The sequence below is a fragment of the Ochotona curzoniae genome, unplaced genomic scaffold, assembly GCF_017591425.1.
Source record: "Ochotona curzoniae isolate NIBS_2020 unplaced genomic scaffold, NIBS_Ocur_1.0 contig_3520, whole genome shotgun sequence".
NCBI lineage: Eukaryota > Metazoa > Chordata > Mammalia > Lagomorpha > Ochotonidae > Ochotona > Ochotona curzoniae.
The window spans coordinates 16,642,570-16,696,090 of record NW_024465894.1 but is presented as its reverse complement, the minus strand read 5'-3'; the positions used below and the strand labels follow the sequence as shown (position 1 = coordinate 16,696,090).

At 54.1% G+C, this 53,521-nt stretch overlaps 1 protein-coding gene across 2 annotated transcripts; it reads right to left on the bottom strand.

Annotated features, from left to right (window-relative positions):
• Positions 1-3,613: 3,613 nt before the first annotated feature.
• Positions 3,614-31,163, bottom strand: ANGPT4 (angiopoietin 4). 2 transcript variants are annotated; one of them, XM_040981155.1, is made up of 10 exons: positions 30,855-31,163; positions 17,687-17,842; positions 16,464-16,585; positions 14,039-14,248; positions 12,563-12,591; positions 11,171-11,286; positions 8,667-8,768; positions 7,134-7,300; positions 4,566-4,696; positions 3,614-3,774 (listed from the first exon to the last, which is right to left on the bottom strand). In XM_040981155.1, exons 1-10 carry the CDS (start codon positions 31,161-31,163, stop codon positions 3,614-3,616), a joined length of 1,503 nt encoding a protein of 500 aa, XP_040837089.1. The 2 variants fall into 2 exon arrangements, with proteins under 2 accessions (XP_040837089.1, XP_040837090.1); XM_040981156.1 differs by lacking the exon at positions 12,563-12,591 and having other exon boundaries at positions 14,016-14,248.
• Between the last annotated feature and the right edge of the window lie 22,358 nt (positions 31,164-53,521).

Below are 53,521 nucleotides of genomic sequence, written 5' to 3'. Positions count from 1 at the left end.
CTTAACCTGCCTCGCTGACTCCTTTTCAGCTTGTTTTAGAACTTGTTTGGGGCCAATCTTTCACACTAGCCTACTTCACTCTGAAGCCTGTGGCTGTGGATGTCCATCCTGTCTACTGTCCCAGCCAGTTGTGGGCCCTGGCAGGTCCTCCATATATGAATAAATGCACACATGAAGGAATGAATGTGCCAGGCTTGGATGTTCACTTCCCACCCATGATTTCCTATAAAACTGACCCCATTGCACCATTTTGCAGTTGGGAAAAGGGAGACTCAGACAAGTCTCATAAGAGAGGCAGGAATCCATCAGATACTGAATGCAGGTCAGTGTGAGATGTTCAGCCACTTAAACCTATATTAACCTGGAAAAGCAAGACAGTGATGCTGGGCATGACCCAGCCCCCACTCCCTGCTCCACTCTAAAAAATGCTGATGAATGTGTTGCCAAGGCAACACTTTCCAAAGCCTCTTGAATCAGGAGAGGCAAGATCCACACAGATACTAAGGGGGAAGGAAAACCTGGAAATAGCAGTCAAAACCCAGCCCTGATGCTGCCGCCCCCATCCCACCATCCCCTGGGAGCGGGGAAGGAGGTACAGTGAACTCTCTCCCCAATTTGGAAATTGTCTCTGCTGGGAACTGGCGCAGACCTCAGGAATGGTGTGTTCTGCCCATTTGGCTCCATTGGGACCCGCTAGGAGCCAGTGAGAAATACAGACTGGTCTTGGAGGTCTTTCCAGAAAGCTCTTTCAGCTATTGATATAGGCGGAAGTTCTGGCATTTTGTGGTGGGTACCATGATGCCTCTGGAGAGCTCTGGGAGAGGGAGGCAGCCCACAGAGGCGAGTGTGCTGGAGGGATGATTGGCTGTGCTCTTTGTTGAGGCCGTTTCCCTCCCATCACCAACATGAGGATGTCTCTCTGGCCTGGTACAGGGTCCAGTACCAGGACTTTGCAGATGCAGGAGTCGTAGAAGGCAACTCCTGTGAAGTGTGGCCTTTGGGAGCCCCAACCTGTGCCCAAGGCTACTGTAGTCTTGTGTCACTCAGCATCCTTTTGCTGGTGTTGCTGATGCTGTGACGTAGCATCCTTGTCAGAAGGATGGCAAGTGTTCTATCCTTACTGAGGCTTGGGGGGGAGGTGCTGGCATTTCTGGGCAAGGTACAGCTATGCCCTTGAAAGTCTGAAGACTTGGGATGAGCTGGAGGCAAGAGCCTGGTATAAGGGCAGGGATGCTGGGAGAGGAGAGAGAAGGGAGCCAGAGATGAAGGGAAATGAACTGAGCACCTGCTCTTGCCTGCGCTACAGCTCTGCTTTCCACAGCCCTGACTTGGGTGGGTCCAGCCCCACCCCCTGGTTCCAGGCCCTATCAGATGACTCAGGTCTGGCCAGCCACATCAGAGAGGACAGGATGAGTGCAATCCTGGCTGCAAGAATCCAGGGAGATCGAGAGCTGGGGCTGCGGAGCCAGCTCCCCAGGAGAGCCCTGGCTGGGAAGGAAAGCTGCAGGGTGGAAGGTCCAGGAGGAGAGTGGATATCATCCAAGTCCCCTAGGTCCAATCAGTTCTCGGGAGTTCACCCCTCATCACGTGCAGCTACCTGAGGATATCAGAGCTGGGTAGGAAGGGAGGTGAGAAGGAAGGTTGAGGATTTAAAAGCAGATATTGGAGGGTAACCCCATCAGTCCTTGGCTTCCAGGAAACTGGGGAGCATACTGGGAAAGAGGGCTGCATTCCATGTCATCCTGCACTCACTGGTTGCTCTTTGGGAATGGACATTTATTATGCACCACTTTGTGCCAGGCTCTGAGCCAAAGCCTGTTCTCACATACAGGTCGCATTTCCTCCTTGCCACAAACCAGCAAAAGGGACAGTCACCATGTTCATCTCACAGACAATCAGAGGTTTCTGCTACAGACTGGGGGCCACTGTGAGCCACTGGCCCACAGTCTCAGAACTGGAGCCCTGCCCATGGCTCCAGGCTGCACACAGTAGGAACTAAGTGGGGGTTGGCTGGGCCAACGCTGCCTAAGGCAATTGGAGCTTTGTGTTAAGCTTTCCCACGTAACCTAGAATGTCAATGTCAAACGTGTCTTTGCGTCTCAAGGAGAAGGTGCAGGTTCTTTTACCAGAGCTCTGAGAGGCCAACAATACTGGGTTTCCCAGAGAGTCAACCAAGAGGCGCAGGTGGGGCTGGGCAGAGCCAGGGCACCATGGCAGTTCCTGTCGGCTCAGCCTCAGTCCCACAAACCTTCTGGAGACAGGTGCGTCCTGGAGGGGGGAAGGTGAGGTCCCTGTTGACCCAGGACTGTGGTGGCCTTGGCAGGGCAGGGGAGAGAGACATGGGTGGATGTGATGACAGAGCGTTCATGGCCCTTTTTTGACTATGATCGCTGAGTGACGCTCAGGAATCTACCTGGAACTTGGGCCTGGCCTCCTCCCCTGCAGACCCCTCAGCATCTGTGGGGAAAGGGAGGAGAAAGGCACTCCACCCCAACATCTGTCTTGGGGGCAAGAAGGAGGGGCTGGGATGTGGCCCAACCATGCCTGCTGGTGAACTGGGGTGAGCCCGTCCTGGTGGAGAGATGGTGTTTGAGCTATGGAGATCTGGCTTCCTGCGATCAGAACGGACATGAGCGCACAGCATGGATGGTGTCTGTTCTAACCCGAAGATTCCTTCCAGTCATTTTTAGGGGCTTTTTGAACTTGTCACTGTGCTGTGGTCACCAAAAGGGAGAGGTGTGGGGATAAGGCCCTGGGCTCTTCCTTCTGACCGACTGGTAAAGACTAACTTTTCCAAGGGCATCCATAGCCCCAGGAGAACCTCTGGAACAAATGGGGTCCACTTTGAGGTAAGACATGGGGAGAAAGCTGCCCATTCCAGGCCCCTAGTGGGCAGCAGTCATAAGGCACGGGTTCACATGAAAGGCACTGACAAGTCTTGCAGCTAGCATGGCATTCACATTCATCTGCTATTTCCCTTCCTCACTTGCTCATAGGGAGAGCTCAAGAGAGCTCAAGAGGAGTTGCCATGATTCCCAGGGGAACACACTCCAGAACAGGCTGAAAGGGGAGGAATTCCTCGGGGATCTCCCAATGTCCTGGGGTGAGTAAGTGTGAGTCCCAAACCCTGCAGCCTGAACCCCATCCAATGTGGAAGGGACACAGTTACCCTCAGGGATGGATACAGCCCCTTTAGGGCTTGGAGGAAACGTTTGAGGACGTGGCATGGCTGGGAAAGCTTGCAGTGGGAGCTCAGGGCAGAGGCAGTCTTCTTGCCAATGCCAGGATCTGGCCACTTTGCTGCCTGCCCACACCTTTGCTGCTGCTGGCAACCCTGACAGCACCCTCTAGGCAGCAGCCTCCCACAGGAGGCAGGATAGAAGGGCGGCACAGGGAACTGCAGAGGCCAGGACTCTCCACCAAAACATCGGCCATTTCACAGGCAGGGGAGCCAAGAGGCAGAGAATGTCTCTGAACTTCTGTGTCAAGGAGGGATGGCTCAGGTGACTAGAGACAAGACCACGGTGTTGTGTCTGATGTGTGGGTCCAGGCTGGCTCGGGGAACACGCAGTCTGGGCTCCTGGGTGGCCCAGCCTCAGGGCATGGCTGCCCCTCAGACGCCCACGGGCCTCAGCATCATTCGAGTGGCACGCAGTGAGTAGCTGGAGCCCCGGAAATATTGCCAGCGGATGCCGTTGATCTTGCGCAGGTGGTGTTGTACTGGGTAGTAGATGCCGTTGAGGTTGGAGAGGCCGCAGGCGTCATACCACCAGCCTGGCAGGAGAGGGAGGGGGCAGGGGTTGGGGCTCAGCCAGGAAATGGAGGCTGCTCACGGCTGTGACTTCCTGGACAGCCCGGCTCATTGGAGGGGGTGGAGCATGCAAGAGACCCTTTGCTCAGTCTGAGCCAGGGAGGGCAGCGTGGGCCGGGGGCGGGGGGGGGGTCCTCCTCCCCTCCCCCGACCCCCATGTCCTTGCCTCCTGTCCCTTTTAGTGTCCTCCTTGCTCTCTGTTGGTTGCTGGTGATCTCCACCACACTGGTGTCATCCCTCTTTCTCTGATGTTTGCCCTGCCTCTCGCACCTGTGCTCACCTGTCAGCTGCCCTCTTTGCCTCTGTCCGCAGCAGGCGGTTCCAGTCACCTATCTCTCACCCCGCATGTGCCTCCCGACCTTGCCTGTGGCCGCATTTCTCCCTTTACCCATCCTGGCCCCTGCTGCTTTGACCCTCACTGTCTGTCTTGCTGTCTCTCTCTGCCGCCACCTGCCTCTCTTTGTGTCTCTCCTCCTGCGTCTTGCTCATCCCCACCCCCCACTCTCAGGCTCCATCACCCTGTCTGCCACCCGAGCCTCCTCTGGGTCTCCCTAGGCTTGGTCCTGCATAGTTGGGTCTAACAGGCCATCAGGCATCCCCTGGAAGACCCCACCCTAAGTGTTCTTCTAGCCTGGCTTCACCAGCAGTTTGAGGAGGAAGCAAAGCCCAAGAAGGGACCTCCTGGGTGGGCAAGGCCATGCCCTCCACATGCACCCAGACAATTCCCAGGGGACCCTTTCCACTCCACACCCACCTCCTGACAGCATCTGGGCACACTTGCAGTGGCAGTTGTCATTATCTGCATCACGGGTGCTGAAGTTGGCACCTTGCAGGGGCAGGCTGCTCTGGCGCCCAGCGGAACCATTGTAGCCACTCACAGAAAGCCTGGAGGCCACCCAAGGGTGGTGACAGGAGAAAGATCAAGAGTCAGGATAAGGCTGGTGGGGAAGGGCCTCCCTGGGGGCTGTGTCCCAGGCCACTGTGCTTGGACCATGTCCCATTCTGGCTCGCTCCCTTGTCTGCTGTCTCCCAGGGACAAAGCACCCGCAGCATGCCAGGGCTCCTTCAGGGGATGTGGAAAGGAAAGGGGATGAGGATGATGATGGAAAGAGTGCAACGATGGCTGTCTCCTGATGTGCATTCCAAGGGGTTGGGTCTTGTTTGAGAACTGTGTGCAGGGGCTTAGTCATCTCCCTGTAATTGCCAGAGGGGCTTGGCAAGATCCAGAGAGTTTGCTTGAGGTTTTAGCAGGAGCAGGGCTTTCCAGCCTCATACCCACTTACCTCTTCCAAGAAGCCTTCCTCGACCACACTAGCCCACCTGGATCTGCTCCCCAGGCCATTGCCAGCACTACCCCCTTGAGGTAGCTTGGCGGGAGACTTGGGGCACAGGAGGTGAGGAGGTTTACATTTCTTTGCCTGACTCAGGGTCCAAGGCTGTCTGGGATGACAACCTAGAGCTCGTTGGGTAGGACGCAGAATGCTCCAATCCCAGCTCTGACATCCCACAGCAGCATGCCCTGGGGTGGGTGGCTCCAGCTTTCTGAGCCTCAGTGTAGATCAGTGATGTGAACAACGACCCTGCTGGTTGCATGTGACACATGCAGGGCAGTACTGGAGCCCGTATTACTCAGCCCTGGGCCCAGGGCCGGGCCTGGTGGGGGAGGGTAGTGGGTACTGTGCACAGGAGGGGCTGCTCTGACTGCAAGGGGGTGGCATGGATGGCCAGGGCCACTCAGAAACTGCTTTTCCAGGCTGGGTGCTGCCAAGAGGCTGCCTGGGTGAGCTCCTTAGGGTTGGGGCAGGGAGACAGCCTACTCACTCCCATGATCTTGGCCCTTGGGGCCTGAGGTTTGGTGTCAAGTTCGTGCTGGACCTGGCTGGCCTCAGGGATAGACCAAAGGTATTGGATCACCCTAGTAACACACTAGTCACTCTAGCAACACTGTGGGTCTACTGCCCCAAGCTTCGAGCTCTGGCCAGCAAGATGGGGACCTGTAGCTGCCAGGGGCCTCCTGTGTCATGGAGTGGCGATGTCCTCTGAACACAGCACTCAAATGCATGTTCATGGCTTGGGCTGAAAAAGGCCAAGCAAACTTGCAAGTCTCTGGGGGCTCCCAGTCAGACATACAAGTGTGCTTTGCATGTGTGAGTCCATGTTTGAGCCTTGGCTCGTGTGTGTGTGTGTGTGTGTGTGTGTGTTTGTGTGTGTGTGTGTGTATGTATTTGCCTGCAAGAGCTGCCCTGAAGCATTTGACACATGTCTGAGTGTGTGCTGTGCTGGGTGTGTGTGCTCTGTGGGCCTTGGGTGCTGGTGAGTGCTCTACAGTGCCATGTGTAGTCTTACACTTATACATCTTGTTTTTGTAATCAGATGTGAGGCAGTGCCTCCAAGAGCTATGTGCTGGGGTCTTCCGGGAGGGATCATCATCAGGCTAGAGTGGTTCCCACGGGGAGGATATCAGAACTGTCTTCAGAAGCAAGGGGCATGGACTACATCACTGAGTCCCCAGGCGTACAGTGCCAGGGACAGAGTCATCCAGGACTCCCTGGGAGGAAGGGACCTCCCCACTCATGAATATATAGTATTGTGAAGCTAGTGTTAGAAGCAGGTGACATGAGGGGTCCTCTGCAGTCCCCAGGGTATGAGTCTATGACCTCAGTTTTATCCTGGCTCAGAGAGCACCACGAATCAGGAATATCATCTTTAACACTGTGACTTTTGCCTGCAGGGGAACCTGAATTCAACTGCTGGTGCTACCTAATTTGTAACTCTGGGAGATGGGAGATGGGAGCCCGGTGCCTTAGTAATTCCTGTGTCAGAAGGTTCCCCTAACACAGCACGTGCCCAATAAGTGACAGGTTGGGGCACGGGTGGGGAACCTCGATGCGCTCAGTTGCCGCATGTTGAAGCCCATCTCACCATTGAAGCAAAAGCACAGAGAAGCCAGGCTCACAAAGCAAGCTGAGGCAGCACCAGGAACTGCTGCCGGAGGCCTCTCTACTGCACCCCAGAGCACAGCACAGCCTGGATTGTCCCATGTCCCCCACTTCTGGGCTTCTGTAAGGGACTGGCTCAGGATGGGTGACCTTGGAAAGCCCCTTCCTACTCTCAAGACAAGGAGCGTCAGCAACACCCTGACCCCACCCATTGGCTGGGAAGTGCTAAGTGCAAAGCCGTCGCCTCCAGGGCCTGTGACGTGTGCCACAATGGGGGACAGATGGTAGGAACAGGCACGCCCAGAGACTGACCCAGGATGCAGACTTCAGAGCCGCAAGCTCTGGAACCCCAGCCCTCCTGCCAACCTAGACCCCAAACCCACCTGTACAGCTGCCCCTCGCTGGCCAACTGGAAACGTTCATACTGGGCGTAGACCAGCTGACCGTCCCAGTCCTGCAGCTCCACACGCAATGAATAGGCTGTCCTGCTGGTGAGCTGGTGCATGACCTCATTGCCCAGCCAGTGCTCCCCGGCAGGGTCACCGAAGCCCTGCAGGAAGAGGAGGCTGGGGTGGGCTGGGTGCCCAGGAGGGAGACCGCATCCCTTGGCAGATGGGCTGGCCTGGCCATTTCTCCAAAATCATTGTGCCTAAGGATCCAGCTCATTAGCACAGTGTGGGCAGGCTTGGGGTGGGAGCTCTCCAGCTCCTAGAGAGAATGTGAAAGCTCATTAAAAAATAATTGAAATCCCATTCTCTGAAGTTCAAGAAGAAGCGAAACAAATCAGTGGTGACAGAATGAGAATAGTGACTACCTTTGGGGAATATAGCCTGGAAAGGAGCACAGAAGTGGTGGATTGGAGGCTAGAAGTGTGTCTGCCTAATCCTGAGTGCTGGCCACATGGTTGTATACTTGAGTAGGCCTTCACTCAAGGCATTGGGATACTAAGGGTAGGTAAGTAAAGCCGCAATATAAACCCAAATAAGATTTCCAACAGATGCCTAAATGGTAAATCAAGCTTTGTTCAGTACATCAATGTCTGCAACTTAGTACTAGAAAGCTAAGAGCCTGAGGGTGTCTTGTCGCTGGTGTCCAGGGGTGATGAAAAACCAATACCCTTGGTTGGAAGATTTCAGCACCAAGGACAGGGGCAAGGAGTACCCCCTCCCCTCCTTCCCCAGCCCCGTGCCTCATTTTAGTTCCTGCCTTGCTGCTGGTGAGGGGCGAATGGCCAGCACCTTGTGCACATCTCACCTTCTCAGCATCCCTTGTGCTCCTGCTGGATGTTGACTGTTTAAAATCCAATTGGCTCAGGAATATTTGCAATTTAAATACTGTTATTTAAAGAGCAGTATTTCCTTCTGCTTACATTGGTCTATTTCCTTTGAAAATTTTATGAGCCTTTAAGTCAACTTTCCCAAAATCCTTTATTGCAAGTTTAATGTAGAAAAGTGGAAGGTGCTCAGGCACCGTTTCCCATGTTGGAAACTACCCATGGTCTTCCACATTGAGGAATCACTCCTGCAGCAATGGCCACAGGTGTATGAAAGTCAGGACAATTCACCTGCATTGTGGAGTTGGGGGCTGGGGAGTGAAGCAGATTTCTTTTCTGTCTTCTCCTTTGCATTCCTTAAGTAATATATAGGTATTATCTTTTCCACAAAATGAAAATGAAATCAACTTCCCCTTAGGACATAGATCAGAACCTCCACAAAGGTCAACCTTGGGTGCTGGGGTCCTGGAAAGTGAGTGTGTCTGGAGACAGATCTGTTCCATGGTGGTCAGCTCTAGGGAACTGCTATCTAGCCCCCCTCCCATACCGTGGAGGGTGAGAATAAACCAGTTTCCCTGCCAGCAAGGCAGCCCCTATCCTCAGTGTCAGGGTTGAAAATCCCCTCCTCTGGGCAGCCCATTACCTGTTTGTAATCCTTCCAATTCCGCTGAAAGTTCTCAGTGCCATCTTTCCGTTGCTGGATGAGGGTCCAGCCGCCTCCGTCGGTTTCCATGTCACAGAACACCTGGAACAAATTGTGGGGGCAGGGTTGGATGGGGAGTGGCTGTAGCCCTCGGAGATTTTCAGAAAGCAAATGAGGGCTGGTGCAAATGTAACTTGGTCAATGGGCCCCAACAGGGCAGCTGAGCCTGTTGTTCTGGGATGTTGGAAAGATCCAGGCTCAAATTTCCCACCCATGACCATTGTTTCTTAAAGTAGTGACCAAGCAAGGTCTTCCCAGAGCCTTCCCACCTTTGGTGGCATATGGGCATGTTTACAGCTTTACCTCCTGAACAGCTGCAGAGTCCGTTTGCCCTGCATCCTTTATTCAAAATTTAATTTGAAAAGTCTAAAGATAATCGGGTATGAAAGTCAGGACAATTTAAATTATCTCATATACTTCTCATTAAATTGACAATTTAAATGGTCTCAATACTTCTCATTTGGTGAAGTGCATACAGTCTTGGAGCCAGCAACACTGTCTTAGACTCCCCTTGCAGAGCTGGTTACAGGTATGTGAAAAGTTTCTCCCTGGCAAGTTGAGATCGTTGTGAGAACTAGTGACAAGTCAAGGTATGTTTGGTTTTTATTACTATCATTATTTTAAAAGATGTGTTTATTTGGAAGGTAGAGGGGGAACGATAGAGATAAAGAAACACACACACAGATCCTCCATTCACTGATTCACTCCCCATTTGGCTGCAGTGGCCAGGGCCAAATCCAGGAGCCTAGAATTTCATTTGAGTCTCCCATATAGGTGGGCCCACTGCATATTCCATTGCTTTTCCAAGGTACATTAGCAGGGAGCTGGATCGAAAGTGGAGCAGTCAGGGCCCAACGCAAGGGCTCAGTGGCTAAAAGTCTTACTTTGCATGTGCTGGGATCCCATATAGGCACTAGTTCATGTCCCTGATGCTCCACCTCCCATCCAGATCCCTGCTTGTGGCCTGCGAAAGCAGTAGAGGGTTGTCCAAAGCTTGAAACCCTGAACCAGCTTGGGAGACCTGAACCAGCAGATGGAAGATCTTTTTGTCTCTGCTCTTTGCAAATCTGCCTTTCCAGGAAAAAAAAAAGATCTTCCGCAGGTGCATGTTTAGACCTGAGCCCGACACACACCGGGCACAAAGCCCATGGGGTCCTTTTGCTCATTCTCACTTCGGGGTTGCTATGTAGATAAAATGCTGATTGGCAGGGAAGTACTTAGCATGCAGTATAGACTCAGGAAATGCTGTCACGGCTGTTATTCAGGGTATAAACGTTTTCTGAGCTCCTACTCTGCACCAGGCGCTGTTTAAGGCCCTGGGGTTGCCACACAATAACAAAGAGGCCTTTCCTCAAAGAGCTTCTCATCTCTACAGCTAAATCTTTCAGATAGACTTTTGTTCACATACTATGTTTCTCTCCAGTTCAGAACATGTATAACGTTCAGTGACCATAAGCTTGGTTCCACAGGCCCAGCACAATAGCCTAGCGGCTGAAGTCCTTGCCTTGCACGCACTGGGAGCCCATGTGAGTGTTAGTTCTAATCCAGCCAGCCCCACTTTCCATCCAGCTCCCTGCTTGTGGCCTGGGAAGGCAGTCGAGGATGACCCAAAGCCTTGGGACCCTGCACCCATGTGGGAGACCCGGAAGAAGCTCCTGGCTCCTGGTTTCAGATTGGCTCAACTCTGGCCATTGCAGTCACTTGGGGAGTGAATCTTTGGATGGAAGATCTTCCTCTCTGTCTCTCCTCTTTGTATATCTGACTTTCCAATAAAAATAAATCTTAAAAAAAAAAAAAACTTGGTTCTTAGCCCATTCCTAGACAACCAAAAGATCCAAGATACATCAACCCTCAGGAGGGCTTGTTCTGTAGTGGGCTATGATAGGGCAGGCAGATGGCTTATTAAGAACAGTTACAGAGAGATACCACGAGTCATCGAGAGGGGATGGCACAGTAGCACAGCAAATTAAACCTATGTCTATGACACTGGCATACCATGTGGATGTTGGTTCAAGTCCCAGCCACTCCATTTCTGATCTAACTCCCTGCTTATGGCCTGGGAAAACAATGGAAGAGAACCTCTCACTGAGAATGGTGCAGCTTCCATCAGCTCTGGTCCTTCACAAGCCATGTGGAATGGGATCCTGACTCCCACACTTACCCGGACTACAGGTAAACTAAAATGCACATCTTTGAGCTGAACCCCTTGAACTTCCGGGCTGATTTGTTATATCAGCGAGCATAGATCAATGGAGAAGACACTGCAAAAGATGGACTTTCAATTTTGGGAACTTGCTCCTGACTCCATGATCTGACCCCTTGCAGGTGGGGATGCAGAAGGCCTCTCCCTGCCCACGGCTCTGCCTGCACTTCTGGGGGCACCTGTGTGGGAAGGCCATGGCTCAGCACCCTCTGACAGGTCCATCCCTGGGGAGTGTCCTGACCTTCCTGGGCTCTGTGACATTGGCCACGTAGATGGTGTAGATGCCGCTGATATTGGCCCCGCCACGCTGGATCTCTGCACAGTCCTGGAACTTTTGCTCAGCTGCCTTCACGGATGCTGCAATGGGACAAAGCCAAGGTCAGTTGGAGATAGTCGGAAGCAGGGAGCAGGTGCATACTCTGTTAGGTCTTAGCTTGAAAGGGTTGGACCCAGAGAGGTGAGTCTGACCTGGCAGGTTTCCCAGGGGAGCTGTCAGTGAGCTGGTACTCAAACTAGGGGCAGGAGTAGCCCAGGTAGAGAAGGGCATGGTGTCCTTGGCAGAGGAAACAATATCTGCAAAGGCCCAGAGGCAGGGAGGAACCTGCCATGTGCAGGGCAGAGAGGCCAGGATGGAGGAGAGAATCACGTGCCATGCCGGGGACCCTCGACTAGGCAGAGTGTGAAGTGGGGCCTGGATTAGACTGAGACTGCAAGCAGAGAGGGAGACAGGAGGCTGCAAGGCTCTCCTGGGGACTGGGGCCCTTCATTCCACTGAGTTGCTTTCCATTTTACAGGTTGGGGCACTGAAGTCCAGGGGGTACACAGCCAGGGGCGGCAGAGTCTGCCCTCCATACCGGTCTCAGAGGTATTTTGTCCTGAGGATCCTGGGCCTCCTCTACAGCCCACCCAGGCAGCTGGATCTCCCTACAGCTCCAGGATTGGGCTCCTCATCCCACTCTCCCCAAGGACCAACCACTGTCCTTAAAGCACCATATTCTCCCCTCTGCTCTGCCTTGGGTCAGGAGAGTATTAATTTAATTACTGCAGCCCCTCCCCACCCTAGGATCCTCTAGGTCTTGCCCAAAAGTAAATTTCCTGCTGCCCAATAGACTGCAGGGCTTGAAATCCTTTTCTTGGCTTATTTTGTGGGACCCCATAAGTGACCTTGACTGCAAGGTCACTTATCTTTCAGGATCCAATCTTTCTGATACGAGGATGTCCAAAGTAACATCTGAACCTACCGCTCCACAACAGCCACCTCTGAGCTATTGATTTGTACCTATTTTGCCCCCTTTGGCCCTGAGCACCAGCACCATGCTCCTTGCTATACCTGAAATTGTTTGGTCCTCCTCTGTGCAAGAACTCCAGGAATTAGTTACTCCCAATCTGTAGGTGTGGAAGGCTGAAGCTCTGAGTAGGGAAGAGCCTTTCGCAAGCCCCAGTGCCCATCACTAAGGGCCTCTGCTCCATTGGGCTGTCAAGTCAGTGCCCTTTCTTGCACAAGTCTCCCCTTCGCTCTCCACAGTTGAGCCCCAAGCAGGCTGGCCAGTGTCCATGATAATGAATGTGGCTTTTACACTGTGTACAGCTCAGTCTTCTCGGCTACATCCCTGTCTAAACTGAACCAAAGCACCTGATGCAGAAGATACTCCCCTCTCTTTGCTGCCTCAGTTCGCCCAGGACATAGTCATCCAAGGAGGTCATGTTGCTCATGTCCAGCAGCCCTTGCTTCTGTGCCTGGGGACCAATTCTCTCTTTCATTCCCTCTGCGCCCCCCCACCTCATCTAGACAGAGGACAAAAGCCACTCCCCAGTGTCCTTTCCTGGTGACAAAAGGGCCATTTGGTCCCCTAGGTGAGGAGCCATACAAGCCCCCCAACCCAGACAGGGCAGCAGACCTCAGAGACTCCAGACAGCCTACGGCTGGGGGTTGGGGGAGCCTGTGTGGAGGGGTGTTGGGCTCTGTACCTCAGGCTGAGCTCCCAGAAACCTACACTTGGGGTTCAAGAAGGCAGCCTCCATGGGAGGGCTAGGGTTTAGCTACATCAGCATGCATGGTTTGAAGGGTGTATACCTCTCCGATTCAGGGCTTCCTTGGGCCTTCAGCCCTTACCCAGTAGAACCATAGTGGGATCCTGTGGCCCCAGATGCTTGCCAGCCATGGTGGTGGAGCCCCATCACTATTGCCGAATCCCTTGTGCAATGATTTCCACCCTCCCACAACGGAGATGTGATAGCCATGGTGGCCCCTTCTGTGTTTCTCCCTGAGCCATTCTCCATCTCTTGGTTCCAATCTGAGTTTCCTAAATGCTGACCCTCCCTGTGCCAAGTTCTGCTGGGTCTACCTCTGGCCCTGGTTGGAGCCTTGTCTCTCGTAGTTCAGCATTTCAGGCCTTGTGTGGTGTGGGGCATGGCTAGGGAGGATTTGGTACACAGTAGGCACTCAACAAAGACACATTTCCCTCGCCTCCCTCTGAGACTCCACGGTGCGTGGAGTGGGCACCTCTGCAGAGCGGCAGGGTCCATGACCAGCACTCGGCCCTGGACCTGGCACATAGGAGACACTCATTAGTATTTGTGGACTACTGACTGCATAATTGGGAGTGTCCTGGCAAGCTCCATTGGAAGCAGCTAGCAGTCATTGAGGGTTCGGGGGAGGAGGGTGGGCCTGTGAGTGATTCTCCCTTCCCCAGGCTCACTTCTGTTTGTCTCGTTTGGGCTGAAGGACCAGGGAATTAATGGGTCCAAAATCCTGCGGGTGCTTTGATTCCAACCTCCCCCTGCCATGGAAAACTGAGGCTCAGAAAAGGGTGGACTGGAGGAAGAATTTTGGAACTCAAATGTGCTGTCCTTGTTATTGTCATCTTCCTTATTGCACAGATGGGGAAATGAAGGCTGAGGGAGGGACAAGGACATGTCCAAGGCTGTCTGCACTGGCTCCATTTTGAACTTCAGTTGTGCCATTATTATTATTGTTTGTCATAATTTCCATTTGTGGGGAAATGTGAGGCTGTTCCTGCAGGGTCCACTTTCTCTTGCCTGCCCGCATCCTGCCACACCATGGGGACACCCCAGCCCTTGCTCACCAGGGCCCTGGGCCAGGAAATGCACCAGCCGCTGCAGAAACTCCAAGAGTTGGCGCTGCTGGCTCTGCAGGAGACTGGAGTTGCTGCTGGCCGCAAGCAAGCTGCGCTGGATGCTGATGAGGGTGCTGTTCTGGCGGCCCAGCAGGTGCTGCAGCTTCTCTTTCTCACCTTGGAGGCTTGCCAGCTCTGCCTGCTTTTGGGCCTCCAGGGCCTGCAACCGAGTCTCCAGCATGCTGTGGAATGGGGGAAGAGTACACCAGGCTGAGCCTGTGCAATGCTCCCAGCCCCTACTGCAAGCTCAGGAGGAAGCACCTGCCACCAGGCCACCGTGATCCAAACCCAGGTAGGCCACCCTTGTACCTGCAGCCCTCCAGGGAGCCTGGGTGACCATGCTAGTGTCTGTTCTGTCATCAAAGAGAACAGGAGACAGCCTGAACAAAGCTACCAGAACTGGTGTGTTGCAGCAGTCCCAGGGAAGAAGTAGGCAGCGAGTGAACATTGGCATGGAATTGGGAAACATGTCCAGGGCCTGGAGAAGGCAGAGGAGAGGGTGACACGAGGAAGGGCAGCAGGTGACACCTGTGTTAGAGACAGCAAGCAGGGAAATTGTTCCTACTGCGCCCACCACAGAGCAGGTGTGGTGGAGGGCATGTATGGGCACCTTGAAATTGTGCAGATTCATGTCGCATGAGGATGTGTAAGCACCAGGTGTTTTTGTCATAGATTACAAAGCAAGCTGGACATTTTCAAAAGAGAGTTTTTGATGCAAGGCTTCCTTTTTTGTGTCAGATCCTGCAGGTGTGCTCACAAGGGTGGGAAAAGAGACCCTCCGGGGGTGGGGGTGGTGGCTCATAGCATCCCTCGCTGTTTAGTGCAATGCCATAAGCAACCACTATGCCCATCAACTGGGCAATACAGCAGCCCTACCAGCAAGTACTGAAATGCTGGAGAGAACGGGCCAGCTTGGTACCCAGTGGTTGAATTGTTTCTAAGGTAACTGATGAAAAGAGGTGTGGCAGAGTGGTGTGTATGGGCTTCATAAAAGCAAAAAAGGGCTATCCTGACTTGCCTTGAATAACTGAGGAATATTTGTCTCAGTTTACTTCTGGAGTCCCAGGGTCTACGGCTGTGCTTGAGACACGGAGAGAGCTAAACACACAAGCCAGGTGTTGTTGGTGTGAATGGAAAGACCCAGCAATCAGGAACAGCAAGGCTGGGCTGGCTGGGAGGAAAGAATGGGGTGCCAATTAGTGCTCGCTGCCACTCCAGACAAGACACTGAGTGTAGCAGGGTGGGGGAACATCACCCAGAGCCCAACTCTGCTGTGGGGGTGAGCACTGGGGTTCCCAGAGTTCCAGGATGGTCATCATGAACCCAGAGCTCAATTGATGTCATTTATTGTCATCGATTCCTGGGTACTTGGTACCAATGCAGAGGGAATGGAAAGTTCCAATTCATGCCACCTTGGCCTTGGGGTGAGGGACAGCATTTGCCAATTACACGCAGATCAGCAGGAGCCAGCAATCCTTGCAGCCTTTTCCTGACCCAGCAAGGGAATGACAATAAACACCTGACCCCTTTAACAGGCCTGGGGCTGCTTTCCTCGGTGGTTTTGCCTTTCCCTGACCTTAGCAGGTTTTTTTTTTTTTTCTCCCCTTGGCCCGAAACCCAGATGGGATCAGCCTGGGCTGTCAGAGTTCCACAGCCTTATCTCCACCCTGTGACTATTTTTCCTTTTGTAATTTACAGGGTGTGTTGGCCTGATGTGCATTTGCATATAATACAGAAACTCCCTGACCACGCACACAAGAAGTCGCTGGGAAAGACAGCAGTTCCAGGGGCTAGGACTGATTTGTTTACAAATAAGTGAGTACAATTAAAACTCACAGGGTGAATCCTGTTGTGTGTAAGTTGGATCTGTGTAAAGGAGTCAAATTTTACACAATTTATTGAGAAAGCAGAAATAAAAAAAGAGGAGGAAAGAAAGCAGACCAAGAGAGCTGAGTCTGAGAGCCCCTAGAAAACGCCTGTCCCCTGTCCCCACCCAGTGCTTGGTGAGTAAGCCCCCTGCCTACTGGGCCACCAATCCAGCTCGTGCCAGCTCAGCACCCACCCTTATTCCAGTCCGAATTCCAACCCTGGCCTAGGCCCAGCTGCTCTAACTCCAGCCCAAACTCCCCGGATGGGCCCCTCTTACACTCCAAATCTAGCCCAGGCTCTGGCCCCAAAGCTATGCCAGGCACCAGCCCAAGTCCAGCCCTGCCCCAGCCTTGGCCCTGGCTCTGACACTCACTATGTGTGCCAACCCCAACCCGAGAGCCTGCTGTAGCCAGGGCTGGAGTGGGAGGGTGGGCCGGGCTTGCCTCCTGTGGCCAGGCTGGGGTGGGAGGATGGGCCAGGCTCATCTGTTGTGGCCAGAGCTGAGGGTGGAGGGAGCCCTGTGCTCACCTGTTGTGGCCCTGCAGCTGGTGGAGCTCACGGCTCTGCAGCAGCAGCTGCTTCTCCAGCTTGTTGGTGGACAACGAGGTCTTCAGCAGCTGGCTCTCCATGCGTGACGTCTGGTTTAGCACCTGTGCCAGCAAGCAGGAGTGTGGGGTGGGGAGGGATGGGGAGACAGGATCTCTGTAAGCCCCACTGAAGCCCTACTGGCTGCAGCCCAGCTGCCTGCCAACAGCTCTGCTGACCCATTGTCACCTGCCATTGCTGATTCCTGCACTCACTCAACCTCTAGAGCCCCATTGTGCCCATCTGGTCAGCTTCCTTCCTGTGCTGCAGGGAGGCAGCTACAGGTGGCAGGCCCACTCGTCCTGCTGTCTTCTTGATGCCCCCATTCAGTCCATTGGCAAGTGCTGTCAGTTCCACCTTCCAAATGGTGCCTGACCATTTCCCTGTCCCTCCAGAGGTCCCTCTCCAGCTCCAGCCTCTCATCCATCCTGCACCAGGTTCCTACCCAGATCCTGCTCAGCAGCCTCAGGTATGCCCATAACTCGCATCTCCTGTAGTGGAAAAGTCTGGTCTACTCCATCACCTCTCTGCTCCCTCATCCAACACTCTCCCCACCACTGGTTCCTCCAAAAACACTGGCTTCCTTGATGTTCTAGGAGTCTGCCAGCACGGTGCCACCCCAGGACCTTTGCACCTGCTCTGGTTCTGCCTTCTCCAGGGCCCTTCCTGGCCATGCTGTGTGTGTGACCTCGCTACTTGGACCCCTCTCACCCTGTCAGCATCATTGTCCTTTTTCCCATGTTGCTTTCTTTGTAGCACCACCACCTTCTAGTGTATTACTTTTCCTGAATTTTCTAGCTAAGCACCATGGCAGTAAGACCTAAAATTGTAAATGAGACTCAGGCAGCACTATGCCTGGTCACAGCAGGGGTTCAACGAATGTGTGGCCCCGAGTCATTTGTTCTGTCATCTGCTCCCTCCATCTCTGTGCTGTTCCTGTTCCAGACCCTTGGGGCCCACCAAAGATTGATGAATTAGGAAAGCTAAGCCCTCCCCTCCCCACTTTTCCCCAACGACTCCCTGGGGCTGGAAGGTGATACTCTGGTGACTCATAGGAGGTCCTGGACTCAACCAGGGATGGAGGTCAAGGCCACACAGTTGGCCTGGGCTGTGAGCCCGCCTGCCCGGCTGCTGCCCTTGAGGTGCACCTGCTCATCCGCTGGTACCTGAGCCTCGACGTCAGTGAGCTTGCGGGTCTTGGCAGTGGTCTGGTTCAGGAGATTGGTGCCCAGCTCCAGCATGGTGGCCGTCTGATTCTGGACCAGCTGCTTCTGGGCCTGCACCAGCTCTGATCTCACATTCATCTGGATGTACCTCTCCAGCTGTGGAGAGATTGTGAGCTGCGGTCAGCGGGTGGAGATGGGGCAAGCCTCCTCCCCCTCCCCCATGCAATGTCTCCATGGAAGGATCTAGGGTTGCCCATCTCCAGACTGAACAACCCCAGCAGCATTCTCCTTGGCCCCTCTTCCTCCAGCCTGGCCTCAAATACAGCCCTTCCTCCACTCGGCAGACAGAGGGAACCTGGTAACCTTAAGTCATATCACATCTGTCCCCTACTCTGACCCCTGCTGTGGGCCTTCCCAGGGTCCCTATCTTATCCAAGAGAAGAGACCGAGTGGTCATCATGTCTAGACTTCCCACTGTCACTGTTGTTTCCTCTCTTTTTCCTTTCTCCTCCCACTCCAGATGAGATGCTTTTACTTTCTTCCATCACAGCAGGAGCAGGCACATACTGATCTCAGGACTTTTGCACATGCTGTTCTCACAATGTTCCCTCTGGAACCCTGTGTCAGCATTGTTGCCATCCTCATGCCTTGCTCCCTCCTATCATACCAGGTCTCTCTATGCACTTACTGTGTCTGGACTTTATAGTGTACATTTCTCTGTTACCTCTCTCACCCCATAGATATCAATTCCATGGAACCAGGCACTTGATCTTGCTGCCCACCTTTTTTTTTTTAAAGATCTATTTTTATTATTTTTTTTTTCATTGGAAAGGCGGATATACAGAGAGGAGAGACAGAGAGGAAGATCTTCCGTCCAATGATTCACTCCCCAAGTGAGCGCAACGGCCTGATGCTATGCCGATCCAAAGCCAGGAGCCTCTTCCGGGTCTCCCACATGGGTGCAGGGTCCCAAAGCCTTGGGTCATCCTCGACTGCTTTCCAGGGCCACAGGCAGGGAGCTGGAAGGGAAGCGGGGCTGCCAGGATAGAACCGGCGTCCATATGGGATCCCGGGCGTGCAAGGCGAGGACCTTAACCACTGCGCCACCGCGCTGGGCCCGCTGCCCACCTTTTTTTTTTAGACCTAAGCACTGCGCTTGGTATGTCATGAGTGGTCAGTCAATGTGTTCCAGGAGCTGGTAGAGAAGCGAGAGCAGCAGGAGGCAGAGCCCAGCCCTGGTCCCAGGCTCTTTCCTCTGCTTCCCAGAGGTGGCCAGTCGGCAGTGGTGGGCACACATCCTCCCCTTGGAAAAGGTTGCAGGCTCATCTACCAAGCTCCATTTCCATCTCCTGGCCCCCTGGGTCTGCCATAGGGGGCTGGGCTGTCCAGTTGCCAAGCCTTCTGAGATCCCACGTGTCTCTGAAGGGCTGCTGGGTTTCCCAGGAGCAAGGGAAGCTGGCCTGGCATAAACCCAGAATCCAACTATATAGGAGAACAGTGTGTTCTGGGGCGCCATGTCCGCTGGCAGAGTTGGCCGGCTCCTGCCACTCCTTGCTGCACACATGCTGGCCTCTAGCCGGCCACCATCTGCCCCTTGGCTCTGGCTCTGTCCCTCGCCATCGCCCTCAATCTCCCAGGAGGCCCTCCCAGGGCAACCAGCCGAGTCCCTGGGAAGACTGGTGTTCCCCAGGGAGAGGCCAAGACCTTGGCTGGGGAGGCAGGCTCTGGCTGTTCCTGCCTTCATCTCCTGCCCTTGCTGCCATCCCTTCCTCTCCAGGAGAGCATTGGAAGAAGCAGACTCCATTGTCAAACCTTGGAGGGCTGCACTCAGGGGGCTCTGGCATTGATTAGAACAGTTTCTCAAAATGTGTGCCTTGAGTGACCCTCACCTAGGCACCTGCTAGAAATATCCCTTGTGCAGTCGCAGCCCAGCCAGATGAAATCTGCAGCCCCAGGCAGGGCCTGAGCTCACTGCAACAGGAGAGTCTGGGTGTGGGCATTCCAGAGGGCACTGAGGACCGGGGAGATCAGTGCCCCAGAGCTGCCCCCAACCCTGCTTCCTCCCCTGTGTCACCAGTGTCCCTATCTTCCACTATTCTGCTACCACGCAAACACGCTCTCATCTCCAAACCAAGCACACACAGCTGTTGGCTCCCACAGGCCCTCAGCCAGTTCCAGCACGCCACCTCCGTTGGTCACCTCCATGCCCACCCTCAGGAACTTCCAAGAGCCCCTCCCCACATTAACATACAAAGATACTTCAAAAGTTTCATGGAAATGAAATGAAAAGATGGATTTATTTTGATGTAAAAATCCTTTGAAGTCCACTCACACCTCATTTTCTCATAATCTGTATTGTCCTTGAAAATCTTCATGATAAGATCTTTCCATGAAAGACCTCTTGTGGAATTACAGAGCACTGCACATGTACAAAGACATACAGAGAAGTAATATACCCTCTAAGCGCCTTGCAGTCCATGCCCTCTACCCCACTATGTCTCTCCCTGCACTTTTCCTTCTTTTCCCAATGTCCCTTAACACCGTGCCATTGTCTTACTCCACGCCAGCTGCACAGCCCAGGTGGTCACATCCTCTCGCTGAAAGCCCTCCCGGGATTTTCTGTGTCTCCTGCTTTCTCTCTCACCCCTCCTCCCCACCCCTACCCCTGTCCAACTGCTGCCTGTTGAGGGGTCTTATGGCCTAGCCCTCTCCCCTCACCTCTCTGAATGCTCTCTGTCTAGGCTAGGGGCCCTCAGCATGGAACCCCAGGGTCTGTGAAGATGATTCTGGGCTCTGGGGCCTGGGATGAGCAGTGATGTGTTTTTACTACGGATGTATAAGCCAATCTGGGCATTTCCTCCCCCAAGGAGTCCTATTTCACCACCAGGGAATCCAAACCATTGTCTCCTACCATGGTCATTATAGCATCTGGAGTTCACTGCTTTGGTCCCCCAAGACACTGTCAAATGCTCAGCTGGGAAATACTGCCACAGCACCACCGTGTATGTTGTTTTTACTCTGAGTCCCATTTCAGCATTCCCAAGCACTCTGATGCTTTTACTTAACGCATTCCAGATTGTTCCTCTATGAAGGAACCCATGTGCCAGTGCTGAAGAGTTGGTGAGAGGCCGCAAAGGTGCAGGTGCTCAAGCTGCTGCAGCGAGGACACCAGGTCCCCAGGCTGGGAGTGCACAGGCACAAGCTCCCCAAAGACTCTACCCTGCATGCCCCCCACCTACCATCCCCACACGCATAGCCAAAAGCATCTATGAATACAGAACACCCAACACAGAGCCCTGCTTCCTCAGCACTCGCTGCCTCATCCCTGCCTCTCCCTCGCTACTCGCCCTCACTTCCCAGAAGTCAGACCCCAACCTTGCTCAGCCTTCCTCTCCCTGCTGCACCTGACTCTAAGCTCCACCCACTGGAATCTCAAGGTGAAGCTGGGACCAGTTGGTTCACTCCATTCTCGTGCCTCCTCACCTTCCGACCACATAGTCCACCAGTTATCGGGCACCCTAAGGTGTGTTTGGCTGGGGCCCCCGGAGGTGGAGCAATACCAAGGCTGCTCCCCGACTTCCGTGTACCTTGAACCTCTGCAACTCGAGTTCAACACTGACTCCAGGCCCTGACTGCTTTAGGCGGCCAAGCAGCAAGTTCATTCCCATTGAGAGACCTTCCCAGGCGTCTTCCCCAAGTCTGTCATTTGCAGATGGAAAACAGTGACTGGAGAAATCCTCCCAAGGTTACCACCTGCTAGACAAGGTTCCAAGGACTCCTTGACCAGCGGTTTCCTTCACAGAGCAGGGCTGGTGCTGTTGGGCTCACCCCCCAGCACAGACCCTGGTCCTCCTGTGGCTACAAGTGGCTGAGCAGGATAAAGATCCCCACAGCTGGAGTGAATCACCCAATTTGCCACATCCACCCACCCTGGGTTGGGCAGTCTGTGCCAGATGGGCCATGCTCGGTGGCTCAGGGTTCTGGGGACTAACAATGGCCTGGATGGTGGGCTAGGGTTTGGCCCTGGACCCCACCCAGGCTGGGCTCTGCTATTCTTCTGGCAAATTCTCAGGCCTGGGGTGAGGATCTAGCCTTCCCCTACCTGTGCCCGGAGCTCTGGCCCCCATACCCTGGGCCTAGTTTTACTGCCTGACTCAGCTATACTTTAGTTGTGGCCTTCTGAAGAGTGCAGCCAGGCCCTGTGCCTCCGTTTACAAATGTGTGACTTGGGAGCAGTCAGCTCTACTCTTGGTTCTTCAAGGGGCCTCAAGGGAGAGGGACGGGCTGGGGAGGAAGGACAGATGCTCCAGACAGACATGGGTGCATATCCTCCAATGAGTGACCTCGGTCAGGGGGAAGGGCCCCAGCCTCTGTGCTCCTAACATGGACTCACGCAAAAGATAGACGCATGAACTCGGGTTCATTCTTGCCGTGGTCTAACTCAGCAGTATAAGCACCAGCAAGCCTGAGTGACTGTGGGAGTCCCGGTACGTGACTTTCTGGAAAAGCCAGAATCCAAGGGAGACCCCAGAATGGGGACTGCAAGCTGCCAAGGCACACAAAGGAAGTTCTGGGATGCAGTCCGTGGTCTCCATGGTAGTGGCCACGTGATCAGTCTGCTTAGGAGAACTCACGGACTTGTACATGAGAACGGTGTCTTCGATGCGCATGGATTACATCCTGATAAGAAGCAAAGTGACCAGGCTTCTGTGAATAGCCACCGCAGACATGACAAGATTCCTCACAAGGATTCTTCCAGAAGTCCTGTTCTGTACGCTAGATCATATATCCCAGGTAAGAGCGAGTCAGGAAGGAACACACCTGCACCTTCTCTGTCTTTAGGGCTCTTCCACCTCACAGGTCTGTGGTTGTGGATATTGTGACACACTGTGCATCCTCCATTGCCACCTCAAGGTGACACACGGTCCTAGACCCAGCTCTATGTTAACACTGATGCTAAGCATAACCTTCTGAAATCGGGATCAGCACAGTGGCGTAGCAGGTAACATTGCCATCTGGAATGCTAATGCGCATGTTGGTTTAAGTCCCGGCTGTTCCACTTTTTTTTTAAGATTTATTTATTTTTATTGCAAAGTCAGTTATACAGAGAGGAGGAAAGACAGAGAGGAAGATCTTCTGTCCAATGATTCACTCCCCAAGTGAGCGCAATGGCCAGAGCTGAGCTGACTGATCCAAAGCCAGGAGCTTCTTCTGGGTTTCCTACACTGGTATAGGTTCCCAAGGTTTTGGGTCATCCTTGATTGCTTTTCCAGGTCACAAGCGATGAGAGCTGGATGAGAAGTGGGGCCACCAGGATTAGAACTGGCAACCATATGGGATCCCAGTGTGTGCAATGTGGGGACTTAAGTTGCTAGGCTATCGTGCTGGGCCCGGCTTTTCCACTTCTAATCCAGCTTCTTGCCAATGACCTGGGAAAGCAGCAGAGGATGGCCCAAGTGCTTGGGTCATGTGTGAGACCTAGATGAAGCTCTTTGCTTTGGCATGATCCAGCGCTGCCCCATTGGAGTTACTTGGGGAGTGAACCAATGGATGGAAGATCTTTCTCTCTGTCTCTGTAATTCTGACTTTCAAATAAAACAAATATTTGAAGAAATCTTGACACCTGCATCTCAAAGACATTTATATCCCTTGTATATCTGAGCCTTTGCTTGTACATTAAAATTATTTTAATCTGCAGCTTACCCAAAGGTCTGGCGCTGCGAGGGCATGGGACTGGCCCCTTGCATGGGAGAAGCCCTGGAGGAGGACAGGGGCCCCCCATGATCCTGCAAAGATGGGGGAGGCTTCCACTGTTTATGATTCTAGGTGCTGAGTTCAAACCCCAGCTTTGCTAACTAGCCGTGACACCTCAGCAGAAGATCTTCTTCAGTGGGGACCTCAACTGCCCCTTTGGGGTTGTTGCCAAAGATCAATCAGGCACCTGAGAAAAAATCAGAATGGTGCCCAACATCCTTTTTTTCTGCCATCGCCCTGCAGGATTCTGGAAAGTTCCTCTTGTTTTAAATACTTCCTTTAACTCCTCCCCGCTGTGGGATCAGCCACAGCCTCATTTTTCCCATCTGTGAAATGGCCACAACTAACCTGTCATGAAAGTTAAATGAGACCATGCCTAAGACCATGGCTGGCATGGTCCAGGCGTGTGATTGCTGAAGCTACTGGTTCTGTGGTCACCGCTATGGAACTGTAGTGGGGCTGGGTCAACTGTGTGATCGGTTGTTGCAGCTCCATCGCCAACACAGGCTTGGAGCTGGCTCCTTGGGCAGCTGGAGGCTCCTGGCTGCTGGCCCTCTGCCCTTTGCCTGTAGAACTTTACCAGGGGCAGGAGTGGGGGCAGAAGCCAGGGGCTGCTGTAGAAAGTGTTTGTCCTAGAAACCCTTCATAACCATGCTAAATTTGCCAAGAGTATACTAGGGCACTTAGAAATAGCCTCTGACTGGCTCCTCACCCCACGCTCTATAGAGGCCCTGCTGCTGATCCTGTTTACAGACAAGCCAGTGGAGGCTCAGCTGCAAAGAAATGGCTTCCCCAAAGCCACCCATCCAATGCGCAAACACAGGTTCATCCCCAGACCAATTGCCCTCACTCAGCCCTCCTGGTCGTGGGAAGAGGAGGGCAGGGGCTGAGCAGATGTGAGGGGTGCTCCTCATCCCATGTGGGACAGAAGGGGAGGGGGCGGCCAGGATGAAGCCTGTTCTAGGATCTGGGTGGAGCCTAGCCCCAAGGTGGGGCTGGGCAGGGGTGTGGACCAGAGCCTGGCCTGATGGGAAGCAGCCACCTCAGCAGGCTGCCCCAGGCTTGGGCCAGTAAAGTCTTGGAGAGTCCCCAATAGCCCCACAGCCCGCACTGCCCCTTCGGCAGTCTGAGAGACTGAGGCTGCAAGTGGGGAAGTGACTGCATTCCCAGGGTCTCGTCCATGGCTAACGTTCACAGCATTCTTATTCTGTGTGTGTTGGGGGGAGGGAGAAGAGGATTGACGTGCTGGCATATCAGGCTAACCTTCCACCTGTAAGTGCCAGCCGCCCATTTACGTGTGGGGTTGTGTTCAGGTGGTTCCACTTCTGATCCAGCACTCTGTTTATGACCTGGAAAAGGAGCAGAGGATGATGGCCCAAGTCCTTGGGACCAGCACCCACATGGGAGACCGGAGGAAGCTCCTGGATCCTGGCTTCACATCTGCTCAACTCTGCCCTATATGACTATTTAGGGAGTGATTCAGTGGTTGGAAGACTTCTCTGTTTCTGCTCTCTATCAACATCTGCCTTATAAATAAAAATAAATCGTATTCCATGCTAGGCACTGTTCTGAGCTCTGTGTGTATATTAACTCACTCTCTCCACAAGCTTTCATTCATGTTCCCATTTAACAGACAAGGAAACTGCAACATAGCCAGCAAGCAGTGAAGTCCAGGCATTCCCCGAGTCTATACTCGGGCTCAGTGGGATTTACCTCCAAGGCCTGGGCTGAGGCTGGGAGTGCAGCAGGCAGATGGGGTGCTGGACCCTCGACCTTGCACACTGCCCTTGCTGGTAGAGGTGCTGCCCAAAGCTCCACTGGGCTCTCCTTGGTGGAGGCATCTCTGGGCGAGGGGGGGCGGAGACCCAGCAGGTGTGAGCAGCCCCCTTGGAGGCCACGGTCCTTCTGGTTCCCTAGGAACCTGCCTGCGTGGACGTGTTGGGAGACCGCCAAAGACCTGGACTAGAGTGCAACCTCCCCTTCTTAGTTGTGTAACCTTGGACAAGGCACCTCAGCACTCAGTGCCTCAGTTTCCCCCTCTGCTAAGGGACAAATAAATGATCCCATTTCATGGGTGTTACTGTCCCAAGAGAATGCAATCATCCTCACTAGGCATGAATGACAGTGCCTGGCACATAGTAGGTGCCTAATAAGTGCTGATCCTGAATTCTGTTGTCTTTCTTTGAGAGTCTCAGAGGGTCCTGAGAGGCCAGAGGAACCAATCAGGTGGAGGTCAGGGTACCCCTGAAAGACAGGACTCCTAACCACCCCCTCCCAGGACCCATCAGCACTCTCCAGGCCCCCAGCTGGCTCTCAGAGCAAATGCCTTTAGGCCTGAGCCTGGCTGGAGGTGAGCCAGGCTGGGTTTCTCCATTTTTCTGCCTAAGAATGAGTGGGGAGAGTAGCTCCACACTCATCCCAGTCCAGCTGGGCTCTAGGACCCGGAAGGAGAGTGCTAGGAAACGTGGCCCTGTCCCCAGGGGCAGCCTGGCCAAGCCACTTGGACAAATAAATGCATTCCCTCTGGGGGAAGCCAAGAGGGCTGCCTGCTGCTGCTTCCCCCAGCCACATCTGGGCAGGTGGCCAGCAGCTACAGTCTTCCCCAGGCCTGGTCACCTGAGTCTGTCAGTCGCCTGCAGGCCATCTGTTGGAAAAGGAACACCATTTCTCCCAGAACCAGCCCTGCTATCTCCCCATCCCAGCCCCAGGCCCCAGACTGCTGAGAAAGGAGCCAGTAGTGAGATTAGGAAATCAAACCCCAAGACACTTGGTCAGGCAACCAGGATGCACTTCTTGTTTGGATAACCAAAGGCTGAAAATGCCAAGAATTTACGGGCAGTGTGGGGAGGCCGGGCCAGTATGGGCGTGTCCAGGCTAGACCAGGCCCCACACCAGGCTCCCACTGCGTGCTCTCTTGACCCACATACAACCAGGCGAGGCCCCGAGACCCTTGGGCTGCAAAGCCAAGTTATTCTGAGGTCTGACGTCACGGTCCTGGAGCGAACCACAGAACTGGGACACTGCCCATCCTGGCTCCTCCTGCTTGGCTCTGGGTATAGAGTTGGGGGAAAAAGGGAGGCCCAAGTTGGGTGGCCCAGCTGACAGATGGAGGCTGACCATGGGTTCATGTGTCCAGGGTCTCTAATGTGGACAGTCTGAGAAGTGGAGGCAGAAGGCTTAGCATGGGGACCAGGGGAGGACCAGGGAGAGGCACAGAGACAGAGAGGCAGTCAGCCAGGAAGTGGGGGTGCTTCCTGGAGTTAGCAGCTACAAGACAGGACCATTGTGAGATCTATCAAACGTGGAGAAGAGAGAGACATCAGGCAGGCAAGCTGCAAAGGGATAGGAAGGCAGAGGCCCCAGGGGAACAAGATGCAGAAGCTAGGAAAGATGTGGAGAGGGTATGGCAGGGAGCCTGGGGTTTGTGTCTGGCACTGCTTCTCCTCAATCTTCCCATGTGTAGAATGAGTTGTTCTGTGGACTGTGGGCCAAAGGCAGCAGATAGCACTTCCTGGCTGGAATACATGAGGCAGTCCACAGTACTGACAGGGAGTACCTGCTGCAAGCAGGTGCTTCTTCCACTCTACTCCAACCTCACCAACGAAGCACTGGGTGCAGGGCTGGCCCTGGGGGGCTATGTGACCAACTGCTCAGCTGCAGCCTGGGCCCCCGCTGGCCCTCCACCTTGACGCTTTCCACCTGGAGGAAGCGGAGCAGAGCCCAGAGCTGACATGCAACCTGCAGAAAGCTGCTCCAGTCATGGGCCAGGGGCTTTCCAGGGGGGAGGAGCAGAGAGAGCAGTGGGAGAAGGGGTGATCAGGGACAAGGAGAAAGGGGGAAGGTCCCAAGAGAGAAGGATAATGAGGAAGAGGGGGGCAGGGAGCTGATGGGCTGCCCCTCTCCTCACACTGTGCACTTTGAGCTTGGGACCCCAGCTGGCTGCAGACCAGGGCCTGCGACCTGTGGACACAGAGGGAGCATCCCTACTCTGCAGAGCTCACCTCCCTGCCTCCTCCTCCCATAGGCAGGAAAAAGAACCAGAGCCCTGTCCCTCACCCTGCAGGCCTTTTCCTTCTGTGGCCTCTGCTCCCTCCTCTGCTCATGGAGGGAACAGCAGGGGAACTGGGGACCCAGGCTGAGTAGGTTCTCATGACAGGGAGGGTGCCCCCTGTGGCCACCCCCTTGCAGAGGATACAACATGCTTAATGATGCTGTTGCTTCTGGTGTAATTACAGATGGTTTCGAAACTATTTTTTTTTTCTTTTTGCTCTCTCTTCTGGCATGTTAAAGCAAAAGCCAAAAGGAAGTGCTTGCATTTCAAAGGCTCTGAGGCCAAGAGGAGAACCAAAGGAAGGTCATGGTCACAGCTGTAGAAGTTAGCAAGCATTCCCGGCTCAGAAGGAGAGGGAACAGATCTGGGCAGCTAGGGGCAATGTGTCTCAACATGGGGAGTAAGGACCCAAGAATTGTCGGACCTGTGTCCCTGTTTCCAGGAAGACCCCCACAAAGCAGCAGAGCAGCAGCTGGTATGCACCTTGAGTTTGCTGTGTTCCCAGCACCAGGCCAGGGACTTCACAGGCATTACCTATTAAGTCCTCACAGGGGTAAGAAGCATTATTGTCTCTTTTGACAGGCAAGAAAACTGAGGCTCAGGGAGGTGGAGTGAGTGACTACAGGGTATACAGCTCAGAAGAGGCCAAACTGAGGCTCAGCTCCCAGCAGCTGTGCTCCAGAGTCATGGCTGTCCCCTTCAGGCTCCCCTTCTGCTTTCCAAAAAGGGGACAGTAACAGGCACAGCAGGGACCAAGTGTCCTGCCTTATGGGTCTGCTCTTGTGGCAGGTATAGAGGGACTGAGCACTGACCCAGAAGCGCCTTCTCAGCAGGTGGCAGTAGCGAACATCAACTTGGAAAGCCACTGGAGGCTACCTAGGATCAAAAACCCTTTAAGAACACCTGTGTGGGCAGGTGGCATTTATAACCCCAAGGTACTGGCAACCCTGCTCAGGCCTGAGATTTCCCTGTCCAGAGAAGAAATTGTGCCAAGTTGAATACACATGCCCAGACCCCCGGGGGCTACCCTCCACCCCCAATCCTTGTGAGGCAAGGCTGGGTGCAACATAAGAGGGATCTCTCTGATATTCTCTGCCATCCCATGACATTTTCCAGTTTGTAGATGGAGAAACATTCACTCATGTATGGCCACCTGGCAAGGAAGTGCTGGGCTAGGGCATGGGCTCAGGTTGGCTGGACTCCCTCATCCGTCCTCTCTGGCCCCATGGCACTCTATGACACTGTGACCCCTGCTCAGGATCACCAGACCAGGTGGATGAACATCAGAAAGACATATCCCACAACAGGCTGGGAACCTTCCAACCTCTGACAGCTATTGACTTAGATAGCACCCATCCCAAGCATGAGGCACCCTGCTCACAGAATGAACAGGACCTGCTGCTGGGGAGAACGGGGCGGGGGGCAGGCAGGTTGCCGGCTGGGTGGTGTGACCTCTCAAACAGAGAAGTACTTTTGGCTGGGAGGAAGAAGCTGGGTCCCAGGCTGCTCTGGAGTTGAGACCCCCACCCCATAAGCACATAGAGGGGAGTTATTTTTGAGTTGGGAGCTGGGGACCTCCTCAGCTGCCAAGTAGTGTCATCACTGGACAGGCCAGAGCTGGTGGCACTGAGAGAGGTTGGAAGGGCAGTTGCCTGGTCAGCAGTCCTGAGGCAAGCACCTGTAGTGTTAGGCACAGCTGTGGGCCCTGAGGATCCAGTCCCTGCCCTTTTAGATGTCACAGACCCAAAGTCTTTTAAGAACATTGGGAGTTGGGGAGGAGTAATGGGGGTGGCATGATGGCTCAATTGGCTTATCCTCCCCCTTGCAAGCACCAGGATCCTATATGAGCTCCGGTTCGTGTCCCAACTGCTCCACTTCCCATCCAGTTCCCTGATTGTAACCTGGCAAAGCAACGGAGGATGGCCTGGAGTCTTGGGATCCTGCACCCACTTGGGAGACCAGGAAGAAGCTCCTGGCTTCGGAATGGATCAACTCTGGCCGTCGTGGCCATTGGGAGAATGAACCATGAAAGGATGGCCACTAGCAATAGGCTGGATAGGGAGAGCCGAAGCCAGGAGGTAGCATTGAAGCAAAAAATGAAGCAGGTCAGGGGTCAACTACGTGATGTATGGGAAGGCACATCCTAGGAAGCAAGGTTTTGGGTTTTTATTGGAGTGATGTGGAAACCTGCACACAGTTTGCTTGGGTTCTCGCGAGAGCCCTCTGTCTGCCAGGTGGAGTCGTAGAAGCCAGGGGAGGCAGCGGGGGGTGGGGGGGCGGGGGTTGGCCAGGGAGGCTGTGATTCTTGTACAGGCCATCCAGTGTGGGGCCCCTGGGCTAGGGCAGCATGACTGGAAGACAGCTCTCACTGGTGGCGTTTGGAAGTGCAATGTTGGGCTCCAAGGGTAAGGTGTGGGTACCAGGGCAGGTGCAGCTCTCAGAGAAGCGGAAACTGGATCCTGACTGTGCGAGACCCAAGCAGCTTGGGCACCTTAGTGAACCTCATCTCCTACCCTGACTCACAGCTGTCCAGCTCTCTGCTACTTAATACATCCTGCAGTTCTGTGACCGTCCCATCCACCACTCCACAGCCACCAGGCAGACCACCCCTGGGTCCCCAGAGGATGTCGTCCCTGCCCCATCCCCCAGGGCCAAGTCAGCCTGGCTCATCTCACAGAGGGTACACAGCAGATGCCCACCTGTTCTAGAGCCAAGCCACACAGCGACATCCATCACCCCTTGCGATTTGTCAGCCCACACCCAGTTCAGCCACAGAACCCAACAGCCCCGTGCAGACAGCCCTGCCTGCCTAGTGCTGTCGCTGCCTGGCCACTCCACCTCCTCCCAGGGCTCCCAGGACTCACTCCACTCCCTGTAGTTCATTCTGCTCCAGCCAGCCCATCCTCCCACCTCCCCTGGCTTGTCCACTCTACCCTCACCTCTTGGACTCTGTCCTGTACCTCTGTCTCCCCTCTTCTCTCTCCACCCACATGGGCAGGCATCTCCAGGCCCATGAGCAGGCAAGCCCGGCCACTCTGTGAGCCTTCTCTTTTGTCACTGTGCTGTCCCTTCCCCTCTTCTCTACACCATTGCCTCCCTGACATCCACAATGGGCCTGGTTACCGGCCAGAGCTCAAGGAGTTCCTGCTGGGAATGAATGAATGAACAAATGATCAGGAGTCAACTTTCCAGTTTTGACACTGCTGTGTGGCCTCAGGCACCTCCTTGCCCGACTCCAGGCCTCACACCCCAATCTGCACCACTTTCAGCCCTCAGAGTCTAGCCAACCTCTATGTTGGCCACCCAGCCCCACCCCACCCCATCCCCTATCCCACCTGCCACCCGCTCCACCGGTCCCCCTACCTTCCGCAGCCACCGCGTGTTGTTTTCCAATGCCCTCTCCAGCCGTTGCACCCGCTGAGCCCGCCAGTCCCCCAAGTGCAGTGCACTAGCAGCTGAGTCCCTCTGGAGGATGTTGGAGCCCCCAAAGGTCTCTGGCTCCTGCAGACAGGGCCGAGGCTCAGGCAGCACAAAGGTGTAACTGCACTGACCATGCTGGATGCGATGCGACCAGCGACCATTGGCCTCCTGCCGCCTCTGTTGGGCTGCAGTCATGGTGGCCACCAGGAGGAGAAAGAGGCCACCCTGCAGCATGGCAGCGTAACAGAGCATCAGTCCCGGGGATGGCAAGTGTTGTCCACTCAGAGTCCCCAGGGGCTATGCCTGCCTGCCTGACAGTCTGCCACTTGGGCTTGGGCTCAGGACAGCCGACTGTGGTCAGCGTTGGCCAGGCTGCTGCAGCTGCAAACTCCGGATGGCCAAGCTCGGTGGGTCAGGGTAGGCGGGCTGGTGGCTATTTATACTGCTCCAAGTGCCCCAGCTGGTCTGCTTCTTCTAGCCGCGGCCTCCTGGCCCCCAGAGCCCTGCACCTCTCTTCTTTCCCTCTTCTCCTTTCTGTATTTTTCTGTCCGTGCCGGCCTGACTCCGGTCCTCTGGCCGTTGAGTCCTTTTATTCTCCAGTGGGGGCTTGGACAGCCTGCAGGAGGGGCGGGAAGAAAAGCAGCCCCCTGGGCACGGCGGGCTGGAACACCCGCAGACACCCAGCCTTGCACATCCCTCTGGCCCGGCCCCTCGCTGGCCAGGCGGCTTTCTCTCCACCCCCTCCCTGCCCCCAAGGCTCCCAGCTCGGGTTTCAGCCCCTGGCCTTCCCCTTCCCTCTGCCCTCTCTGGTTCCGTGTTAGCTCAGAACACAGGCAAAGCGTCCCCCAGAGAGGGAGAGGGAGGGGGGCTGTGAGCCACAGTCCGGGGATGGGAGGGGGGAGGCGGGGAGTAGGCAGTGGACCGGGCACCCAGTGCCCAGCACCGAACACCCAGTGCCCTATTTCACAGAGAGACACACAGAGAGGGTCTTTCCAGGGCCAGGGAAGGGGGTGCACAGCTGGGAGCTGGAGGATGGGGCAGCCTGGCTTGGGAGCTAGGTCAGTCAGGAGAAGCTTCAGGCCCTGGGGAAGCCTGTTGGGGATGTGCAGCAAGTGGCTGGGGAGGCGGGCAGGGAGAGGAGTTTGGGGTGTGGCAGGCTCCCAACTGGGTCCTCCAACCCAGCCAAAGGAGTCTGGCTCTGAGAACCCCAGGAATTTGTCATACCTGGGTCAACCTTGCTTCTGGAACCTGCATCTGCCCACTAATTCACATTGCTCCCATGGCAGGAGCCTGTTTCCTAAGCTGTTGGTGAAGCCCTTGGCCTCCCCACCTACGTGGCTCCTACCTCAACTCTTCTCATTGCCCCCCTCCCCACCCTGGTACTGGCTAGGAGACCTGGAGTGGGCAATTTGGGGGTCTCCACATTGATTTGTGGGCTTGGGTGAACCCCATTGTGGCACAAAGGAAATGTGTGGGACTCCAGTGGAGCGATGGCAGGGGCCAGGGGATTTTCAGTTGGCCAGGTCAGAATCTGGCTCCAGCACCTACCAGCTGTGTGACTCAGGGAAATGACTTAACCTCTCTGTGCCTTCATTTCCTCTTGAAAGAGGAAAATGACGCCACCCTTTTCATCAGGCAGGAAGTCGTGGGGGGGGGCACTAAATGCTTCGGATGCTCTCCCCTCCTCAGCCCCTCCCTGGGATTACCCCCACCAGAGCAAGGGACTGGTAGGGAGGAAGGGGGCATGGTTTGCCAGGTGGGAAGGGCCCAGGAGTGGGCCGGCCTGGCCTCCTCGCTCCCCACTCCTCCCTCTTGGGTTATTGTTTCTTTCCTTTGTTTTCCCAGATCCTGAGCCGGGCCAGGCTGCTTGGGGACAGCGGAAAATGAGGGCTTCATCCGGGGGACTGAGACCGCTCGAGCAGGTGCGAGGCTATGACAGGAAGGGGAAAAGGAGCCACTACCCAGTCTGTAGTGGGCCCTGCCTTCCGGAAGAGAACCCTGACCCCAGGCCTGAGGGTGAGGCTGGCTCAGCCACTCAGTCTGGAAGCATTTGACTTGGGACCAAAGAGCTGGAAGGGCTCCACCTCTAGGCTGCCCCTAAGCCAAGTTCCGTGGCCTCCACTCAGCCCCCTGGGAGCAGTGGGTGAGAACGCATGCCCCCATCTTGGTCATTGTCTACATCAGTGCGTGGCGCCCTGGAGAGCTCCCAGCGTAGGATGTGGTTAACCTTCTGGGGAAGACTAAAATTTCCTTTGTCTAGACTTTGTTAGACACAGGTCCCAGGATCACACTCAACGCAACATGGAAGAGGAAACAGGTTTACCCATCCACAGGGGAAGAAATGAAGGCAAAAGAGCTCTCCGCCTCTTGCCCCATCTGCCTGAGCCTTGCCAACCTCTGCAACATCATATCAACCCCATCTGCTCACCCCAGGCCCTTTGCACCTGCTAATTTCTCTGTCCAGAAAACCATCGTCTACCTACCCTCACTCCACTTTTTATCAGTATTCCAGTTATTACAGCTTGTGCCTGCCAGGCCAGACTTCCCACATGGCCACATGGTACACACATCCCAACATATGGTCATGCCCTGGCCTAGGAAATCACTGTGGCATTTTATCACTGTCTGTCCCTGTGGAATGCAAACCCTGTCTCTGTGGAGGAAATGGTCACAGTTATAATGAGGGCATGCAGGAGGGATGGCATTGTGGCACCCCAGTAAGTTAAACCCCCACCAGCAAGGCCGACATTCCATAAGCACACTGGTTTGAGCCCTGGCTACTCTACTTCTAATCCAGCTCCTGCTAACATGCCTGGGAAAGCAGCAGCAGATGGCCCTGGAGCTTGGGAGATCTGGATGGAGTTCCAGATTCCTGGTTATCATAGCCATTTGGAGAGTGAATCAGTGAGTCTCCCTCTTTGTAACTTTGCCTTTCAAATAAATAAGTACATTAGGTTAAAAAAAAAAAAAGTGAAGCAAGCCAGGGCATGCCTGGGGATGCCCAGTGGCTTCTGGAAAGTGCCCTCCAGCCCAGGCAGGAGAATTCCCCTCTCCCCTTTCCAGCTGCTGTGTTGTTGATGCCCATTCACACCAGCTCCTGCCTAGATCTTGGCTCCCATCAGAAGCCCATGTTACACGACCCCTCCTCTTCACCTCGTGGCTTTGTTGGTGCTACGAGGCTGATTCCTTGGACAGTGATCCCACAGGCCCTGTATTGGCCACTCAGTCGGTTAGCACCTTCTGGATGAAATGTACACCAGGAGATGGGGCCAAGGACCCGGGAGACGCCTTTGCCAAGGTCGTACTCAGTTTTCCTGAACTCCCAGATCAGGTGGCAAATGGACAGCTGTTCCTGGAGGGCTGTTGGTCACCCTGGGCTTTTTAAAGGGTGTGTTTCTGGAAGCAGCAAGTAGCCACGGCCTGAGCCCACCACCACTTTCAGCCGTCATCCGCACAGTCTGGCCCTCCTCTGCTTATCCCTGCGTCTCACCAGTCGGGTGACCACTGAGGGTGCCAGCAGGAAAGACCCAAGGCTCCTCTGCCAAGCTGCTCCTGGTCATTGCCTGGCCATCTCCCAGGGCCGTGGATAGCAATGGGGTGAGGCCTTGGTGGGAAGCTGTGTGAATGCTGGCCATACTGGAGATGGTAGTGTCCCTGGAGGACAGAGGTGAAGTTCATGGGCAAGCATCAAGGTGCCCCCTGGAGCCTTGTGCCAGACAGCAGCTATGTGTCCTTGCCTTCTCTCACCACTGCCCCCAGCCCAGGGACCCACTCAGCTACAGGGTCGGCTCTGAGTCCAGGCTGGGGATCCACTTGTGAGATAGCCCGTGAGCAGGGTCTCACACCCCTGACACGGACCCTCATGTTGACTTTGTTGAACAAGGCTTTGGTTCCTCATCTATGAGGTGAGGAGCACAGGGGCTGGCAGCTCCCTTGGCTTCCCCCAGAGGGAATGCATTTATTTGTTCAAGTGGCTTAGCCAGGCTGCCCCTGGGGACAGAGCCACATGTTCCTAGTCTTCTCCTCCTAGTCCTAGAGCCTAGCTGGGCTGGGATGAGAGGGAGTTGAGCAGAAAGCATCAACTCATACAGTCCAGCCTCAGGAACCAAGTGGGTCCACTCCTCTACGCTTGCCATGGAGACGCTAAGTCCCATCCAAGTTCAAGGGGCAAGAGACCAGCATCCATAGCTCCATGGGAGTGGCCCAGCTCTGGAAGGGTCGTGGGATCAGGTGTGTGGTTGTGGGCATATTTGGAGCAGGCAATGGCTTGGAAGGTAGGAGAAGTTGTCCACCCCCAAATCCCAAGACCACTGTGTCATGCCTCACTGCTCCATGTTGCTAGCTGTCATAACTCTCCTTGGAAGGACTCTGCCTCTGGGCAGGAGAGTCTACCAGACAGCTGCCACAAGCGCTGCAGGAAGTTGGGCTATTTCCACTGGTGCTGTCAGAGAGCTTGGCTCATGAATTCAGGGGGTTTAACCCAAATCAGCTGGCATATTGGCATCCAATCCGAGCCAGTGGAGCCTGTTGGCAACACCTTCTCTCTCCAAGCCTCGGTGTCCCCTCTGCAATGCAATGTCCCAGCTCTGCCATCCAGGGACTAAGGGGACAGAACGGAGGACAGGCACCCCCATGGGCAGTGTACAGCCTAGGCCGCCAGCCCTGCTCGTGCTTCTCAAGCCTGGGGGAAGGGGTGGGTTCAGCTGCTGCTGAGCCCGTGTCTGGCGCTGTGCCAGGACGTCAAGAATGCATCTGCCAGGTCGGAGGGCAGATCTATTTTGGAAGCAGGGACCCTGCAGAGGCCCCAGAGGAGCCCGTGGCCTGGAGAGCTGACCACCCCTGTGCACTGTTTGTTTTGCTTATGCAGGCACAGCGTATCCCCTGCAGACAAGTCAGAGAACACACACTCACGAGAGAAAACCAACGCTGTTTGGGCTCTCAGCAGCCACGGCCAACGCAGAGCTGTGGTCCCTGCATCGTCTTCCTCTGCACAGGGGTACAAGGATTGGTGGGTGGATTTTCTAGCAAAGACCACAAGGAATGCTCTGTGAACTGTGCTTAACCTAATTTTATTTATTTTGGACTGCTATGAAAAGTATCAGACAGGTGCACAGGATAATATATCTCCATGCAGCCATCATCCCCAGTAGGCACATTGTGATATTTGCCCCAAGTTTCTAAAGACATAAAATGTTGGAAGGGAGGGTGGGAATCAGGGTGTCTGGCACGATGGCTCAATTGGCTAATCCTCCCTTGAAAGCACCAGGATCCCATATGTGCTCTGGTTCACTTCCCATCTAGATCCCTGATTATGGCCTAGGAAAGCAGTGAATATTCCAAAACTATGGGACTCTGCACCCATGTGGAAGACCCAGAAGCAGCTCCTGGCTCTTGGCTTTGAATTGGTTCAGTTCCAGCCATTGTAAAAGCCATTTGGGAAGTGAACTGGTGGATGGAAGAATTTTCTGTTTCTCTCTCTGTAAATTTGCCTTTCCAAGAAAAATAGCTTTAAGTTTTCCAAAACCTATGGAATGTTACAGGTAGTGTTGGGATCCCTCAAGACGTATCCTCCAGTCTCATTTGTACCCCCTTCTTGTAGGTAGCTCTATGTGTATGTATATAAACTGGGTATATTCTTGTGTTTCTAAAAATACAATCTGGGAGTTGGCATTGCTGCTAAGTGGCGAACTGAGACACCAGCATTCCATATCAGAGTTCAAGTTCTGGCTGCTCTACTTCTGATCCAACTCCCTGCTAATGTTCCTGCGAAGGCCACAAAAGATGGCTCAAGTGTGTGGATTCCTACTACCCAAGTGGGAGACCTGGATGGAGTTCCGAGCCCCTGGCTGTAGCCTGACCTGTGGTTGCTGTGACCATTTGCGGAGTCAACCAGTGGATAGAAAATCTCTTTTTATTTCCCTTTCACTTTCTCTCTGTCTCTGTCTCTCACTTTTCTCTCTATAACTTTCAAGTGAATAAATACATTAAAAAGAAGAACAGGAGCTGGCATGGCTGTATAACTGGCCACTCCGTCTGTGATACTGGCCTCCAACATAGGTACTGGTTCATGTCCCGACTCTTGCACTTCCCATCCAGCTCTCTGCTTATGGCCTGAGAAATCATTAGAGGATGGCCCAAAGCCTCGGGGCCCTGCACCCACGTGGTAGACCTGAAAGAAGTTCCTAGCTTCGGATCAGCCCAGCTCTGACCATAGTGGCTATTTGGGGAGTGAACCAGCAAACAGAATCAATCTCTCTCTCTCTCTCTCTGTAATTCTGTCAAGTAAAATAAATACGCTTTTTAAAATGAGCAAAAAAAAAATAGGGCTGCTGTGATAGCCTAGTGGCTAAATCCTCGCCTTGAACACGCCAGGATCCCACATTGGCACTGTTCATGTCCTGGCTGCTCCACTTCCACCCAGCTCCCTGCTTGTGTGGCCTGGGAAAGCAGTAGTGGACGGCCCAATGCTGTGGGACCCTGCATCTGTATGGGAGACCAGGAAGAAGTTCTGAGCTCCTGGCTTCAGATCAGCTCAGCTCTGACCTTTGTGGCCACTTGGGGAGTGAACCAATGGATGGAAAATATTTCTCTCTTCTCTGTAAATCTGCCTTTCCAATAAAAACAAATATTCTTTTTTTTTTAAAAAAAAATGAACAAAAATATAAGTATGCCTGCTGGGTGCAACATTCTGGCTCCATGCTCCAGATTCGTCTATGTTACGTGTATGTACCTTGTGATAGTGTCACGTGCTAGTGTTGATGCCTCCAGCCCTTGCAGGATGGTTTGTGGCTAGGTTGTTCCTAACCATATGCTGCTGCTCTCTCACCGGGGAGTGTGTCTCCTGGGACATGGGGTCTGCATGTGACTGGTTTGAGGGTATTCCCAGGCCATGCCTCCCAGCAACTGCTCCCAGCTGCTTCCCACCATTGGTGCGTGAAGCTGACCGCTGCATCTCATCCTGCCCTTCTTGATATTGTCTGGCTACTCTCTTCTGCTGATTGGTTGGCTAGGAAATGACACTTGTAATGCTACAGGCAGCTTTCCTGTTTAGTGATGTGTACATAGTACTTCTAAGTGTATTGGGGGGCAAATATTTTTTTGAAATCCAAGCATATGCATTTATCTCCAAAAAGTTCCTGGGGAATGTGGACTGTGCATGGTGGATTGTAGAGGGGGAAAGTATGGATTTTTTTTTTTTTTTTTTTTTGCACCAGGGTAGACTTACCTTTTAACCTCCTCTCTGTGATCTTTTGGGAATATGTTTGTAGAACAATCTGCTTTCTTCAGCAGGGTGCTCTTTTTGAGTGTGTGTTGCAGGGTGGCGTCAGTCCCCAAGCCTCACCAGGGTGCGGCCGGGCTGTCCTCCCTGCTCTGCTATTCTCAGGCTCCAGGGTTTGTTCCTGTGGTGGATTGCAAAACTGACCTTGGGCTGTGCCCTTCCCTGAAAGCCTGTGTCCTCCCAAGGCTGTTTCACACCCTGTTCCTCCCGTTACCTCTTCCCCTGGAATGTGGATCTGGCTGCTAATTGATGGTGAGATAGCCATGGCTCTAGTCAACCCCTTTTTCTGTTCAATCGAGTTCTGGCTGTGAACTTGGCCAAGCCTCAGTGTCCCTCTCAGTAGGGTAGGGACACAGAGTCGACCCCTTATAGCCTCTGTGATACCTGTTGATGTCACATGATGCCATGCCATGGGTACAGCGACTTCCATGCCGCCTAGGACACCCTCATCTCATGCCCAGTGCCTGGCTGTGTCTCAGCTCCAGTCCTGGCTGCAGCTGCCTGCTCACGCACAGCTGGAAGGCAGCAGGTGGTGACTCTAGTCTTTGGGACCCTGCTACTTTCACTGGAGACTGAATTCAGTTCCAGGCTCCCAGTTTTACTCTGGGTCAGGCTGTTGGACACATTGGTGGAGTGAATCAGAGAATGGGAGATTTCTATATTTTTGGTAAATAATAAACAAATAAATAAAAGTTTAAAAAATGTTTGAGTTGAGTTCTGAAGAAAGAAAAGTGAAACCCAAAGGTCCCTTTTTCATATGCCCAAGATTTTGGACATGGCTCATGACCTTTGGCATCCCTGTGGTATGACCTATGACCTCTCTATCTCCTTCTTCTCCCTGCCTCTTTGTTATTCAAAACACACTCACGCTGGCCCGTTTCCCAGGAGGCATCAGTGTGCAGATGTGAAGGCAAACACAACAGTTCAGTTTCCAGCGGTGGCAGAGAAAGCCTCCCTAGTGTTCTCCAGGTCCCCCTCTTGTCCAGGACCCTCTGACTTGACATGCAGGATGGCCACATGACTAGCTTTGACCCATGAATGAAGGAGAGCCCATGTGTGGGTCTCTGGACCTCCTTCTCGTACTGCAAAGCCTTAGGTTGGGACAATATGACATGGCTCATCCTTACCAGCTTTGGTTGCTGTGAGGTTGTGAAGAGCTAAGACTTCACCTGATGTCCCTTACGCGGAAGAACATGAGACAGAAAAGCTGTTGCTGTCACACTGGGCAACATTGCCCAGCCACTGTCGTGTCCCTCCCTGCAGCTTATGCTGAGAACGTGACTGTTGGGAAGTAGGGCCTTTGTAGATATCATTTCGTTAAAGGACAGTGAAGTCATCCTGGAGTAGGATGGATTCCTGATACGGTGTGCCTGGTGTCCTGGTGAGAAGATAATGACAGCATCAGAACAGGACACCATGGGAAGACTAAAGTCAAGACTTGTTGAGTGACGCAGGTACAAGCCTATGTACATCAAAGACTAACAAGCAAATTCCAGTCACTGCAGGAGAGCAGGAAGGAGTGTACGAGACAGACAGCCAAGTTCCCAGCCTCCCAGCCTCCAGGGCTGCAAGGGGTGCCAACCCAGCTGGGGCAAGCCACCTGACTTGTGGTGCTTTGTCACGGCAGCCTGGGGTATACTCGGTGACACTGACTCAAGCAGCCATCAGCAAAGGTCACCTTGTGCAGTCACCATGTGGCTGTCCAAGGGGATACACAGGCCCACTCCCCTGACCTGGCATTGCACACCATCCCTGCATGTTGACATGCCACCTGTGCGGCCTCCTGCTGATGGGGACATTCTCTAAACCTGGCATGAGGTTCTGCATACAGTGTTCATTCACCTTTTTTATATTTAAGATTTACCTATTTTTATTGGAAAGACAGATTTATAGAAAGACAAGATCTTCCATCCACTGGTTCACTCCCTAAATGGCCACAACAGCTGGAGCTAACCTGATCTGAAGCCAGGAGCTTCTTCCATGTCTCCCACAAGGGTACAGGATTCCAAGGCTTTGGGCCATCTTGTATTGCTGTCTCAGGCCACAAGCAGGAAGTTGGATGGGAAGTGGAGCAGCTGGGACATGAACCAGCACCCACATGGTATGTCAGCAAAGGATTAGCGAATTGAGCCGTCCCTATTAATTCACTTTTGTCATTTGTCATTTCATTGACTGTGGGTTGTGGTGAGCCTGGCAACGGGGATGTGGATGAACCTTCACCTTTGCCCTCACCCTCATGGAGCTGGTAGACAAGAAAGGGAGGTTAACCCTAATCCCCTGGGGGACTAGGAGGTGGGGGTGGGGAGCCTGGCTTGATTCTCTCTCCTGCCCAGCCAAGGAGCCCCCTGCCCCTGGGAGTATCTCCTGCCCTCCTCCAGCTTGCCATTTGTGCCGGGATCAGATGAGCAAGGGCAGGGAGCCCAGAGCCTGGCCAGTGCAATGAAAGCTGGAGCTAGCAGCAGGGACATGAGTTGGTGCTGCCCTTGTGTGAGACTGCCCCTCTCCTTACTTTGCCTCATCAGAAACATGGACAGGAGGGACCCCCTTTGACCATGACTCAGCCCCAACCATGCTAAGCAAACCTTAGACTTCTGGAGTGAAAGAAATTCACCTGTCACTGTCGCCCTGTATCTACTGCCCTGCTGTTAGCAGTGGAGTGTATTGTGTATGGCACAGCTCCGCCCATTGCATATGGCACAGCTCTAACTGAAGCCCCACAACAGCCCAGAGAAGGCATTACCGTGTCCCCATTGGGAAGGGACTTGGTGGCCAGCAGCAGCTAGCTATCCGGACTGCCTGCCCATTGCAGTGGCAGCCTCATCTTGCAAGAGAGTAGGCAGTGGTTTCCCCAGAGCCAAAGTGGGACCGCGGTGCATCTGTTAACAGATCAGGGAGGAGGCAGCTGCATGCCCTGGGATCAGAAGAGAATATAAACACCCTGTTCTCAGCCTGAGATTTCTCCCACCATTTCCAGGGTGGTAGAGGGATACTGGCTCATTCATCCAGTATGAATGGAGGGGTGTGAAAGAGAGAACCACGTGATCTGCCAGGGCCCAGGAGCCCAGACTCCACATAGAGCACCAGTGAGCCTGCTGTCATCTAGGTACCAGCAGGGCCACCTCTCCTGGGAGCAGGATACCTGGGGGAGATGGGGCTGGTGTGTCCTCCAACCCCTCCCACTCTCCTGCCCACACACCCTTGTGTGGGACTCAGGTCCTGCAGCAGCAGGAGGTAGGACCAGACATGACCTGAGGCCTATACCACTCCTGGGGTGGATTTCCCCTGCGGCCTAGAGGAGGCAGGGAGAGGGCAGGAAAGAGATGAAGCTCCGAGGCCATCTATGGCTCTGGTGTCCAGGACACTGAGCCCCCCATGCTCCCTGCTCTACTGTCCCTTAGGCTCCTGCCCCCTCCCTGCTTTCCTGTCTCCCCCTCCCCAGGGGATGCTCCTTCTCCTTCTCCAGCCCCACCCTTCGCTGCACCAGGATCAGGCTCTCTATGGTGCTCATAGAAGAAAAGCTGTGCAGAAAGCTTGGCTCGACCTTGGTCACTCCCAGCTTGCTTAGCTTCGTGGCCCCGGCCTGTTGGCTGCCCTAGCCCAGCAATGGGTGGAATGAAGTAGCAAGGTCCCAAACGTACTGAAAAGTGGGTTTCAGACCCCAGCCGAATACCCAGGGAGGCTGTGGAGGCACTGGGATCAGGGCTGGTACTGGCTGGGAACTGGAGCCCAGTGCTGCCCTACATGAGCTGAGAGAAATGCCTTTTGTTCCTCTGTGAAGTGGAGACCATAAAGAACAGTGACACACCTGCAACCCCGCCTGAGCCAGCCTCAGTGTCCTATGAATATCTCCCACTCCAGCCATCCCTTCCTCCCTCCAGCCCTTTTTGTCACTTCTAGCAGGAAGTTCAAGTGCACTTGAGGTCCTTGGCCAGCATGGGCCCCGACCAGCACCCAACTGTTTTCAGATTAGGACTGAGGCCTGCCGTGTGCGGCCACAGCCCAGGCTGCTTGCTCTTTCGCTTGTCCTGAGCCGGCAGTGGTTGCTCAGTGATGGAAGTCCTGGGTGGGCGTACAGTGAGCAGCTGCAGTCACATGGCCCCCATGGACTCCCCACCCCCCTCTGGCACCCTCCCAGACCCCTGGCTGACAGCCTTGTTGTGTGGTCAGTGCACTGCGAAAGCAGCCCACAGCTTCTTTTGTTTGCGGGACAATCAGCTCTGGCCCAGCCCTGTCAATGCCACAGCCCTGCATCAGGCTTTGTCATCACAGCCTCATCCCCCTGCAGTGCGGCTGGGCCACCGGCAGAGCAGATCCCACCCTGAGGGACATCCAGGCTGCAGCCAGGTCCCCTCTATTCCAAACATTCCCCTTTGCCACCTCTGTGTCCCACCCCCACCCTGCCCCCAGGCTGGCTCCTGCAGGTCAGGCTCTGGAACCTGAGGCCTGTGGGTAGCAAGTGTTTGTGAGAGTGGCAGGGGGGAGGATCCATAAAGCCTTCCGTTCCGACCCGCCGCTGCTGTCCTAAACCAGGTCCCAGTGCATGAGGTTTCCGGGGTCCCGGTATCTACCCCAGAGGTTCCCCACCTCCCAGCAACTCTTGTTTTCCTGTTGGGTTCCAAGTGGTCGGCCACGTGGTTGGCGGGTACTTGTCTCTCAGTTGATCAGCGCCTCTCGGTGAAATCGTCACAGGCGTCCAGAGGCACCAGGGAAGCATGGAGAAGAGGGCTGGTGCATGGAACCCCACTTTGTAGCCAGTTACCTAGGTTTAAATCCTGCCCAGGCCCCCTCTGCTGTGTGACTTTGGACACGTTACTCAAAGTCTTGCAGCCTCAGTGAGGTCATCAGAAGAGCCAAGCCACTGCAGCCCATTTGGTGTAGCAAAGAAGAGACACTGCTTGGGACTCCCACATCACAAGTTCAAGTCCTAGCTTTGCTCTCCATTTCAGCTTCCTGCTAATGTGCACCTTGCGAGGAGGCCTGTGGTGGCTCAAGTCCTTGTGTTCCTGCCACCCACGTGAGACCCAGATTGAGTTCTTGACTCCTGACTTTGGAATCTGAGGATTGAGTCAGTGCATGGGCATGATCTCTGTCCCTAAGAAATGAGTGAGGAGAGGAGGGGGGGATGCTGAGAAACGTTCTTGTGTTAGGATGCACCCTGGATGGGGCATGGCTGTGTTTGGAAGCTGCCGGGGTGTGTGGCTTGGGGACCTGCAGTAGTGCAGGGAGCCGGCAGAGGTGATGGCAGGTGACAGTGGTTGCCATTGCTCCTGTGCATGCCAGTGCTGTGCCAGGCGCTTGGAGCTCTGAGTGGGAACCGGACAAGCTGACCTTGAACTAGAAAACTGCTGCTTTGTGGGCTGCTTCTCCACAGGCCTGGTGGGGTTGTTTAGGTCCCGAGGGGGAGGGTCGCTGGCCTAAGGGTGGCCTGACCTTGCTGGGAAGCAGGATCTCTGGGGCTGGTGCCAGGGCCGGAGCACACGCCTTGATGAGGACCAGCTGAGCACGCGGTCCGGCGCCCTGGCCCAGCTCGCTCCAGCTCAACAAACGGCTGTACCAATGGTTTCCAGATGGGCTTGGAGCAGTACCTTAACTGACTCCAAGTGGGTGAGGCGCTGGGCCGTTTCTTGGGCTGTTGGGCCCTCTGGCCATGGTGGGTACCGAGGCGGGAGTTTGTTTCTGACAGTGTGATCTTGGGCCTGTCAGAACCACAGTGGCCCTCCCTGAGCAGTAGATGTTATCTAGAAGCCAGTAGGGCTCTGTAATTGGTTGGTTATTTGCTTTCTTATGTGTTTTCCAATTGGCCAATTCAGACCCATGGCACAACATCTCAGAGGTACAAAAAGGTGACACACGGAAGAAAGTATTTCTTTTGTGGCCAGCACTGTGGCACAGTTAGTTAAGCTTCCACTTGCGACACTGGCATCCCACATCAGAGAGCTGGTTCCAGTCTGGGCTGCCCCATTTTCAATCCAGCTCCCAGCTAACGCAGCTGAGAAGCAGCTGATGATGCCTCAAGCACTGGAGTTGCTGACACTCACATGGGAAACCTGGTTGTAATTCCTGGCTCTCGGCTTTAGCCTAGACGAGTCCTGAAGTCCAAATCATCAAGGCGTTTCATGTTCATACAAGGAAACACACAAAATAATTTTTACCCCCTGCTGTTGAATCACACACAGCAGCTGCTTAGACAGTATGTCACTCCATAGAGAACCCATGTTTTATGACTTCTGACCAAAATGAAGTCAAAAGGCCACCCAACTGCTCAGCATGGCAACTAGCCAGCCAGTGTGAACTGTAGCAAGCAGATCCCCACAGATGTCCATGGCTAGTGGCTGTGGGCCAGCTCTAGGTCTATGTCTTTTCCCGTTACGTGCCTGGGCTGAAATGCACCTTGCCAATGACTGGGTGATGGGCACCAGCCTTGTGGTGTAGTCAGTTTCGGTGATTAACCAGCCTGCACATCTGTAGGGAGACACCCACAAAGCAAGTTTCTAGAGGATAAGTTGTGTTCTATAGTCACTTGGAAAAAAACTCAGCCGCTGCCTCAGACCGTGTGGTAGAATCAACCTGAAGTAGATCACAGATCTAAATGCCAAACCTCACTGCAAAACATTTAGATCGAAACTTGGGAGACAATCTCTATAATCTTGAACTGGGCAAAGATGTGTTAGATATCACACACACAAGAAATGAGAACGGCTTACAGCCTGGGGACCCTGCACCCACATGGGAGACCTGGAGGAGCTCCTGGCTCCTGGCTTCGGATTAGCTCAGCTCCAGCTGTTGCGGTCACTTGGGAGTGAACCATCGTATGGAAGATCCTCTCTGTCTCTCCTCCTCTCTGTATATCTGCCTTTACAATAAAAATGAATAAAGCTTTTTTGTTAAAGAGTTATTTATTTTTATTGAAAGGCACATATACAGAGAACGAGAGGCAGAAAGATCTTCTATCTACTGGCTCACTCCCCAAGCAGCCACAACAGCCAGTGCCAAGCTGATGCCAGAAGCCAGAAATTCTTTCCGGGTCCCCCACATGGGTGCAGGGTCCCAAGGCTCTGGACCATCCTCCACCGCTTTCCCAGGTCACAAGCAGGGAGCTGGACAGGAAGTGGAGCAGACATGACATGAACCAGCACCCATATGGAATCCCAACACAAGCAAGGCAAGAATCCAACCACTAGGCCATTGCATCAGACCCTGAAAATAATTTTAAAAGAAGATTTTTTTAATTTCTATTGAATTTCAGATTTTACCAAGAGGAGAGACAGAGAGAGAAAAATATTCCATTTGCTGATTCACTCCCCAAATGGCCACAGTGGCCAAAGCTGAGCTGATCTGAAGCCAGGAGCCTCTTCCAGGTCTCCCACATGGGTGCAGGGTCCCAAAGTTTTGGGCCATCCTCAACTGCTTTCCCAGACCACAACCAGGGAACTGGATGCGAAGGAGAGCAGCTGGGACACGAGCTGATGCGGTTAAGGGATCCCGGCACTTATAATGGGAGGATTAACCAATGAAGCCATCGTGCCAGGTTTCCTACCTCCTATTTTTAAACAAGTGGGTATTGATGACAGACAAGCTCAAGATCAGATACTCTACATGCTTTGTCATCAGAGAAATGCCAGTTAAAGCAACAATAGCCTACATCTGCACACTTGTTAGAATGGCAGAAATAAATCGCAATGGAAAATATGAAGTTGTGTCTGTGAGACAATGGGGTGAAAAGATACATATACTGCAGTGAAAGAAATCTTGAAATCACGAATAGTTTTTTTTTCCATAATATATATTTCCTTGAAGCTTTTGAAGACCCCTTGGATGCCTGAATTAAATAATGAAACTTCTTTGCAAGAAAAGAAGTTAATCTTTCCATTTCTCTTTTCTTTTAAGGGTTTGGTGTTTTTAAATTTTTATTGGAAACTCAGATATACAGAGCAGAAGATCTTCTGCCTGATGAGTCATTCCCCAAGTGATGAAAGTGACCACAATGACCAGAGCTGCATTGAGCTAAAGCCAGGAGCCAGGAACCTCCTCCAGGTCTCCCACATGGGAGCAAGGTCCCAAGACTGGGTCATCCTCGACTGCTTTCCCAGGCCACAAGCAGGGAGCTGGGTGGGAAGCAGAGCTGCTGGGACTAGAACTGGTGTCCATATGGGATCCTGGCGTGTTCAAGGTGAGAACCCTAGCCGCTAGGCCACCGCACCGGGCCCTTTCTTTCCATTTCTTTTCCCCAAACCTTTAGAAGGACCCTCCTTTCAAGTGCTGCAAAGCCAGTGGGGCCTGGGAGAAGAGGGTGGAACTTTGGTGTAAAACTAAAAACACACTTCTGCCATGATCAAGTGATTCCAGAGTAAAGAGAATTGCTAAAATCTGTGTGCCAATCTGGTTATTGGCTCCTTTGAGGATCACCACAATCTGGAAACCATTGTTTACCCACCAACAGGTGAGTGAGCCAGCAGCATTGGAACACAATTCAGCAATCCAAAGGAGTGAAATGCTGCCCCCTGCTGGCACAGAGGGCCATCTTTTATAGAATTCAAGACGCGGGACTCAAAAGGACATTCCTTGAGGGAAGGTCACCTGGCAAGGAATGGCAAGGGGCCTCTGCACAGGACAAAGGATGATGGCGTGGGATGGGGCCATTTGAGATAAGAGAACTAGGCGCATGCAGAAGAGAAAGTGTGAGAAGTGGAACCATGGGTAGCTTGACACACCCAAGTCACTCTCCTGGGCTGCGGCTCCAACCAAGGGGCTGAATCTCCGTACCTCAATTTATTTCTGTGACATATCGCTTCTCGGCCTTTTGGCTAAGATCAAGTGTATTTCTGTGACATGACCCTCATCTCTTAGCCTAAGGGTTGAAATGTATCCGGCAAAAACAATAAGAGATCTCATTTGTCCCACTGCCAATAACCTAGGATCCCAGTGCTCTTTGGGGCACATGGATTAGGGCAGGAAATGAGGCACACGCGGTGCCTGTGCAGTCTGGTGGAGACACGAACACTGTGAAGCCACAGCAAGGGCTGGGAAGGCATTTATAAAAGTGCTAAACAGTGAAATGACTTATAGGTGTTCCTACTATTTAGAGGTTACCAGGGGAGGCCTCTTGGAAAGGGGGCATTTTAAGTGAGAGCTGGACAATGAGGTAGGGCCAGCCAGGGGCAGAGCTGGGGGAGATGAGCATTCCAGGCACAGGGGAAGCAGGCGCAAGGGCCTTCAGGTCAGAATGAGCTTGATATGTTGGAAGGTTCCACCAGGCCAGTGTGGCTGCAGGAGCAAGGAGGAGAAGGCAGGAGATCATTAGAGAGAGAGAGAGAGAGAGAGAGAGAGAGAGAGAGAGAAAGAGAAATATTGATTATGTCAAGTGGGTGTAGGGACACTGACACAAGAAGCTCAGCTGTGGTGAGGCCACCTTTGCGAACACAGGGGACCCAGACATGTCTGGGAAACAGTCAGGCTTGACTTGTGAATTCTCAGGAGAATGGGAGCTCTGTGAGGCCCAAGGTGTGGCCCTGGCAGTGGAGAGCGCCTAGCAGCCACAGAAAGGACAGGGTCTCCTCCTCCTCCTCCTCTTTCCCCTCCCCGCATGGCCTGAGGGTTCCTGCTGCTGTGCCCTGCTCCCTGAGTATAAGCAGGCAGGTGCTTCCACCCTCACACTCCAATGGGGTTTTCTCCACCGTCTTTGGCTGGACCATACTCTCTGCTTCTACAAGTGAAACTCACACACCCATGTCATGGCCTTGCTGCCTAGCTTCCCTACTGATCACCCATCTCCCTCCTGCCAGCTTCAGACACCCCTGCCCTTGTCTCCTGGTGAAGTGACTGCTGGGAGCCCATGGCCAACAATCCAATTACCACCATTGCAATGGCAGAATAAAGAACATGGCCTTCAAATCCAGTAATTGGGTAACAAGCTCAAGACTGTGGGGTACTAGTGGTTTTTAAGATAGGCAGAGCTTAGGACCCTCACCTCCTGCCACATGGACACCACCTGTGAGTGACTGGCAGCATCTATGATGTCACACTCACTGAAGGTGCCTCCCTGGGCATGAGGCAACTGGTGACCAGTAGTCTGCTGACTAGCACACTGCAAAGTTGTTGCTAACCAAAGCAGGAGACACTTTCAGAAAATTTGATGGATTTTCGGTGGAGGTGAGTGGGACTTGTCCTCTGTACTCTAGTGTGGGGCCAGCCCCTGCCAGGTGGGTGTCCCTGGTCTCCCACACCTGTGTCCATGAGTGACACCACTGAGTCCTGAGAGGATCCCCGACTTGGGCAGTTCCGTTGGGGTGGCCTGCAGGGCCCATGATGACCACTGTGTTGGCCAGGATGCTGGCAGCACTGTGCTGCTTCCAAGAGTGACTGCTGCGTCCTCCAGGGCTGGCTCTCCTGGCAGGGAGCACTCCAGATGTGGCAGGTGCTGCTCAGCTGGCTGCTTTCCTCCCATGTATCCCAGGAGGGCCCACTGGAGCCCACACCTAAAGCACCAAGAAGAAGGAGGGGCAGGCTGAGTGTGAGCAGGAACAGCCAGGGCAGCAGTGCTGGAGTGGGGTCTGTCTCAGGACAGGAGCTGGCCTGGCGCTCCCAGGTCACTGGTCACTGCGGCAACAAACACAGGATGAGGGGACTTCATTTGGATGCACAGGTACATGTAAGCTCTGGTGCTACTTGTCCTCAAGGAAAGAGGCCTGCACAGCTGTTATGCAGAGGAGGACTTGAACGGGGCTATGGGGAAGTCTCCTGGGACCTGGGAGTTTTCAGACAGGTGACAGAGGGCACCAGCACCCCTGGCTCCATGGCATCCCAAGAGGGCAGCTCTGCCCTCTTCTGTGCCCTCGAAAGATCACAAGTCTTACATGAAGGTGGGCTTAGGACCCTCACCTCCTGCCACATGGACACCACCTGTGAGTGACTGGCAGCATCTATGATGTCACACTCACTGAAGGTGCCTCCCTGGGCATGAGGCAACTGGTGACCAGTAGTCTGCTGACTAGCACACTGCAAAGTTGTTGCTAACCAAAGCAGGAGACACTTTCAGAAAATTTGATGGATTTTCGGTGGAGGTGAGTGGGACTTGTCCTCTGTACTCTAGTGTGGGGCCAGCCCCTGCCAGGTGGGTGTCCCTGGTCTCCCACACCTGTGTCCATGAGTGACACCACTAATCCCCAGGGATCCCTGAATGCAAGTCATCTATACATTCATCTCATTCCTGCACTGTGAAGTGTGGTAGGTGTGAGTGTGTCAAGTTAGGCCCCTGTGAGTGTTCACAACAACCTGTTCTCTGCTCTGCTCTTGTTTGGAGCCGGGGTTGGGGGCAGCAGGTTTGGCTCTGAGGGTCCCAGAGACATGGGAGGCCACAGAGGGAAAGGAACTCCTGGGTTAGGATACCCTGCTGGGAGGCCCAACAGGGGCCTTCCTGACATGGTCATCCCGCTGTCCCACGCTCTGGGTCCCAGCCAGCAGGTGCCTCCCTACCTGGCTGTTGGGCTGCCCTTTCTCTGACCGACGGGCACAGATCTCCTATGCCGTCAGTTCCCGTCGACTCACCTGTGCTGAGTTACATCTGTGTTTGTGTTTTACAGATTCAAAGGGGCCGCCCTGAGGACCCGCAGGGACCAGGAACGTGCTCAAATCTTTTCCCTATATCAACAGGTACAGGCCAGGTGCTGGGAGAGGATGGGGGTCCCTTGCCTCATTGGCTGTGCCTGTGATCCCCAGACTCTGGGATCCCTGGGGATACTAAAGAGAGAGGGGCTGTCCTGGACTTTGAGCACCCCTGGGGTCTGATTGGGGTCCCCTCTTGGCTGCAGGGACCATATATCGGACAGGACGATGATGGCGACGATGAACTTGTTCCGGACAGGTTTGGTTTCCTGTGGTGAGTTGTTCGCATCCAAGCTCATCTCTGGGCAGGGATGGCTTTCAAACTCCTACAACTGACACTGCGGTGCAGCGGGTAATCCCCACCATCAACGCCGCCATGCTAGACAAACACCACTCTGTGTCCCTGCTGTTCCACTTCTGATTCATTTCCCTGTGGATGGCCTGGGAGAGCAGAGGAAGACAGCTCAAGTGCTTGCGACCTGAACCTAAATGAGACATCCAGATGAACTGCCTGGCTCCTGGCTTTGACCTGGCATGGCTCTAGCTGGTGTGGCCTTCGGGAGAGTGAACCCTTGCATCAGAGATATCTCTCTTTCTCTCACACACACTTACTCATTCTATCATTGTATCTTTCAAATCAATAAATCCTTATTGAGAAAAAGAAATGCCCTCTACATGAGGCAGCACACCTTTCCCCAAATCCTGTCTTGGACCCATGTTGCCATCCCAGGGGTGAGCATTTGGCCAGAGCAGGGTGACCCAATGAGTGACTCGGGACATGACAGGGATGGACCTGGACATGGGGCAGGTACAGGATACTTTGTTTTGAGGGAGGTTTCTGTTGAGGTCAGGGGGCAGAGTGAGGGGTCCTGGCCTGTTCTCAGAGGACTTGGCCTGGCCACCAGCATCCCAGAGCTGTGTATGTAGGTTCAGGCATCAGCCTGGCAGTTGTCCAGCAGGTACCTGCATTCAGGCACCTGGCTCTCAAAAGGCTGTTGAGGTCAGATTGAGGGACAGCCAGGGAGTGGTCTCAGGGCTCCAAACTGCTGGGACCTCTGAAGAAGAGACTAGGTAGGAGGTTTGGCAGCTGAGGGCCCTGGTCCTGGGTCTGCTCAGAGAGGATAGCAGGCCTGGGATACAGCAGCCAGGATGAAGCTGGCCCACCACCACCACGCCAATGCTGCGCAGGACAGCAGAGAGGCCCCGAAGTGTGGATGCAAGTGGCCAGTAGGGGTGAAGGCTGGGCTGTTTCTGGTCATGTCTTAGCAGCTCAGCTTAGGGCTGGGATGAGGCAGGGAAGTCTGCCTCCGTGAATTAAAAAAGAACCCAGGTGAAAAGAAGGATCAAAGTCAGGGGAAAGATTGCCAGGTGCTTGGCCTCCTGAGGACCGCAGTGGGAGCAGGAACTTCAGGCTGGGTGTGCACAAGGGAGGAGAGAAGAGGAGGCAGTTCCTGGAAGGGCGGAGGTGCTCCCAGGTGCCCAGAGCCCCAGCGGCACACTCACATTTCAGAAGAGAGTGCATTAGGCCACCTTGAGTTGGCCAATTCCAGGCTGCCTTCCCGGGGCTGGCTGATGTGGGTACACAGCCCCCTCAGCCCTGGCCAGCCTGTCCCTTCTCAGGACAGCAGCCTCACAGCTGCTGCAGAGGGAGCTGCCACATCCAGAGCATGGGCCTCGGGACAGCACTGGAGCCCCATGGACAGTGAGAGTGCTCATGTGGCCCTGGCATCCCTGCACTCCCAGCCCCCAAGGCCTGCCTGGCATCTGCCATCAGGGAGGCCACCTCCCCTCTTCATCCCCTGGGCTGCCAAGATGCAGCTGGTTCTTTCCTGGCTGATTTGCAGGTAGAAGGGCCTGGTCTGGGACCTAGCCTCACAGCTCTGCTTCCCTCCCCTTCCTTTCCAGGGAGAAGCCAATTCCTAAGGACAGCACACTGGGGACTAAGGTGAGAGCTAGACCTTGGCCTTGGGCCCCTCTTGTGCTAAACACAGCTAGAGCGCTCGTGGGTGCAGAAGGTAGGAAGTGGGAGCCTGAGGGTCCAGAACTCACAGCGATTGCAGGTGCCAATCGGGATGTGAACTCACTCACCTGTCCCAAAGCTGACTGTAGATCTGGCTTCCAGAACTGTGGGGCCCTTCAACTCATTTGCGTGGTTCTGATTGTCTTGAGGACAGCTCAGGGGTCTCTGCCTTGAGGATGGGGTGTGCTATGCTCAGAGGCCAGGCCCCCAGCACTCCCTCTGACACCAGCTCTGGGGCCCAGCTCTGCAGCATCCTGGGCTCCTGAGCTGCATCTAAGGGCCATGCTCAGAAGCAGCCCCTGGGCTCATGCCATCATCTTCTCTCCTTTTCCAGCAAAGACGAACCGAGTCCAGGAGACTGACCAAGTGGGTGAAAATGCTCAAAAACTACAGCAAATACCATGATAGTGACAAGGTACTATGGGAAGAACACCTCTGGGGACCACATTGAGCAGAGCAGGGCTGAGGGGTATTCTTTGCTGGGCTGGACACCACTGGGCTCTCCGATGCCTGAGGCCACTGTGCTGCCCAGAGTTACATGGGTCATCTGCACCCCTTGTCCTTACGCACAGCTCACTGTCCTGGTGAAACCTCTGATGTCCACATGGGTGGAAATCCCAGAGGCAGGTGCACATGCGTTCTACTGCTCCCTAGGGAGCAGGCAGTGCACAGCAAACCTGTGTCCTCAGCCCAGCCCTTGCTCTCATGCTGGGTCACCAACACTAGGCAGATCTCTCCTCTGAGGACACAGCATGAAGCCCAGGGCGCCCCTCCTGACACCTTCCCTGCATTCCCTCCCCTGAATTGCCATGGCCCCACTCACCTGAGCCTCCTCTCTCCTGCAGTTTCATCAACGCATTTTTAAGGGAATCCCTGGTGAGGTGCGCGGGAAAGTGTGGAGGCTAATCCTGGGTATAGATGCAAAGAAGGCCCAGAACCCAGGCAAATTTGAGGTGGGTCTGTGTCCTCAACCCACAAACAAGCTGCCCTGCTCAGACCTTAGCAGAGCAGTGGGTCCCCCATGGTGTTCAGTCCTGCAATGGAGCCCAGGGCTGCTGCCTCATTCTGCCTCAATCCATCTGCATTCACCTGCAAGCATTCCTTCATGTCTCCCATGCTCAACTTGGCCTGGACATCCATGCTTCTGCCCAGGCCCTGCCCTTCTCCCTACCAGGCACACCTAGGAAAATTGGCACAGGGCAGGTGTTGATCGGTGGCTCAGTAATGATGGGCACAAGGCTCCTGGCATGAGACCCCAACCTGGGGACAGGCTCTGTGCTACCATGGGCTGCCCTCACCTGGGCCTGCCTTCTCCTGGCCTTGCATTAACCAGTAGTACCCAAAGCTCAGGTGACTGGTCTACTTGTGACACTTAGCTCTCAGCTGCTTCTGCGAGATGTGGGAGCCAGGACTTCAGAGGGTTGGCCACAACTGCCCACAGTCACCCTGTCAGGCTGCCATCAGGAAACAGAGCCCAACTGGGGGTGCCAACCACATTTTTCTCCAAGCCTAGTGTTTGGGGCTGGCTGCCCTTGGGTGCTGGGCTTGGAGCAATGTTTTGCTCAGGCTCCAGGCAAAGCCAGGAGAAGCTTCCAAGGTCGAGGTGGAGACAGGCCGGCCCTCTTGGAGGGGCAGCAGGGTGGGCTGATGAGGGTGTGGCTGAGACCCTAGGGGGGAGGATTGGAGGCCTGATGCATTGTTGACTGAGCA

Excerpts from the sequence above, each read along its gene's own strand:
- ANGPT4 (XM_040981155.1), bottom strand. The coding sequence starts at position 31,163 with ATGCTCTGTTACGCTGCCATGCTGCAGGGTGGCCTCTTTCTCCTCCTG. Across the intron at positions 17,843-30,854 it reads ACACGCGGTGGCTGCGGAAG|CTGGAGAGGTACATCCAGAT; the intron begins GTAGGGGGACCG and ends ATCTCTCCACAG. Across the intron at positions 3,775-4,565 it reads TGCCCAGATGCTGTCAGGAG|GCTGGTGGTATGACGCCTGC; the intron begins GTGGGTGTGGAG and ends CTCTCCTGCCAG.